Source organism: Carassius auratus, chromosome 8 (genome assembly GCF_003368295.1).
Source record: "Carassius auratus strain Wakin chromosome 8, ASM336829v1, whole genome shotgun sequence".
NCBI classification, from domain to species: Eukaryota; Metazoa; Chordata; class Actinopteri; order Cypriniformes; family Cyprinidae; genus Carassius; species Carassius auratus.
Window position 1 is genome coordinate 28,755,812 of NC_039250.1, and position 72,089 is coordinate 28,827,900.

Below are 72,089 nucleotides of genomic sequence, written 5' to 3' on the forward strand. Positions count from 1 at the left end.
GCTGTTAAAGAAAGCAATTAGGCTGCCTCCACTTGCAACACAAGCCGTTACATCTCAGTGTCCACTGCTACTTTTAAACCATATATCAGGCATATCAGGCTGACCTGCTAAAGGACCTGGATAAAGGTTAGGGCCTTTCTCCCGATGAGGTAACTGAGTTACGGCACAACACGGATCTCACTCTGTGTGCTACTAAGCAGGCAACCTCTGCTATGGGCAGGACCATGGTGGCTATGGTAGTAACGGAGAGACATCTGTGGGTGAACCTGGCAGATATCGGAAAGAAAGAGAGGGGCTTTCTTCTTGATGCTCCAGTTTCGCATTCTGAACTTTTTGATACCTCCGTCGAGACAGTGGTTAAGAAGTTCAGTGAGGCAAAGGTGTGCTCAATGGTCTTCAAATCCTTCATTCCACGAACCTCCAGGTCTGTGCCCAAACAACACAGGAGTCATGGCTCATCTCAATCTGAGGATCAGAGTTTGTGCACTTTCTAACATCCACATAGAGGTAGGTGTGAATGCTAAGATTTTCTGAAATCCTCTATGGTAAATGTTATGCATTATTAGCCTCATTCCCTTTCTCTAAGGGTTATTGTGAGTGTTGTTGTTATTGTGAGCATGGTGCTTCTTTTTGAGCGCTCATGCTGTACGTCAAGCTCCCTCTCATTTGACAGCTGGGTTTTATTCTTCCAACTAGCCATCCAGCATTGAATATGCCACCACTGAGAGCCCGGTGTGGGGCTACCTCAGCTAGATATTTCACTGCTAGCCATTCCAGCATTTTACCATAGATTTGTCACGGTTCAGGGTGCTTCATCGGCTTCCCTGTTGTCTGTGTGCTGTCATTTTCTGCAGCTCGTGACCTGGGCTGATACATCGGCGCTGGTGTGTGCAGATCACGAGCTGATTGCCCTCACCTGTCGCTTGTTCCCATTCTCCCATATATTCCCTGCTGTGTCTGTCCCTTGTTGTCAGTAGATTTTGTGTTGTCATTGTGATTGTGCTTGTGCTGTGTGTCCGTTTCCTTACCTTTTGGCTGCTGTGCTCAGGACGCATAGACAAGGAATTCTTGTGGTTAGCCATTTGCCCTAGATCCTCAATCTCGTTTTCCCCGTCCCGATGGGCATTGCACCAGAGGTGGTCTCCACAGCCTTTGTCCACAGGTATCTGTACGGACAGCTCTGGAGTTGTTTTTCACTTTGGATTATTTTTGGATTTTTTATTATTGTACCCAATAAACTGTTGCACGTATCCTCTGAGTCCTTTCTAGAGTCCTGTATGGTGAGGGCTTTTTTTTTTCATGCCCTTTCTTCAGTTGGTTCCATCTTGGACACCACTCCACCTATGTATCCTCTAGATACATGCTTTAACATGGTCTTGCTACTAGGGTTCTATTGAGACAGTTCTTCCAGTAAGCTTATGCAGAATAAGTGGTAGCCTCTGTGTGACAGGCCAAGACTTAGTATAATTGTAGGCTCTAAGTTGTATCCCCTTAAAGGAATCTTTCCTGATTCCAAGCCTTGAGCTCTACCACTAGCCCAGTAGTCCGGCCCTAGCAGGTAAGTTTTTGCGGTATGTAGCCTAGGCCTTTGGCCATAGGGGATAATGTCACGGACAGCCATCTAACATCCCTGGGGCAACACCCGTGGCTATGGTAGAGTTGGTACTTAGTGCTCGCCATGGTTTTCTGGCATGCACTCCCCTCAGCATGGTGGCTTAGGTATACCATTCTCCAAAGCAACCCCTGGAGGATGCAGTTCAAATTTACCTTACCAGTTTACGTATGTAACCATGTTTTCCTAAGTAGGGATGAGACACTGTGTCCTCTAGGTTTTTCTGCCATGCTTCAGATGCAAGCTTCAGATGAAGATGTGGATGACGTTCTTTTGGCACCTATTTATACTATAGTTGCTCCGGTAGTGACGTCATGGGCTGTTGCCAGCCAACAAGTTGTAGGTGTTTTTTGAATGTATGTTTCAGACACGGGTCACAACAAGGTGTTCCCAATAGCGATCCCTAGAAGATGCAGTGTTAGTGCATTAGCCAGTACTATCTGATGCTGTGGGTTGCTTCTGTCAAGAAGCAGTGTGAGCCCTTCAAATCTGGCATCCCAAATCTTGCTGCGTAGTCCATTGGCTAGCTGCTCCTGTTGGAGGCAGTACAGACCCCCAGTCGGATAGCCTAAAATGGATCATCTATTGGTCAGTAAGGCTAACTCACCTGACGCTGTGAGCTGCTCCCATCAAGAAGTGACATGAGCCCTCCTGGGGTTAGTTTCCCAAAAACAACTATGGTCACATGTTGTGTCATTACCAATAGAGTTCAATGGAACTTACCTCTATAGTTAGCTAATGATGCTTTTGGGAAATGCACTCCTGATCGGATTTCCCAAATCCTCGTTCATCGGCTGGTTGGCCCTGTCCGCCCAGCCCCATGAGCTTCTCTCTACAGAGTTTGCCTGGGCCCTCCTGTTCAAAATACTAAGCTTCATCCTGAAATGACAGCACGTAAAATGTCGGTGCTCATTTTGGAGGGTTTAAGGCGGGCGTACACGGTGTGAATTCGGATGGTCGGAAGATCATTTGTCCACGCACACGGCAAGAGTGAGTTTATCTGAAAATCGTACGGACGAGATGATATACGACATGATTTTACAACCTGCGAATTCCAGAAACAATCGCACAAAGTCGATAGACGCGTTCGACTTGAAGCACCACTGCACGCACAGAAGGATCACTGTATGACATTAAAGTACCGCGAGAGTGATAAGAGAGCACACATATCCAATGCATTCGAATCGCTCTCGTGGTACTTTAATGTCATACAGGTGATCATTCTGTGAAGCACTGCTTCAAGTGTAACGCGCCTAATATAACTGCTCCCCATCTCTCATAACTGCATATAAAATACTGATACGAGCCGTGACTGTTTCCTACACGTACAGGTTATTTTTCAGCAATAGGAACTTGGGACGTTTGTTTACCCTGTGTCTGTGTTACAATGTAAACATGGTTTGTGAGGACAATTCCTGTGCCCTCGTAAACCAAATGGCTTTAAAATTTAAACATGCATTTTCCGTCATGGATAGAGGTAGTGTATGGGGATAAACAGTATAGAATACCGTTACATTTATGGAGAGTCCCTGTAAACTACATATGCGTGTGTGAGAGAGAGCGAGAGAGAACGTCTCCGGTTACTATCGTAACCTCGGTTCCCTGAGAGGCGGGAACGAGACATTACGTCAGCTAAGACGTATATGGGAACTCTTCCCTTCTCCACTTTCACTGAAATCTTATTGGCTAACGCCAGCTGGGGACAGCTGGCCAATTGACGCGAAGCATGCAAATACTGGCGGGTAAGCGTGCAGTATAAAATGCATGGGCGCGAAAATTACGTCAGAATCACGACTGAACGCTAGCACAGCTGATCAAACAGCGACCACGGCGGCTAACGTAATGTCTCGTTCCCGCCTCTCAGGGAACCGAGGTTACGATAGTAACCGGAGACGTTCCCTCTCGAGGCGGTAACTCAACATTACGTCAGCTAAGACGTATATGGGAACTGTATAAAATCCCGCCGTGAGAGCAGTGAAGATAAGCCCTGAACGGAGTCAATCACCCTCACACAAGCAGTACAGTTCTAGCCAATGGCCGTGTCGCTAAGAGTGCTTTCATCTGATAGGAGGAACTAGACCAATGAGACATCTGCTCCGACCCTAACAAAATATGCATAACTTCAAGCAATATATCGAAATCTGCACTAACCAGGGCAGACACAAAGCAATAAGCACTCAAGCATGAGAGTTAAACAGAGTCGACGGCGTTTGCGGTGACTGCTGCATAAACCATTTAAACCATAACACAGAGTTAGCAGCCATGGTAACTACTGTATAGCTGGTTATAACAGCTTTAATGAATAAAACTTAACTCACCGAAAAACATGTGACGCTACAGAGGGTACATCCAGCTTGTAAAACCTGGCGATTGTGTTCTGGGAAGACCAGCCAGCAGCAAAACATAAATACTGGACAGACATACCTCTAGACCAGGCCCATCAGGAAGCATTTATAATGTCCTCGCAGAATGAGCTCTGATGTTGAGGGGGTAATCCTTCCCCTGGCATTTGATAGCGTCCACGATCCAGTGAGAAAGTCTCTGTTAGAAACAGCACGTCCCTTATTACATCCACCAAGCACACGAACAGCTGGTCCGACTGACGAAAGGCGGCCGAGCAATTCATATACATCCGTAAAACCCTAACAGGGTCCCGGCGCTCTGAGTATCAGCGTCGCGCGAGGCTGACGGCTCAACAGACAAGGCGGGCAGGGAAACAAAACGGTGTATTGAGTGACTTCGAAACGAAACCCGGTCTCGGCCGGAGAGTGATCATTACAGTCGCCAGGCCCGAAACCAATGCAATATCGTTCACCAAACACTCACGAAATTCTCCAAGGCACTTCGCTGAGGCGAGAGCAAGAGGCAAGGCAGTCTTCAGGGAAGCTCCTTAACCGCAATCGAAGCTAATGGCTCGAACGGTAATAAGAGATAGAGCCCTCAAAACTAGAGCGAAATCCCACGGCGGCACGGAGGGCGGCCATGAAGTACACAATCTACTTGCTCCCCTGAGAAAACTGAATACCAGAGCGTGCTTACCGATCGTTTACCCGTAACCGGGGAACGAAAGCGGCAATAGCGGTCACATACACCTTCAGCGTGGATGGTTTCAAACTCCCGCTATCCAACTGTGCTGTAGAAAGCGCAAAACATCCGACACGGAACAGGTCCCCGGGTCAATATAAATGTTCTCGCACCATTTTGTGAAAACTCACCACTTCTGCGCGTAGCAGCGAATGTTTGATGATGCTCGCGTCTCAGTAAGTGTGTTTAGCACTCGTCAGTGCAGAGTGTCCCGCTCATTAGGGTCCCCGCAGCGGCCACACATGAAGGTTCCACAGCTCGGGGCTGGGGTGCTATATTGTGCCATTCGCCTGAGACAGCAGGTCCTGCTTGAGGGGGATTCGCCATGGGGGAGCCATCAGTAACTCTCTCAGGTCCGCGAACCAGGGCTGATTCGGCCAGTTCGGGGCCACGAGTATAACTGATGCTTTCTCCTCACTGATTTTGCACAACACAGGCAGAATCTTCACAGGAGGGAATGTGTAAGCCTGGCTTCCGGCCAGCGCGATGTCAGAGCATCTCCCAGCAGGGGGGGAGTGAGATAGCAAACGTGTTCTCGCTCGTGGCAAACAATCCACTTCCTCCCTCCCAAATCATAGATCTGATCTTGGGTGAAGCCAACATCTCCTTAAGGAATCCCGTTCCTCAAAAGCATGCTCACTCCACGGTTCAAAGTACCGGGGATGTGCGACGCTCCTATGGAGATTAAGTGTCGGTCCGCCCACAACAGGAAACTCGCTGCCTGTTTGAATAGAGCTCTGGAGCGCACGCCGCCCTGGCGATTTATGTACGAGACCACAGACGTGTTGTCGGTTTGAATCAGTACATGTTTCCGCTCCAATTTCGACCGAACGGCTTGCAGGGATATTAGGACACCGCTTCCATTATTCCAAACGGTTTTGTGTCACCTTCTCTGTGACTCCGACCACAGGCCCAGACGCACTGCTCCCCGGCCTAGATAGCGTTCGCAGAGAAAAGAACTCCTGGGCTGAACATATCCGGGCTGTTCCACGGTCTCAGAGTGCTGACGCAACTGTGAATGACCGTAAGTGCTTGTGGACCGAAGACCACGCCATCGGCGGAACTCGAGTTACAGCCAAAACTGTAGAGGCCGCAATGTAGCAGACCCAGATGGCACACTGAAGAAGCCGCCGCCATCAGTCCCAGAAGCCTCTGAAATTCCCTCAGTGCAAACGACCTGCCCAGTCAGAAACAGCGCAGAGTCGATGAAATGCTCTAGAGAGAGATGGGCTCGCATCGCCATCGAGTCCAAACATATTCCCAGATATGTTACAGTCCGACTCGTAAAAACACGCTCTTCTGCATATTCACACGCAGTCCCAGCGTATCCAAACGGCGAAGCATTGTTTCCACGTGACTGATAGCACATCTCTTGAGTGGGCTAAAATCAGCCAATCGTCCATATAATTCAACATGCGCATTCCGCTCGATCTGAGGGGAAACTTCGCTCTATCGCTCTCTCTCGAGCAGACTGAGAACTTCCTGTCGCAGAACAGGACGGTTTTGGGGCAAAGTCAGTGACGGGACCACGCCATTGAAGCGGGGAGGTCTGCGTTTGAATTGGAGAGAATATCCGTCGTGAATTATTCCCAGTATCCACGGTGAAAACGCCCGGGATAGCCCTCTTACCGTCCATGAGATGACACGGCGGACGCGTTACGTCTACAGCCACTGATGGCTTATTTTATTAGGGCCCCGCCCCCGCGAGGCTGGAAGCACTGGCGGGAGGGCGGGCGCGTCGCTAAATGGTGTGACACTCTTGCGCCATCATGAGGCCATTATAATCATGGACTGTGGCTCTGCGCTGTTTGAGACAGGGCGAGTGACACAACGTTGGGTGCAAGAATTTGTATATATGCTTCTTTAGTAAAATTTTTACTCACAAAAACATCATTTAAACACATATAGCAATCGTCACCCATAGTGATGTGGGGGACATGATGCATGTGTCTTTGTGGTGTTGGCACTCTCGCTCCTTCGCGAGGCCATTGTAATAATAGGTTGTGGCTCTGCACTGTTCTGAGACAGGGCGAGTGACACAGAGATGAGTGTAAGAGGAAGTAAAGCTCTTTAGTTGATTGTAACATGCTTTTATTGTGGAACTCACACAAACAGCATTCAAACAGACATAGCAATCGTCGCCCGAAGAAACATGGGGGACATGATGCATCTGAACATTGAGGGTGACACCGTGTTCATGTGGTGTTGGCACTCTCGCGAGGCCAGTATAATCATGGGTTGTGGCTCTGCACTGTTCTGAGACAGGGCGAGTGACACAGTGATGAGTGTAAGAGGCAGTAAAGTTCTTTCGCTGATTGTATACCTGTTTTTATTGTGGAACTAACACAAACAGCATTCAAACAGACATAGCAATCGTCGCCCGAAGAAACATGGGGGACATGATGCATTTGAACATTGAGGGTGACACCGTGTTTATGTGGTGTTGGCACTCTCGCGAGGCCAGTAATCATGGGTTGTGGCTCTGCACTGTTCTGAGACAGGGCGAGTGACACAGAGATGAGTGTAAGAGGAAGTAAAGCTCTTTAGTTGATTGTAACATGCTTTTATTGTGGAACTCACACAAACAGCATTCAAACAGACATGGCAATCGTCACCCGAAGAAACATGGGGGACATGATGCATCTGAACATTGAGGGTGACACCGTGTTTATGTGGTGTTGGCACTCTCGCGAGGCCAGTATAATCATGGGTTGTGGCTCTGCACTGTTCTGAGACAGGGCGAGTGACACAGAGATGAGTGTAAGAGGCAGTAAAGCTCTTTCGCTGATTGTATACCTGCTTTTATTGTGGAACTCACACAAACAGCATTCAAACAGACATAGCAATCGTCGCCCGAAGGAAATGGGGGACATGATGCATATGAACATGGCGCTTGGGGGCGGGGCCTCCCGCTCACTCACTCTTTCACCGTCAGGGAGACGGCTCGTATGGCGCGTTGGCTCTCTCGCGGCGCGGGGTCCTCAACCGACCCTGACGTTACCTTCCAGGCTCTTACCACTGCTGGTTTCGGCAGAAACGAGCGTCCGGTTCAGAGCGGGGTGCCACTGCGGGTTATTTTAGCTGGTTTCAGAGCCTGGCCCGGTGCTTAAGAATCTCGCAGAAGAAGAGTGGGGTGAGCGACGGGGTATCACGTGGCTCATACTTTGGCGCGCTTTCTGCGTCTCTGAGAATAGCTCCATGACGTCACCAAAGAGGCCGGAGGGAGCAATCGGAACGTTTAGGAGCGGCCTACGGTCCGCGTCTTTCAGGACAGCTAGGGTAAGCCATAGGTGCCTGTAAAGATGACCATGAGCTCCGTGAAACAGCTGAGCAGAGCGCTTAATAGCAATCAGCGCGAGATCAGTTGCCGCGATCCTGATGACGACAGCGCTACTGTGCCGCCGTTTGCCTGAAACACCTTGAGTATTGCCCTGGTAAAGAGCAGAAGCTGCACTTGCTCTTTCTAGACTGTGGTCCGGACCAAAAGCAGAGGGAGACGAGCACAGGTGTGTGGTAACAGTCTCCTAGACGAGGGGGGGGGAGGGTTTCCGTCCCGTCCACGTGCGTGATATGGCCTTCGTAGCAGAGTGGGTGCGCGCCGATTGGGGTGCAGCCCACGATTTCACCACGAGCTCTTGCATGCCTAAATGCCATCTGGTAGCAGCTCGACTGGAGGAGCCACGAGTCTAGTTACCCATCACAGGCTCGTATGTGCGTTGCAAGCGAGACTCAGCTCCGAGACGACCTTTCCGAAGACCCTGACGAGCTTCTCCTGGAGGTCTCAGGGCCCTCTTGGTCGGGGCGGTACCACTGAGAGGCCCAAACCTTTTTCGACGTCGAAGCGACATGGAGTCGTTTTCCTCGCCAGCTCCGAAGAGGACGAAGTTCGCGTTTTTTTATAGTCCACCACGCCGACGTCAAACTCGTCTTCGGGCGGGGGAGGGCCCACCAGCGGCTCGCTGGCGGCAGTGGGCCTCATTCCCGCCGTCCTCCGAGCCACTCTGGCTCTGAGGGCGCGCACTGGCAGCTCGGTACACTGGGCGCAAGTGTTGTCCGTGTGAGAATCCCAAGCAGGTCACACAGAACTGTTGAAGGTCCGAATCTAGCATTAGCAGCCATCGGATGCGGAGAGGAAAAACAGGGTGAGTAGTCCTCTATTGCAACTTCCACGATGACTTAGATAAGACTTCTAGCGTGAAGAAAGAGATTCTGGCGTAATTTTCGCGCCCATGCATTTTATACTGCACGCTTACCCGCCAGTATTTGCATGCTTCGCGTCAATTGGCCAGCTGTCCCCAGCTGGCGTTAGCCAATAAGATTTCAGTGAAAGTGGAGAAGGGAAGAGTTCCCATATACGTCTTAGCTGACGTAATGTTGAGTTACCGCCTCGAGAGGGAACTAAAAAGGCATTGGAATACGTTGCTAGAAACATACAGCGATCACTGTTCCTGTCAGACTTCACCGAGTTTATCCTCCCACATTCGCCGTGGCGCTGCCGTCTTCGTCTTCTGTGGTTTTCCTAGTTCGTGATTGGTCAACTTCAGATAAATCAACAAATCGGCTCGTTCAACCGCACAAATGGCACGAATTCAAACCGATAGCTCACAAACTTTTTAGACATGTTTAAAAATGATTGGGAGGTTGGGAAGTGCTCGTAAGCCACTCTGCTCAGCTCATAGTTCATCGCAAATGATACGAGCCGCAACCATACGAGCATACGCGATTTCCACTCGATTGAAAAAAATCACATGCGAACTCGTACGACAGCAAAAATCGCACCGTGTACGCCCGCCTTTAGTCAAATCATCGGGCAGCTGTCCTTTGCTCAATTGCTTTTTGGGGGGTTCTCTGGGATCTGTACTCCCCTTGGACAGCACACCAAATAAGCATAACCTTGACTCTATTTATTTTATGTAAGTTTGAATTCATGAAATTATGTTTTATTAACAAATTTCAGAAGGAGCATATTCAGATAACCTGATGAAAACGAGAGGAGCACAATCAGTAATCAACCTAATTAATAGGTGTATATATACACAGCAGATTTAACTCTGTTCCTCAACAGTTTTCCAGCATCCCTCCACCACCGCATCTCAACTATTTCTCTCCTAATCCATGTGAGGGTACTCTGGGTTCGGGCCAAAATTCCAAGCTCTGAGCCCTCTTCTCAGACAGCACACAAAATAAGCATGACCTTGACTCTGTTTATTATATGTAAGTTTGATCTCATTAATTACACAGGTGCATAAAAAAAATTGAAAAATCATGAAAAAGGTCTTTTTTGTTATTTAATTAAAAAAGCAAAATAAAAAATTCAGTATATCAAAAAAAAAAGCATGCTTAGTTTGATTAATTTTGAGTATAAATAATGGGTACCTAGCGGGTTAGTTTAGAACATGCAACCACAATTATGGGAAAGACTACTGACTTGACAGTTGTCCAGAAGACAATCATCAGCACCCTCCACAAGAAGGGTAAGCCACAGAAGGTCATTGCTGAAAGGGCTACACACTCACAGAGTGTGTATCAAAATATATTCATAGAAAGTTGACTGGAAGGAGAAAGTGTGGTAGGAAAAGGTGCACAAGCAACAGGGATGGCCACAGCCTTGTCAGGAAAAGATGATTCAAGAACCTCTGAGAGCTTCACAAGGAGTGGAGTGTCACCACGCTCAGACATCTTAAAGAAAAGGGCTACAGCTGTCACATTTCGAGAACCAAGCCAATCCTGAACCAGAAATGTTTCACCTGGGGTAAGGAGAAAAAGAACTAGACTGTTGCTCAGTGATCCACAGTCCTCTTTTCAGATGAAAATAAATGTAGCATTTCATTTGGAAATCAAAGTCTGGAGTCTGGAGTCTGGAGGATGACTGGAGAGGCAGAGTATCCAAAGTCCAGTGTGAAGTCAGTGATGACTTGGGTGCCGTGACGTCTGCTGGTTTTGGCCCATTGTGTTTTATCAAGTCCAAAGTCAATGCAGCCATCTACCAGGAGATTTTGAAGCACTTTATGCTTCCATCTGCTGAAAGCTTTATGGAGATGCTTATTTAATTTTGCTGCAGGACTGACAAAATGTGGCCTTTAGATCTAAAACATACTGGGCTATTAGAAATTCAGCAGCAAGGATTAATAAAGCATAAACAATAACAATTAAGTATTGGACAGAATTTTTTGCAAACTCTGGTTTTTATATAGTTGTGTTTGCCATATTTGTTGGCTTAATTCTAAAATTAATAAACAATTACAAATAATAATAAAAAGGAAAAATTCAACAAATAAGAAAAACTGATAAAATACAGATAAATAAATGATAGAGCTTGGCTTAATGAAAAAAAAAATGGCTTAATGAATATTAAATTGGTAACACTTTATTTTAAGGACCAATTCTCACTGTTAACTAATTGATTATTAGCATGCATATTGGCTGTTTATTGATACCTATAAACCCCATATTAATGCTTTAATCTGTATGACCATATTTTACTTCCCTTAAAGGGGTCATATGATGTGATTTGGTGCATAAAGAAGATCTGGAAAGTTTCAAAGACTAAAGTCTCAAATCCAAAGAGATTTTTTTTATCAAAGTTAAGACTCTGCCATGCCCCCCTAAAATGGCTCGTTCTAACATGCCCCCACATGTCTACATCACTATGTGGAAATATTTGCACTATGGGGCCCAAATGTTCATGCAAAGAAAGAAGGCGTAGTTTCAGTAACACAGTGTTGAAGCAGTCATGTCAGGGAGATGTGTGTGTATCTAGGCAAAAGCAAAAGCACTTTATTTGGCCTTCCGAAAGTAGATGCACTCAGGAATCTAAAGATTACTAACAACAGAACAGCAACGCATTTTATGGATGATCGTTTTGTGAACCTAGGAGAGGAGGTCATTCTGACTTTGAAATGACAATCTGGTGTTTCTGAATCTGAATCAGCTACTGGAAGTATGTTTTGTTATTAGTTTAAGTATTTACTATTGAATGTTAAAATGCGGATGTGACGAGTGATGTGGGAACGAGCGAGGCCGGTAGAGTGATTGGGAAATGAACGACACCTGCGACCAGACATGGGGACTTGTGACTTGGTGACTTGGACTCAAGTCGCTATTTTTATGACTTGAGACTTGACTTGGACTTGGAAGTTAAAGACTCGGGACTTGACTTGACTTGAGAGACGATGACTTGAATGACTTGAGTGTTAATCACACCATGTTTTCAGTTTAAATATAAAATATATAAATTATTTTTAAAAATAAAGTTGATTACTCAGCTGGAGCGCAGGCTGAGAATAGCGTCGCGACTGGATCAGGACACTATCATCAGTCATGTCCTCTCTACCTTACGCACACCACGCCCACTTAGATCAGATATCACATCACATCAACATGTCAGCCTGAGGGTTACCGACGGTCATCGCTTTTGTCTTCAATAATTCGCGCCGAAAACATGTGGAAAACGCTGGGTGCGCCGCTTTCTCCTTCTTTCCAAAGCGCTCGGGCAGTTGCCATAGACAGTAAAAGAAATGGACACAGCGACCCCATTGGAACTCAATTGAGACAAGTGAAGCCCATTTTTAGCGTTTTTTAGCACTTCTGTTTCTGAACTGGGGAGTTCTTTGTCGTGAGTGAGCAGGAGTAAGTATTCTGATTAATTATTTTGTATAGTATTTTAAAATGTTACGCCAGTACGCCATATTAAGTTAATTGCCTGCAAGCTTCTCCTCCTGTCTGTACGGTAATGCGACAGAGAGTCGAGTGGTTGTGACGCAATCGTTAGCCTATTTTTTACAAAAACTGTTTATACGGGGCCATATTGAAACATAGAAGGTAATGGAGCCCTTTATACATTGTCGTGTATCTTTAGAAATAAATAATGGACAAACAGAGTCTTTAAACGCCTCAGATGTAAAGTTATTCGCTTTCAAAGTGATGCCAAAATGAATGGGAGTCAATGGGAATGCTAACGCAAGTGAAGTTCTGCTAAAAGATGGCAGCCCCCACCCGACTTCAACTTCCGGTCGAGTTCCTTGCCGCCTGGCAGTTGCGCCCCTGAGGCGTCTGCCATTGCTAAGCAACCATGACGAGCTCCGTGACGTGCCTCTCCATGAAGACGCGGAAATTTCAGCAAAGGATAAATGGTTTGCAGCTCTAAAAATCGCTTGCAGTAGCTATGCTACTAAATTTATTTCAAAATGGCAATCCATATACAGCTATGATCAGCTGTTCCTTCATCTTGGCTGAGCTTTCAACGTTGTTACTGGAAAGGATGAAGCTGATTGGTTAGTTCTTGTCACATGACCTGTGGTGCGCTTGTGGCTCTCTGAAAAGTTGAGATGTTTTTAACTCGATGCGGTGCGGACGCGCCTGGAAAAAACGAGCACGTCGCGACCGCGTTCCTTCCATTATGAGCGCGCATACCGTGCGCCTACGTTGGAAATAACGAACTTGCGCGCGCAAAATTCGTGCTATGTGAACGCCCCCTTACGATCCGCTAGCAGGCCGTCAAAAAAACGCGTTCCAAAAAACGCTAGGGCTGGGCTAAGGGGGCTTAAGCCCCGAACATTTTGTTACCTTGTCTTTCTCATAGAGCAAAACAGTTAATCAGAAAAACAAATGTGATTAAGACTACAGCTGCCGCGATTGCCTAATCATGAGAAGTGCATATTACAGTTATATATATATATACAGTGGGGCTCGAAAGTTTGGGCACCCTTTGCAGAATCTGTGAAAATGCAAGTAATTAAAAAAAAATAAGAGAGATCATACTAAATGCATGTTATATTTTATTTAGTACTGTCCTGAGTAAGATATTGTACATAAAAGATATTAACATTTAGTCCACAAGACAAAAAAAAAAAAATGCTGAAATTATTAAAATAACCCCACTCAAAAGTTTGGGAACCCTTGGTTCTTAGTACTGTGTGGTCACATGATGATCCTCGACTGTCTTTCTGTTTTGTGATGGTTGTGCATGAGTCCCTTGTTTGTTCTGAACAGTTAAACTGAGCAGCGTTCTTCAGAAATATCTTTAAGGTCCTGCAGATTCTTCAGTTTACCAGCATCTTTGCATATTTGAACCCTTTCAAGCAGTGACTTTATGATTTTTAGATACATCTTATCTCACTGAGGACATTTGAGGGACTCAAACACAACTATTTAAAAAGATTCAAACATTCACTGATGCTCCAGAAGGAAACAAGATGCATTAAGAGCTGGGGGTAAAACTTTTGAACACGATGGAGATGGCCAAATTTGTCTTATTTTGTTGAAATATAATTTTTTTCCATTTAGTTCTGCCCTTCGTAAGCAACAGAAGATACTTTTATGTTTCCCGGTACACAAATTAAATACAATTTACCTTGATCTTCAAATTCTGAAAGTTTTCACCCCCCAGCTCTTAATGCATCTTGTTTCCTTCTGGAGCATCAGTGAACGTTTGAACCTTTTTTAATAGTTGTGTTTGAGTCCCTCAAATGTCCTCAGTCTGAAAAGATGCATCTCAAAATCATACAGTCACTGCTTGAAAGGGTTCAAATAAGCAAAGATGCTGGAAAACTGAAGAATCTGCAGGAGCTTAAAGATTTTTCTGAAGAACGCTGCTCAGTTTAACTGTTCAGAACAAACAAGGGACTCATGCACAACCATCACAAAACAGAAAGACAGTCATGGATCATCAGGTAACAGAACACAGTACTAAGAACCAAGGGTTCCCAAACTTTTGAGTGGGGTTATTTTAATAATTTCAGCATTTTTTTTTTTTTTTTTTGTCTTGTGGACTAAATGTTAAAATATTTTATGTACAATATCTTACTCAGGACAGTACTAAATAAAGTATAACATGCATTTAGTATGATCTGTTTTATTTTTTGAAAATTACTCGCATTTTCACCGATTCTGCAAAGGGTGCCCAAACTTTCGAGAAATGTAACAAAGTTTAATGTTGTATGTAAACTGTGTTTGAGAGAGAGAGAGAGAGGTGTTCAGAGAGGAGTCTGTAGGATGTTTAGCTTTTATTTGTTTTATGGACTCAATGTTGAAAATGTAAAACATTTCAAACACTGTTGGCAGAAGTGAAAAATAAATAATTTTATGAAGTTACAATTTTGTTTGATTCCATGATGTATTTTACTGAACATGAGTATTTACAATGCAAATCCAAATTATTTTAATTTACTGACAGTTACTTATATCTTGTCTTTTAACTTTATTAAGATCAGATTCTGCAGGTAAAATTACAATAATAAGGTGACTTGACTTGACTTGACTTACTACAGGACTTGACTTGACATAGCTTGTGACTTGACTTGCCCAAGAAAAAAATACTTGGGACTTACTTGAGACTTGAAGGTTAAGACTTGAGACTTACCTGAGACTTGCACATGTGTGACTTGGTCCCATCTCTGGCTGCGTCTCGAGTCCCACAGAGGAGATGGAAGGATATAAAACTGGAGCAACGACCGTAAAGGACGAGAGAGGACCAGGCCTGGGCAATATTTTATGTTTGCTTTTTATTTTGTGCGCACCAGTCATCCGTGAGGGATGTGTTTATTGTGTTTATTTTTGTCATTAAAGTTTCATTTTGATTGTGCGCCGGTTCCCACCTCCTTCTTCCCAATGACTATGGAGATTTTATTATTACAGTGGTGCCGAAGCCCGGGAGAAGGAGGGACGCGCTGCTGAAGATCCCTCGCGGTTGCCATCCGTGAGGGAGTGGAGGAGTCGGCGCCGTTCGCCAGGGGGCCGGAAGCCTGCTGCCATCCGCCGGAAAGGGGAGGAGCAGGGAACGGGGGACTCCTGCCAGCTGTCCAAAACCAGAGGAGCTGTCCCTGTCCACCGGGCGGCGGAGGAGTGTTGTGCCGTCCGCCGAGGGCCGTCCAGTGCCACCGCCAGGCACCGCGGAGGAAATCACCCAGCTACTGGAGGGCCGAGCAGCAGGGCGTCTGGGAACCAGTATTTTTTTATTTATTTCCTCTCTCCCCTCTCTCGTCTCTGTCGCTCCTCCTTCCATCTCCTTTTCTCTCGCCTCGTCTTTCCTACCACCAGGTTCCCGCAGGTCCCCGTGAGCGGTCCCCCCCGGAGGGAGGGGGGGGAGTAGAGCGCAGTCTTGGGAGTACCCCCCGGCCTGCGAGGGGTGATGGGGGTATGTGACGAGTGGGGCTGGGCCGAGAGATGTGGGAACGAGCGAGGCCGGTAGAGTGATTGGGAAATAAACGACACCTGTGACCCACTATCGGTCTCGAGTCCCACAGAGGAGATGGAAGGATATAAAACTGGAGCGACGACCGTAAAGGACGAGAGAGGACCAGGCCTGGGCAATATTTTATGTTTGCTTTTTATTTTGTGCACACCAGTCGTCCGTGAGGGGCTGGTGCACTGTTTTGTGTTTATTTTTGTCATTAAAGTTTCATTTTGATTGTGCGCCGGTTCCCGGCTCTTTTTTCCAATGCGGAGGTTTGCGTGTCATGTGTGCATGATAGAGAGAGACAGGGTCACACAGAGGACTCAGTTGTCTTAAACATACAGTACGTAGCTTGTGCACTGCAAAGACATACGAGCATTATCAGTGTGTCTGTCATGCCACTCTGTTCCTCTTTTGGGCTGGTATCGCTAGTCTGTGCCCAGGTGCAATAATTGCAGTTTAACGATCCGTGGTGGTCTGTAGACCAGTGGGTTCAGTCAGCTTCCAGAAGAGACATGCAGTTGCAGGAGTTGTCATCGTCTGGGTCTGGGTCTGGTCATTCCTGTTGAACATTCCACTACTTTTGGATGGGGTAGCTATGAGCTGGAGAGTGTGCAGACATCTTGTGCACCAGACTGGTACAGCAGAAACTTGACCAATGTCTCCTACATCATGTGTTACTTTCTTCTGTACTTTGCACTTCCTTTCCCTGTCATTGGCATCCCCTACACTTTCCTCCTGCACCCTACGGCAGGTAGGAAACTCAGGAAAGCTACAAAGGACTAGGGATGATTTCATGTTGATAGAGCAGTAGTAGAGGAAGTAGTTGTTATTTTACACACCTGTATTTGTCTCTATTAGAAATTTTAGCATTATGGGATCAGGTATCATTTCTCACTATTAAGTAGTTGCTTATTAGCATGCATATTGTTAGCATATAGGCTGTTTATTAGTACTTATAAACATATAATAATGTCTTATTTTGCATGGTTGTATTTTAGATCCCTTAATCCATCCATCATACCTAAACTTAACATCCACCAACTTACTAACTAGTAATGAACAGTAAATCAGGAGTTTATTGAAGCAAATGTCATAATTAATAGTGAGAACTGGTTCCTACACTAAAGTGTAGGTATCACTTTCTTGTTACACAACTAACTTGTCCGCGTTAAAAATGGGACAGGAATTTCACAATGGATTTTTTTTTCCTTTTTTCTTTTTCTTTTTTGTTATCCACAAATTTTTTTGCCTCTTCATGCCAAATTTACTGCATTGTCCTATGATGGGGATGACAGATTCCACTCATAGAAGGCCACAGTCTTCAGTAGAGTTGTCACGCTGCCAGTCTTTGTTTTCCTGGGTGTTCCCTAGTGAGCTCACTTCCCCTTAGGCACTTCACCATAGGCACTTTAATTCCGCTAGTCTGGTTGTGTCTTCACAGTAATTGCACTCCAATTAGAATCGCACAGGTGTTGACAATACTCTGTCATTAGTTTCCCTTTATAGAGCTGTCTTTCTCTGTTGTCATCATGGAGTCCTTACCCTTTGTGTCTCATGCTCTCGTTCCCCGAGACTTCCTCTACCTTCTTGTTCTTCTGAGTTCCCCGTTTCATCCGGTTCCCTCTTTTGGTTTTTGTTTGTCTCTCATGACTGTTTATTTTGTATTTACCCTTCCGTTTAAATAAATCCCTTACCTGCACTTGGATCCACCCTCTCTTTGTGTTTCATCTAAACCCTACCGTGACAGAAGGACTCCATCCTCAAGGATCCAGCGGTATGTCTGCTGCCATGTACTCATCAGTCAGCAAGCGTAATGGTTTTGAGGGCTCTCGCCTGGTGGTGTTCCGGGGGACCAGGGGAGGTCGCTCCGGAGCAAGCGGTCGAGAGGAGGTCCGGCAGCGATCGCCACTGTGGCCTCCCATCGACCCGAGATTCGGATGGGGGCGGCCATTTCCCCAAGATGTCCCGAGAGGAGAGGGGAAATGCAGATCGGCTGAGCCAGCGCCGTGGTACCAGATGGCCGCCAGTCCTGTACAGCGGCACCAAATGGCCGCCAGCTCAGCGCCACAGCACAAGATGGCCGCCAGCTCAGTCCCACAGCACAAGATTGCTGCCAACTCAGCCCCACAGCACAAGATGGCCGCCGGCCTAGCGCCACAGCCCAAGGTGGCTGCCAGCCTAGCGCCACAGCCCAAGATGGCCGCCAGCCTAGCGCCACAGCCCAAGATGGCCGCCAGCCTAGCGCCACAGCCCAGGATGGCCGCCAGCCTAGCGCCACAGCCCAAGATGGCCGCCAGCCTAGCGCCACAGCCCAGGATGGCTGCCAGCCCAGCACCACAGCACAAGATGGCCGACTCAACGCCACCGACTCTCCATCGTAGAGGGCGGAGGAGGAGACAGGCAGCTACTGTTCCTCAGGACCCGGAGAACGTTCCCGAGCGGGCCGCTGCCATCCATGAGGCCATTCCCGATGTGGTGCCCGCTGCTGTTTCGGAGGCGGTGGTTGAGGCTGTTCCCGATGCGGTGCCCGCTGCGGTTCTGGAGGCCGAGGCGGTGCCCGCTGCTGTTCCGGAGGCCGAGGCGGTGGCCGATGCCGTTCCCGATGCGGTTCCCGTTGCTGTTCCGGAGGCCGGGGCGGTGGCCGAGGTCGTTCCCGATGCGGTGCCCGCTGCTGCTCCGGAGGCCGAGGCTGTTCCCGAGGCGGTGCCTGATGCAGTTCCCGAGGCGGTGCCCGATGCAGTTCCCGAGGCGGTGCCCGATGCTGTTCCCGAGGCGGTGCCCGATGCAGTTCCCGAGGCGGTGCCCGATGCAGTTCCCGAGGCGGTGCCCGATGCAGTTCCCGAGGCGGTGCCCGATGCTGTTCCCGAGGCGGTGCTCGATGCTGTTCCCGAGGCGGTGCCCGATGCTGTTCCCGAGGCGGTGCCCAATGCTGTTCCCGAAGCGGTGCCCGATGCAGTTCCCGAGGCGGTGCCCGATGCTGTTCCCGAGGCGGTGCCCGATGCTGTTCCCGAGGCGGTGCTCGATGCTGTTCCCGAGGCGGTGCTCGATGCAGTTCCCGAGGCGGTGCCCGATGCAGTTCCCGAGGCGGTGCCCGATGCAGTTCCCGAGGCGGTGCCCGATGCAGTTCCCGAGGCGGTGCCCGATGCAGTTCCCGAGGCGGTGCCCGATGCGGTGCCCGATGCGGTGCCCGAGGCGGTGCCCGATGCGGTGCCCGAGGCTGTTCCCGAGGCGGTGCCCGATGCTGTTCCCGAGGCGGTGCCCGATGCTGTTCCCGAGGCGGTGCCCGATGCTGTTCCCGAGGCGGTGCCCGATGCTGTTCCCGAGGCGGTGCTCGATGCAGTTCCCGAGGCGGTGCCCGATGCAGTTCCCGAGGCGGTGCCCGATGCGGTTCCCGAGGCGGTGCCCGATAAGGTGCCCGAAGCTGTTCCCGAGGAGGTGCCCGATGCTGTTCCCGAGGCGGTGCTCGATGCAGCTCCCGAGGCTGTTCCCGAGGCGGTGCCCGATGCTGTTCCCGAGGCGGTGCCCGATGCTGTTCCCGAGGCGGTGCCCGATGCTGTTCCCGAGGCGGTGCCCGATGCAGTTCCCGAGGCGGTGCCCGATGCAGTTCCCGAGGCGGTGCCCGATGCAGTTCCCGAGGCGGTGCCCGATGCTGTTCCCGAGGCGGTGCCCGATGCTGTTCCCGAGGCGGTGCCCGATGCGGTTCCCGAGGCGGTGCCCGATGCGGTTCCCGAGGCGGTGCCCGAGGCTGTTCCCGAGGAGGTGCCCGATGCTGTTCCCGAGGCGGTGCTCGATGCAGTTCCCGAGGCGGTGCTCGATGCAGCTCCCGAGGCTGTTCCCGAGGAGGTACCCGATGCTGTTCCCAAGGCTGTTCCCGAGGAGGTACCCGATGCTGTTCCCGAGGCGGTGCCCGATGCAGTTCCCGAGGCGGTGCCCGAGGCAGTTCCCGAGGCGGTGCCCGAGGCGGTTCCCGAGGCGGTGCCCGATGCAGTTCCCGAGGCGGTGCCCGATGCAGTTCCCGAGGCGGTGCCCGAGGCTGTTCCCGAGGCGGTGCCCGATACAGTTCCCGAGGCGGTGACCACAAGGCTGTGGTGGTCTTCTGCTCCGCCCTGGGGGACTCTGGCGGTGACCACGAGGACGTGGTGGTCGTCCGCTCCACCCTGGGGGACTCGGGCGGTGACCACGAGGACGTGGTGGTCGTCCGCTCCGCCCTGGGGGACTCTGGTGGTGACCACGAGGACGTGGTGGTCGTCCGCTCCGCTCTGGGGGACCCTGGCGGTGACCATGAGGACGTGGTGGTCTTCTGCTCCGCCCTGGTGGACTCCGGCCTCGACCACAAGGACGTGGTGGTCTTCCGCTCCGCCCTGGAGGGCTTTGACTTTGACCACAAGGCCGTGGTGGTCTTCCTCTCCGCCCTGGAGGGCTCTGGCCTTGACCACACGGCTGTGGTGGTCATCTGCTCCGTCCTGGTGGACGCCTCAACATGTCCGTCATGGACTTATGTTTTGTGTTTTTTTTGAGTTCTGTTTCTGTCTGTTCCTTTTAGTTTAGTCTGGCCCTCCTTCCCTCCCCCTGAGCCTCCACCTGTCCGCCTCCCTCCTGGACTCCTTGTTTTGTGTTGCACCTTTCCATTTCTCCTGGTTGCTCCTGTCCCTGTTTTCTGTCCCTCCGTCCCTCCCCCTGGTCCGCCGCCGTTCCACCTCCCTCCTGCCTCTTTTTCTGTTGGGGTTTTCCTGGGTTTAGGTGGAGCATCTGGTAGCTGCTCCGTAGGGGAGGGGGTAATGTCACGCTGCCAGTCTTTGTTTTCCTGGGTGTTCCCTAGTGAGCTCACTTCCCCTTAGGCACTTCACCATAGGCACTTTAATTCCGCTAGTCTGGTTGTGTCTTCACAGTAATTGCACTCCAATTAGAATCGCACAGGTGTTGACAATACTCTGTCATTAGTTTCCCTTTATAGAGCTGTCTTTCTCTGTTGTCATCATGGAGTCCTTACCCTTTGTGTCTCATGCTCTCGTTCCCCGAGACTTCCTCTACCTTCTTGTTCTTCTGAGTTCCCCGTTTCATCCGGTTCCCTCTTTTGGTTTTTGTTTGTCTCTCATGACTGTTTATTTTGTATTTACCCTTCCGTTTAAATAAATCCCTTACCTGCACTTGGATCCACCCTCTCTTTGTGTTTCATCTAAACCCTACCGTGACAAGAGTTTAGTTGAAGTCAAAAAATCTCACTCTTCAACCATCGATCATTAAAAGGAAACTGTAAAATGTAAATGCATTAACAGATTACTTTCAATATACTATGAGTAGCTCCTGAAGATCCTACTCAATTCAGCAGTAGGATGTGTGTTAAATATCATTATAGTAATATATATATATACATTTCTTAACAATTACATTGCTCAACATCCATGTGAAAACAAACCTAGAAAGAGAGATGAAAGATTCTTAGATTCTAAATGCATTCAAGGAAATTGTTCATGGTTTATGTTCACGGGAGAGCAGACCACAAATGCAGAGCATGTGTTGTCTTTTTAATTTACTTAAAGCAAAATACAAAGATAAAATGAAACAAATCAGGAGGAAAATAATGCAGTGGACTGAAAAGAGCTATTCTATAGATATTGTTGTTATATCACATGACATTAATAATATACCAAATGTAACATTTTCTTTGTGACTTCGGAAAACTGTAAACTACTGAAAATGTATGGCCCATTCAGTCAAAATGACGGATAAAGATTATGTGTAGGTTAATTGTCTGATTTGAAATGAATTGCTGCAGTCTTTTAAAAAGAACTTCCCTACTGGAAGTGCCCCCATTAATCAAAAGACAGTTGGCTTGATAGGAAAAAGAGGGAGAGACTTACCTAAAAAAAGGTCTGCATGTTTTGCTTTATAATAAGCAGAGAATGCTATTTAATAATTTTCAACTTCAGTTTTAAGTAAACTAGATTTTTTACTGTTCTTCCTCTGGATTCAGGAGGTTTGCATGTTTGTACGACCTACTGAAAATGTCAGAGGGAGGAAGCACTGCCAGGGCAGAGACCCAGCTGGCCTGTGTGGTGGTTGTCATGGTGATGTCCTTCCTGCTCACCTGGCTGCCCAGTGCTGCATTTGCACTCTCTGTGATCTTAGACCTGAACCTTTACCTTGAACCGGTGATCGCCACCGTTCCCATGTATCTGGCCAAGAGCAGCACAGTTTTCAACCCCATAATCTACTGTAAATATTCTTGAACAGACTAGCGATGGGAAGTTTAGATCATTTTACCGACTCTGGCCTTTGAGTCTTGTTCATCAAAATGAATAAAACTTTTTTCGAGTCATTTCGTTCATTTTTATCAAAATGTAATTAAAATACTATGTTTACTTCCCTAACATGTCTACTAGTACTTACGCAAACATTGATCACACTACAAACAATACAAAACTATAATGCTATAATAAACAGAAAAGATGAATTCATTGTTTACCAGCTCAGCAAATAACATTCAGCTACATTTCCTCCCCCTGCGTCTCTCACTCACGCGTCTCTCTCACACACATCTACACAGCCCCTCCCCTCCGTGCACACCACGTCTCCATGAGCATTGAACATCGAAAGCAAGTTCGCGAAAGGTTGGTATCTCGTGAACACCTTTAAACAATCACACATTAAAAAGGGGTATAAAAATATTTATATTCTGAATAAAATTTTGTCAGTGTGTTAAAGTTACAATTTGTAAGATATTTGCAGTAAAATATCCAAAAACCACTAGGCTAGTGTTATATATTTTTATATACCAGCTGATTACTAACAATATCTCTAATGTTTTCAACTACTTGTAAATTATGAGAAAATTCCCAGTCAAGTCGCCTGTCAATGACGTTAGTTACCCTTTGTTACCGCCTTTACTGACGTAGAAACCACATGACAACAGTGTCATGGACAAATGCTGAAGTTGTGTCTAGCGTCCAACAAATCACTTGTTTGCTTCAAGCAGTTCCTTATTTATTTTTTCTTGCATGTTTTATGGTGGATTGTGTTACTTATTTCTGGAACATAATTACTGTTTACCGTCTGCTGCTGGTTCTGTCAACAAGGACAGCTTCTGTAAATGTAAGCGTATGGGCCAACCAAGCGACCCAAGAAGAGTTTGGGACAATAGGAGAGAAAGAGCGAGCAATAATATCGGTGTTGCATTTTCTAGATGGAGAGAGCTTCGCGACAAATCTTGCTTGTGTTTTACTCGAAAGGTGAGTTGTTTTGATTCATACCTTTACACAAAACGTATGCTATTATCACGATCAGCAAGATTAGTATTATGGGGCATACACGCCAAACACGGGACATTGCGTCTCTATACCCACGCGAAGATGCATCTGATCCATAGTCTGATCGCGTCTTTGCATTGACTTTGTATGTAATCTACTTGTGCAAATCGTTGAATACACATTTGAAAATTATGACATGACAACATTTATCAAATTTACCTCATCCGTTATATCCATGATTTATATTTCTGTCTGATTGATGGCCGTCAGCAGTTGGGTAGACAACAAATCCCATCATTCCACGCTCCTTCTTAGTGTCATCAAACCACGTGATTGTTATTGTTTTGGTAGTATGCCCTCTCGTGGCAGGTCCTACAATCTGTACCTTTATTGTCGACCCGAGAAGCGATTAGCCTTTTTCACATGCAACCGGAAACTACGTCACGCAGGGTAAACTTATTTCCGCCACAGCTGCAACACCGGCGTTTTGACAACATGGATCGTTATTTCACTGCTTCTCTCTCAACGCTGCCGCGACTCGGATTCGAGGATGTTGAAAGAATAGTTGGACGACATTCAACAACTAAAGAAGCAAGGCTGAGCAAGGGCTATAAATTCTTTGTTGAGGAGTTTATTCACAATTATCAAGGTAAGTTGACAACTAGCTGACGCTAGCATCTGCAACATTATGAATGCTAACCATTTCGTATGTGTTCAGTCTCGAATGTTGTTGAACGGAAGGTGGTAGTGAGAGCAAGGTGTTATCATTCTATGAGGAAAAATGAGGAGCCCCACACACTTGAGGTTATATGTAAATAATATGCCTGTTGGCTTATGAGTTCATCAGATCAGCTATTACTGTTCTGACTGCAGGTCACTCCATTTTAGTTAAAATAACTGCGGTTGCAGATTTTCAATTCCCTTTCTTTTACTTTCACCTGTCGTAACGTTTTCTCTCTCTCTCTCTCTCTCTCTCTCTCTCTCTCTCTAAGTTAACGTTACGTCTCTTAAATCTTATGCGGTTGCAGACTTTTTCTATATTTCTTGCCTTTGCTGCTGTTTGCAGCTTTCAATTAAAAGCACGTAATGTATATTACTAATAAAAATTACAATTCATTAGCTAAACAATTGTCTTCTCAAACAGATCGCATTGGAATCGGAGGGGGTCGTTAGTGTTGCTGACTATATTTGCAGCTGTGCAGCTGGTAAAGGATTGTGCAACCATCTGACAGCACTTTTGTATCAGACAGCCCACTACGTGCAGCTTAATTTACAAACCGTCCCACCACCACTGGCCTGCACGAGTGAGCCACAGAGATGGCATCGTCCAAGAACACAGGCATGTATTTTTCTTCTCTGCACTTGGTAATAATACTATTAACTCAAAGAAAGTATATGTTAACATTAAAACATAGATAAATAATGAACAAGAGTTCAGATTAAGTAACAAAAATGAAAATCACCAAAGATCAATAAACAATTTTTAACTATTACTGTACACGTTTTATATAAAGGGAGTACATGCAGAGGCAGTGAGTGAACTTTGTGTAGTGAAACCAAAATCAGTTGGGAAGACTGGAATCAAGTCTACCCTATACAAGGCTTACACGGGTAATTCACAACTTTGTTTATGTGTGTGTGTTTGTTTGTTTTGTTTCTGTTTGTTTGTGTGTGTGTGTGCGCACAGCTACAGCTTAATGTCTTCACGACTCATAATTTGTGTTGATTTCTTTAGGTCCCCTTCCAGATGCTGATGTCTTGGCTTCTGGTGCAAAACTAAATCGGATAAATCCCAAGCCTATGCTGGCACACATACTTGAGGGTATGTCAAAAGTAGAGTTGGTCCCCTCACAATTTGGTCCTGTACCTCTTGGCAGTCCACTGTCTTACAAATGTCCCCCTATAGCTGCAGGTGTTCCTGATGTTAATTTTCCCCCACTACCTGTGCTTGGTTATGAGTTTAGCTGTAATTTTAAATTTGTGCCCACACACCATCAAGCACTTCATCTGGAGTCTATAAAGGTTACCCATAGCTCAGCTTGCCAGATTGATGAGGCCACAAGACTACAGTCAAAATGCACTGCTTGGGGACAAATTCGGAAATCAAGGATTACTGCGAGCAGGTTCCGGAAGGTTTGTCATGTGGTTGGGGATTCAGCTAGTCAGTCATTGGCCACAAGAATCATTAAGGGCACAAGGCAGACAAGTGCTATGAAACGTGGCCTTGAACTTGAGCCAGATATTTTGAAAAAATATTCTGAGACAGCAAGTGTTAGTGTCCTACCATGTGGCTTTATTATAAACCCAGAAGTACCACATCTGGGAGCTAGTCCAGACGGACAAGTCCACGATCCATCTGAAAAATTCCAGTTTGGACTAGTGGAGGTAAAAAGTACCTCTGCTGACAATATTGCTCAGGTTCCGTTTGTGAAAATTCAGAGAGGAATAGCCAAACTTAAAGAGACCCATAAGTACTACTGGCAGGTACAAGGTCAGGTTGCAGTTACTGGTCTTCATTGGTGTGACTTTGTGACTGACACGAAATCAGATTGCACAATACAGAGGATCTGGCGAGATGATGCGTTCATAGCATCAATGAAAGACAAGCTAGACATGTACTATTATAACGTTTACATGGGTGTCTATCTGTCAGCGGTATGAATGGACAGTTTATTTTCATATTATACTATGAATTTAAGATTTTTTTCTTATGTGTATATACTTTATGTAGTTGAGTAGTATGTAGCATATTTTGTGGTGTAGATCTTTTGTAACATATTAGAGAAATCACAAATTATACTGTATGATTGAATATATAGTGCTTGCGCTTAAATAGATGTAAATATGTACATACCAAGCTGAACACATTTTGTATTCAATATTCTATAACGTATATGATATGCATACACATTTACTGGTTGTATATATTTATTTAATACAATGTGTGAAATAACAATGAACACCAGAGCAGAGTTGACAATTTTTTTTCATGAATTATTATAAAAAAGACTTTATCAGCTATTTCATTGTGTCTGTCCAGTTAATTAATACAGATTGTTTCAATATACACAGTGTAATAATATTAAATACTCCATACTCATCGGGAAGAAGGAGGCGGGAACTGACGCACAATCAAAACATAATTTTAATATTCAAAATAAACACAAAACAGCGCGTCAGCCCCTCACGGCGACTGACGCGCACAAATAAAAGCCAAAACATAAAATAATGTCCCAGGCCTGGTCCTCTCTCGTCCTTCACGGTCGTCGCTCCAGTTTTATAACCTTCCATCTCCTGCGTGGGACTCGATACTGGCGGTGGGGCGCAGGTGCAGCTCATCTCCAATCACTACACCTGGCCTCACTCCTCGTTCCCACGACTCTCGGCCCCGCCCCACTCGCCACATACCCCCATCGCCCCTCGCAGGCCGGGGGGTACCCTCGAGACTGCGCTCTACCCCCCCCCCTTCCCTCCGGGGGGGGACCGCTCACGGGGACCTGCAGGAACCTGGGGGTAGGACAGACGAGGCGAGAGAAAAGGAGATGGAAGGAGGAGCGACAAGGACGAGAGAGGGGAGAGAGGAAAGAAAAAAAAAATTCCGGTTCCCAGACGCACTGCTGCTCGGCCCTCCACCAGCTGGGTGATCTCCTCCGCGGTGCCCGGCGGTGGCACTGGACGGCCCTCGGCGGACGGCACGACACTCCTCCGCCACCCGATGGACGGCGACGGCTCCTCCGGTTTTGGGCAGCGGCAGGAGTCCCCCGTTCCCTTCCCCTCCGGACTCAATCGTGGAGGCAGCAGGCTCCCGCCCCCTGGCGAACGGCGCCGACTCCTCCGCTCCCTCACGGACGGCAGCCGCCCCTCCATATCATGGGCGGCCGGCAGCGAGCTCGCCCGTCCCCGGCAACTCACTCCAGCCCACCGCCTCGAGCGTCCCTGGCGGCACATACCTCGCCTGCTCGAGGGCACCGCGGATTCACCACAGCGGCGAGGGATCTTCAGCAGCGCGTCCCTCCATCTCCCGGGCTTCGGCACCACTGTAATAATATTAAATACTCCATAATCATCGGGAAGAAGGAGGCGGGAACTGGCGCACAATCAAAACATAATTTTAATATTCAAAATAAACACAAAACAGCGCGTCAGCCCCTCACGGCGACTGACGCGCACAAATAAAAGCCAAAACATAAAATATTGTCCAGGCCTGGTCCTCTCTCGTCCTTCACGGTCGTCGCTCCAGTTTTATAACCTTCCATCTCCTACGTGGGACTCGATACTGGAGGTGGGGCGCAGGTGCAGCTCATCTCCAATCACTACACCTGGCCTCACTCCTCATTCCCACGCCTCTCGGCCCCGCCCCACTCGCCACACACAGATTAACTTTTAATTTACAATAAAAAGTAAAAGCACATTTATTGATGGTAAATATTAAAGGTATGCATTGCAACTAACTGAAAAAACTTTTTTTAAAAAATTAAAAAACTGTCACAAGTTAACATTACTATTATAATAATCGGTCATTCTAATAAAATCTAACATGCTAATACACAATCACTCTTTAAGAAACATTGGTCCCTGATAATTAACCATAAAACAGCAATTATGCCAGATCTGATTAACACTTCCTGACAATGTCAGTGGCACAACAGAATCCCAGATGTGGTTTTCCTTGACCCTTTCCACCAGAATTCTGAGGCATGCAATGGCCTGTGTTTTTTCACACTCCTGTTTGCTGAACTGCTTGGCACATTTGAAAGGAGGAATTATCAGTCTAGCACCAACACTGGAGAGCATGTCTTCAATCGTGAAACCCTTGTCTGCCATGACCACATCTCCAGGCTCAAGCAGGTCAAAAATCCCAGATTTCTTTGTGATTTCTTTGTCAGAGATTGTACCTGTATAAAGCTGAGAGATAAAAGTCACTGCACCACACGGAGCTACCCCAACCAGACCTTTGAATGTGGTAGTGCTCTTGTAACTGGAGAAGATCTCAGAGTGGAGTGTCAGCGATGTAGGGCTTTCACAGCGGATTTCTGTGCAGTCCAGGATGACTCGCAGGTGTGGACTGAACAAACGGTAATTCTCTGGCATGGAGGAGCATATTTGTTGCTTTGACATCCAAATGGGTACTGAACCCAACACAAAGAACAGGTAATTAGCCCAGGTGACAATGGTCCTACTCACCGTAGCCACACTAACTCCAAAAATGTCTGCAATAACTTGTTCCCTCAGTCCAGCAGCTACCCGACAGCAGTACATGAACAGTTCATCTATGAGCTGGATTTTCCGTGCAGGGCTAGGGCTTGGGGATGCTTCCTGACCCATCCTCTGTGCCTTGGTCCAGTACACCAGATTGCTAGCAGATGGACATATAGACTCCCAGAACACCTGGAAAACTTCCTGTGACGGAAACTTTGTGTAGTATCTGAGAGTTTGATCAGAAACACAAAATCTGTTCAGTACTGTTTGTTTTCCTAGTGACATTTTCTGCAACCTTGCCTCCAGCTCTTCGATGTACTGCAGAGCCTCATCTAATGCACCTATAAAAATGTAAAATATATATAGTTAGTCATACTATTTGTAAATTTCACATCACAGTACACTGTTTGCACCAAAGACAAAAGGGTCATTCTATAATTGCAGGTACATTTGGTGTCCAAAATATGTTTTGTCCCTGCTTTTACATTTCTTTCAATAATTCTATTTGTTACTCAGTGTCATGAATCACAAGATGTTACAGACTATATATATATATATATATATATACACACACACACATATACACACACACACATATATATATATACATATATATATATATATATATATATATATATATATATATATATATATATATATATATATACACGCACATATACATATATACACATATATACATATACACACACACATAAAACCTGCAACATCTTGTGATATTATTGTTTTTTTATTTATTTCTAGTTGTCTGATGTGTAAATTCTGCCACCATGAAATTATATTATTAAAATAGAGTGAGAATATTAATAGTATTTAAGAATCGAGTCATACACAGACACACACATACATCACTGTCATTTCAACAAGATTATTATTTCCAGCTATACAAGACACTATTTACAGAAAATATTTTTATGGCCTTATACATCCTGTGATCAACGACAATGAGAAAATTATAAAATGATTAATATTATTTGAAAACTATTTGAAAAGGCTTGAAACTTTGGACAACAAATGTGCCTGCAATTATAGAATAAGCAAAAAAAAAATGTTTACCTGGAGGTGGTTGTGCCGCGTAATCATGTTCCTCAACTTGAATGGATTCATTAGGTGCAGTTTCTACCACCTGCTGCTCCTGAACACGAACGTCCACTCCAAGTCGCAAGGCAGTTCTCTCAAAAGCTGACAGCCTTTGAGGGGGTACATGGAAATTGTTCCACGGAAAACGACTGGGAATGGAACCAACTTTCAGCCGCGAACTTCCTGGAACGTAATCGGCAGCAGTAAAATGCTGACTACAGACATATGTGCTACCTCTCCGAATTACGAAAGTACACCCTTCCTCTCGTCTAATAGCAACGATCCATTTCTTTTTGTGGTCTTCGTTTAAAGGAAACACGTGAAAACTCAAATATGGTTGTTTTTGTTTAGAATTAGTGCACTGAGGGACGCTACAGCAACACTTACTCCTCGACTCCGCCATTGTTACCGGAAGTAACTTTACCCTGCGTTGGCGAACGCCGGAAACACAAAACCCGGAAGTGTGAAAAAGACTAATTGCTTAGTTAACTAGTCGCAAGTTTGAGGTAAAATGGACTTGGGTTGTTGATGTCAAAACATTATATAAGCTGTTATTCAAATATTAAATAATTTTATGTCATTTGTTTACTCTTACACTGAATGTTTGGTGCTTCAATCCAGATGAGGAGGCTAGGGTAAATTTAGTATAGTCTGTGAAAATTGTACAGCTGTGGTATTTGTCTTACGTTAGGGTGTGAATTTTGTATAGAAAATTATTGCTTGACTGAAGTAAATCCATCTCTCTCTTTCTCACCCACTCACTCACTCACACAAACACCAAAGGCACACACACACACACACAAAAAAGAAAATCTGTATTGAAAATGTTTTGTGTGTGTGTGTGTTATTTGTCATGTTCTTTTCTCAGATTGATCTTCTTGACAATCTGACAGAAAAGTCTTTTTGTGGCTAAAAATGGGTTGAATACATGGGGGTTTAAGTATGTCTTTAGTCTGTTGGCTCTTAGGGTTTTTACTGGCACACGTCACTTACACATTTTGCACTTACTGCGGAGTGTTGAGACTGTTTATATATTTGTGCCCATATGTATATTTTATGTACTGGTTTTATTTTTTAATGAATAGTTTCTAAAATTGTATGATGTTTTTGTTGAGTTATTATTACACAATACTTTTTCTGATCTTTTTGAATCTTGCCTCTGACAATTAACCCCAATTAGGAAAAAAAAGGCTAAAACCTGACACTAAAACTAATAAAAACTAAACTAAAACTAAGCATTTTCAAAAAAGAAAAACTAAACTAAACTAGTAAACCCACTTTAAAAACTAATTAAAACTAAACTGAATTTGAAAACAAAAAGTCAAAACGAAATTAAAACTAATGGAAAATGTAAAACTATAATAACCTTGGGATGAACATCAAATTTAGCAGGGTTTCATGATTATTATTATCAAATATTTGTATGGAACATGAAAATGTCACATTTCATAAAATCTTAATTTCGGTCAGTCAGATATGACCTGGATATTTCATTGTGAAACTTAAACAGTCAAAACAATAAATTACAATAAACCTTAAAATATGACCAATGATTGACTGCAGGGGCGGTGTTAGGGGTGGGCTTAGGGGGCTGGAGCCATGAATGTTTTCAGTAAAGCCCCGAATGTTTTTATTACCACCATGCCATCAATGAGTTTTCATGCCCAATAAAGTAATTAGTATATTATATATATAGTATACCAATTAATATATTATAATTTAAATAAATAAATATCTCTCGACTCTCATGTCTACAGTGTCTGTCAATTTACGCGTTGTCATTCACACACGACGAGAACCGCCCACTGAGTCTAGTGCTTCTGACTGACATGTAAACTGGCCAACCATCGATGAGCGTCTGTACGATCCAGCCAATGAAATGAGATCTTTTGGAGGCAGGCGGTTTGTTGGCGTGTAGTATTTTACTAGATCAATTTATTTGAAAATTAAAATGGATATTTCAAAATTCTTCAAAAAAAAAAAAAAAAGGACGTAAAACGTATTTTTCGGGTTTTAAATTGTGTCTGATTTAACGTTATATTTTGAACATCTAACAGTTAACGGTTGCGCAGCACAGTCTTTAGGACACACACACACACACCGAGCAGTTATAATGTTTGCTTAGCACGGTCTGTGGCAGAATTTTCCGTCAGGACAACAATTCAATATACAAGATAATAAAAAAAAGACATATTTCGCAAAGGAAATGGTTCCAAACAAAGCATGTTGTTGTGCTCTGCAGCAGCACACAGCGGTGTTTACTGAAAAAATTTGCTTGAGTGACTTTTAGCGTACTTTTTTGCTTCTTATTCCTGTTCTACCAGGACGAGTGTAAGCAGTCAGGCTTGATTGGAAAAGAAAAGTGAGATAGAGACACAACATCAGCATATGTGTCAGGATACACGGGACAAACTTTAAATAAATTTTTTTAAATTAGTTTTTTTTTTTTTTTTTGTAGATTTTAAACAAGGTAAATCTTTCTGATTTATTAAAATAAAAAGTCACATAAATGGATTTTTCTGGGCTAAGCCCCGGATCTCCACTCATCCTAGAACCACCCCTGATTGATTGATTGTCCTCTGCTCCACCCTGGTGGGCTTCTGTCCTATCTTCTCGGCTGTGGTGGTTCTCTGCTCCGCCCTGGTGGGCTTCTGTCTCGTCTGCGCAGCTATGGTGGTCGTCTGGTCCACCCTGGTGGGCTTCTGTCCCATCTTCTCAGCTGTGGTGGTCCTCTGCTCCGCCCTGGTGGGCTCCAGCTCCATCTCCGAGTTAAGCCCATGGCGGCCCACTGTTCCCGAGTTAAGCTATGTTCCCAAGTTAAGCCCATGGTGGGCCCCTGTTCCTGAGTTAAGCCCATGGCGGGCCCCTGTTCCCGAGTTAAGCCCACGGCGGGTGCCTGTTCCCGAGTTAAGCCCTGTTCCTGAAGTTAAGCCCTTGGCGGGCCCCTGTTCCCGAGTTAAGCCCTGTTCCCAAGTTACACCCAGGGCGGGTCCCTGTTCCCGAGTTAAGCCCATGGCGGGCCACTGTTCCCGAGTTAAGCCCATGGCGGGCTTTTCCATGTCAGGTCCAGGAAAGGCTCATGATCTCCATGTTAGGCCCAGGAAGGGCTCCAGTTCTGTCTGCTCTGCCCCGACCACTGCACTTCCTCATGGACCTGGCCCTCCATCCCTCCGCCTCCGCTCCTAGATTGTTTTGAGCATCTAGAAGCCGCTCCTTTTGGGGGGGGGGGGTCTATGTCGTTGGCTATGTCATGATCATTAGATGGAATGCCCATGAACTTCTCAGGACCATTCCACTCATCAACCACCAGATGTCACTTGGACACTAGCACCTCTCGTACTGTTGCACCACATCCGAACTACATTCCCCATGAGTCACTGCATCACTGCACTTGATGAGGAGGGAAATAGGAGGCATGGTGGAGCCTATAGGTCAATGGGCAGAGGCGGCGTCCGGTGCTTAGCGGTTGGAGGCAGAGACAGGGGGTACTCTGGCCCCCGCGTTACTGGAGGATGGCTGTCCCGTGGAGCTTGCACCGCATAGATGGTGGGCTGAGGGTGAGCAGAGGGGCTGCCAGGTACTGCTGCTGTAGCCCATCTGCTTCAGGGTTTGACGTGTTGTGCGTTCAGAGATGGTATTATGCATAACTTGGTTGTAATGAGTGTTTTTTTGAGTTACTGTTGCCTTTCTATCATCTCTAACCAGTCTGCCCATTCTCCTCTGACCTCTGACATCAACAAGGCATTTTCATCCACACAGCTGCCGCACACTGGATATTTTCTCTTTTTCGGACCACTCACTGTAAACCCTAGAGATGGTTGTGCATGAAAATTTAAGTTGCTGCCTTGTGATTGGATGAATAGCAGTTTGTGTTACCAAGCAACTGAACAGGTTTACCTAATAAAGTGGCTAATGAGTGTATATATCTGAATGAAGAATATAGTTATAAATCCTGAATTTTAATTTAAATATGTAATCATTAATTGTGAAAACCAAGAAAGTTTTACTAAACTTAATTTAAAATAGAGTACATAAATTACAGAAGCCCTGAATCTCAAATGGATGTGTATTAATACCTCAAATTCATTTACAAGAAAAAAAAAAAAAAAAAAAAAAAAAATATATATATATATATATATATATATATATATATATATATATATATATTTCTCACATTGATTGTATTGTTACGGTGGTACTTACTACAGAGGTGGGATATATTAGGCAGCAAGTCCAGTCCAATCACACAGAAGAGCTACTGTTACACAAATCACAGAAGACTTTATTCTGCTGGTCACATCGCAGACCTGTCCAGTGTCCAGCTGTAAGCACCTACAGTGCTTACATGAGCATCAGAACTGGACCATGGAGCAATGGAAGAGGATTGCCTGGTCCAATTATGTTTTCATTTAGATCAGATTACTGCAGAGCACATACAGTTTACCTGATGACAGTAGCCTCTCTCTGATCTCTCTCTCTCTCTCTCTCTCTCTCTCTCTCTGTGTGTGTGTGTGTGTGTTGGTATATACCAGTCATTTTTGACCTTGTGGGGACATTTAAGTTTTTTGAAAAAATAAAAATGCAGGCTGAAGGTAAAGGGATAGAAAATACAGTTTGTACAGTAGAAAAAAAATTACGAAACTACTGGTAATTTTTGAATAATAATAATAATTTAAAAAACACTGTTTAGCATGTTTTTGTTGTTGTTCTTAAGCATTTTTTTTTACAAAGACACAGTAAGTGCCCTCCTATACCATGTTTGCCTTATACCAATGTCATCATACACATGTGTCCTCATACACCATATATACAGAACACACACACATCTCAAAATTAGTAATCTACCACAACACATTATTGGTTCAGTTCCTCTTTCTTATTTAGAACCAAAACTGCTTCTGAAACACAATCATTTAAGTCAGCAGGGAGATGTCTTAGAGATTTGGTCTGACTGTTTTTCTTCCTTTTTTTCATTTTCATGTCCTGTAACAGGTGCAGGTGTCTCACCCTCTACAGCTAGTATAGGATACTGTCAAGTGCACCCTGTGTTCTCTTTATCTAAAACGGTCTTATTTCTTCTGCACTGTAAAGCAAATTTTGTTTGCCTCTTCAGACAGTATATATGCTTAGGCTATAATAATATATAAATATATTTAAAACCATTTACATGAACAATGTCACAGTCCTGTACACTTATGAATATGCAATTTAGCTAATAAGATAAGGTTGATCAAATACTACAGCTAGGGTTTTTGCGACTTCAGATAAATGGTTGAAAATAAAATCAAACTACCAATACCGAATAAAATAAACAGCATCTATTTCAAAAGGTACAGTTTACAGCAACCTTCTTTTGCGAAATATGATGGTTTAGCTAGATTTGTTCTATGAATAAGTTTAAATCGCCCTTCCTTGACTGTAGTAAACGTCACCACAGAACACTGACGCCAGCGCGCAGTACCGGAAGAGAAGCCTAGTTTCCGGTTAAACAACACTGACGATGGTTTATGTGTCAAACGGTAAGTGCTAAAAACAATTCTTGTTTTGTTAAGAAAAATGATGTTATCTTTGCTGACAAACATGCACTATTGTTATTATATCAAATAAATGAGCATACGTGACTAAATATGTGATTTAGCATCATTGTGTTAGTTTGTTTATATTTTATATTTGATCTAGATTTTTAGGCTCTAACGTTACTGTTAATGTTATATGTATGCAGCGGGGTCTGAGAGTAACTTAATTTCGATTCTCTGTATGTATATACTCTACATGTGGAAGAATTGACAATAAAGCAGACTTGACTTGACTTTTAATACCTCCAATGTTACTAACGTACAGCTGTTGTGTGTCACTCTGCCTGATCTGAGACTTTATATCAGTATGAATCACAGACCGACATCTGTGTGTTACAATCATAATATCCGGGTCACGTTAAGAGGAATGTTTCGCGAATCCTGAATACACACAGCTCCTCCTGAATATTTATTAAATTAATTCGAGGTTCTTTACATTTCGCCAGTTTACATATTCGTTATTGGTCCGTATATACAGCATATGCCTTTACGAACGTGATGTATTAAATATTCATAATAACGCTGTCGACATAGTAGGATTCGTAATGTTGCAGCACCACATCAACTTAGACGTTGTTCGTCCAGTATAAGTGACACATCTGGTCTGTATCTCATCTGGTCTGTTATGTGTGATGTCTCTCTCTCTCTCTCTCAGTTGTGTTCTCTCTGGTCTGTATCTCATCTGGTCTGTTGTGTGTGATCTCTCTCTCTCTCTCTCTCTCTCTCTCTCTCTCTCACTCAGTTGTGTTTTCTCTGGTCTGTATCTCATCTGGTCTGTTGTGTGTGATGTCTCTCTCTCTCCTCACTCAGTTGTGTTTTCTCTGGTCTGTATCTCATCTGGACTGTTGTGTGTGATGTCTCTCTGTCCTCAGGTCAGGTTCTGGACAGCAGGGCCCGGTCGCCCTGGAGCCTGTCCTTCCTCAGTGAGCTCTTCTGGGGGGCTGTCGAGTTCATCGGCTTGTTGTGAGTCCATTTAGTTTGATGTGTGTTTTCTCTGGTCAGCTGGGACAGTAACTTTAGTTTCAGTTTTTATATTGCCTAATACTAGTTTTAGTCATTTATAATAACATGTGTTGAAAATATATTTTCCACTGCATTTCGAGTTATTACACTTTTTTTTTTTTTTTTTTTGTGGCAAAAATTCAAAATCCCAATTAAATGAAAATTGTTCAGCTAAAATGTACCTAAATTCATAAACACTTTTGCTGGTAAACAGTGGTTTAAACCACTGCCTGGTTTGTAGTCATCAATGCTTCCAAGAGTTTCACAGTCGTTTTTGCAATTTTTATAAAGCCTCTTATAATAATCATAATTAAGATCAGGGTCCAGACTCGTTCCGCAGGCTACTGAACTTATATGGATTTTTAACAATACTGAATGTGTATAAAAAATAAATGAAGGCTCAATGCGTATAAGATGAATATGTTCATAACAAATGAAGAGTAGTCGACCCTGTTGTAAATGAAGTCCTGATCAGACTGTAAGTTCACTCAAGACCTACACATATTGAAAGATGGACCGTCATCAGAGTGTGATTTTCTTTAAAATAACTTTGAGCATATTTTACTGGACTGTCCTTAATTCAGAAATAAGAGTGAATGAGGAACTGGTAAGGATATAAATAACTGTAAAATTGTATAATGTCTGTCAGATATTAAACTGAAAGGTTTATACAGTTTATTTGTATAATGTGATATTACAATTTCATATTTTTGTTATAAATATACCCGTTGAAACTGATATGGCATTAAATGAATAGTTTGCCTAAATTGAAAATGTATTAATTTGTTTTGTAATGTTTTTATGTTCACAATCATTAAATACAAGTGAAAAACTGCCGTCAAAAATAAACACACATTAACACATATTCATGTTAAGAGTTTTATTATTTTTATTAACTTAAAACTCTCCCGAGCAGTGTTTTGTGCCCTCAGTTAATTTTACATCATGAAAACACTACCTACAGGTGATTAACAATTTTTTTTTAAATCATCCACCGAATGATCATCATTTGTGGAAGTTAACAACGATGCCACCTCAGTTAATTAGTCAAATATTAAACTGACTTAATGCTTACACAAGATATTTCAATATAAATAATTTATGAAATAAATGTTAAAGCAGAAAGATGACAATGTAAGATGTAAACGACATCTCTCCTTCAAACTCGATTGGAGTGTACATCAGTTGTAGACTCAAAATCAGAATGCATTGTGGGTAAAAAGTAGTGAAGGAATGTAGGAAATAAAGTGAATTCAGACAGGACTTGCACCAGATGTAGTGCACTATATAGTGGCCAGTGAGCGGTTTGACAGCGCTTTAGTGTTAGAGGTTTGCTCAGGTCACTAGTGATGATCGACCTGCCCGAGCTAATGATCTGTGTAATGTCTCCGCAGCTTCCAGACTCTCGTTCAGCCTGATCGGTCTAAAGATGGCCCCAGCAGTGCATCGTCTCGCTTCAGTGATGGCAGAGGGTACGTCTCAACCCTTCATCAGCAGAACCACTGCTTCTGAACTCATGACTCGATCCGGTTCTGTGTGTTTACACTGTGATGTGTGTTTCTGCAGTCCTCCTGGATTCCCTGGGCGCCGGCGGATGGGCAGAATAAACCACGGTGCGGGTCCCACCCCTCCTCCTATGGGCGGAGGAGGATGAGGAAGGTGAGGAAGAGAGAAGAGCCTGCAGAGCAACCTGACAAAAACCTACTGAGAAGAGTTCATCAGTAAAAACCGTCTGTGTGTCTGTCTTTCAGGTAAACGCCTGCACAGCGATGCAGGCGCACAGGAGTGTGACACGCTGGTTGTAGACTGCATGCTGCTCAGATAGAGCTGCGCTGCAGACACACACTCAGTACGTCACACTCCTCTTCCTTCGGCTGCCGCTGCTGTCACGCAGTTTCTTGACGTTACTCTGGGAATTCCTCGTCTGAGGGGCCGGAGCGACTGATCATGGCAGCCAGACCCCAGCCGCCATCAGAGAATAACACACACACTCACACATACACACACACACACACAGGTTACATAACTTAAATCTCTCTCTCTCTCTCTTTTTTTAGTAATATCTTCCGAAAGTAATGTTGTATGAACCCTGCATCAATAAAGTAAGTTATAATGAAGATGGTTTGTTCTGTCCAGACTCATGGCTATTATTACTTCTATTAGTGCATCTAGTCAAGAAGATCTGGAAAATTTTTATCCAGCAGTTACATTAATTACATACAGCACAGTTAATTCTGTCTTCAAGTTATTAAATAGTACTTCAATTTAATATTCTATTGTTAATTAAGTGATTATTATCTTATTCGCTCTATAAGCAAAAATATTGAGAGACCTGGGTTGTGTTTTCCAAAGCATCATAACTCTCAGTAGATTGTAAAACCATTACAACCAATGGCCTCAACGATCAAATTATCTTAGGATGCTTTTGAGAGACACAGTCTATTACACAAACAGGGGTGACATTATTATTATGGTGGTGCTAAAAAAGCTGCATGTTTGTAAGAAGCAAACCCATCAAAGATGTTCAACTTCAACTTACTTCCTGAAAAAACTAACATCTTCACAAAAGCAAGAGAGCAAACATGAGTTTGCACATTCTATAGCACATTTACAAACAAAGTGCTTTACAACAACAACAACAAAAAAAGAGGAGAGTAGGAAATAAAAAGGGGGTCAAGACCAGATATCACTTTGTAAACAAACAGGATAATTTTAAATCCTAGCTGACCAGCCAAAAATCAGAACCTCAGACTTACTCTTGTTTAAATAAAGAAAGTTGTTAGAGAGCCAGAGACTAATGTCAGTATAGCGTTCATATACTTTGTCCAAATAACATGATTAAGCTAGGCACACGTGACAATAACGTTTTAAGATCATTGACCTAAATATGGTATAAAATACTGTACTTCTGGAAAATGGTTTCCAAAGGAGGCATATACAAAGAAAACAGCAGTGACACCAGAATCGACCCCTGAGGAACGCCACATACTAAAGGAGCCAATGTGTGCACTACAACCATCCTGTCATTTAAATACGATGCAAATCACTGAAGGAATGTGCCCTAGACACCAACCCAACACTCCAAGCAATTAAGATGAGTCTTTTGGTCAATCGTATCATAGAAAAGAGTTAAGAGAAAAGTGAGAAGCTGTGGGTTTTGTAATTAACATATCCATCATTAAGATGTTTTTGGCTTGGTTTCTAGCTCAAATACAACTCCTATATCCATGATATTTCTTTCTCCAGTGAAAAAAAGTATTGTTTGAATCATGAAAGAACTATGCACTCGCACTGCTTGTTGATTTCAAATTTTTTGTGTCCATGAAAAAAACTAATCATGGATGGCCTGAGAGTACACTTGTTTTTTTGTTGTTGTTTTTATTAGCAAATTTAAAATCTTTGGATGAATTTTTTTCTTAAATGTGAAATTTATAGATTTCAGTCACGTGACCAGCTCAAAGACCTGGAGGGCAAACCATCCATAGTACCAGGCACATGACCTCAAAGAGTGAATGCATATTTTATTCCTCGAGAGAAAGTGCCCTTTTTCTGGGGAGGTTTTTTTTATTATTTATTTATATTTTTAATAAATGAATATATGTATATATTCGTGTGTGTGTTTCTGTTTGTGCGCAGCTTTCCCTGTCGAACAAATAAACATATCAAAATAGCAGGTCAGACTTTCTCCCCTCCGCGTCTCGGTGAGATATATCCATCACTAACGCAGCACATGACACGTCCAGTAGGTGGCGCTTATTGTACGTCCATTAGACAGGCGAGGCGTGTTTTACTCTCCAGCCCTGTAGGTGGCGGACTGTACCTAAAGCTGGTCTGCCAACCGCCACTAGACGGAGGGAAACACTTGCTTTAAACAGTCTCATGTATCAAGCAGTTTGTGGATAAATGTACTCTTAATTTAATTAGCTCATTAGCATCATCAGCATCATGACACAAACAGACAGAGACGCGGAGAATGGACGAGACAGAGAGAAGGACAGAGAGAAAGACAAAGAGAAAGAGAAAGAGCAGCGCGGAGTGAAGAGACCCATAGTTCCTGCAGCTGTGCCAGAGCCACTACAGGAGGTGACAGGATTATTATTATTATATTATATAATACAGTTAATAGTGTATTTATTTACATTATTCACAAGCAGATCATAAACAGAAGTGAAAACAATATATACTGTTTCAGCACTTTCAATGCCAGGACCTCTTACACTCAAAGCAAGACGGGAAGTGACAATATCAGAATAGTTATCATTATTACTTATCATATTATATATTATATTTTCTAATACAAGTAATGGTGTATTTCTTTTATAATAAGCATCCGTTTTATGTTAGTAAGAATTAATTATATTTCCTAAGAGAAATGTAATTTCTTCTAGTAACCGTTGTTTTTCATGTCTATTTAATAATGGTCAGAACTATTTTGCATCTCCTACATATGAAAACACATTCTTGTTTGCTGTTTCAAAATCTGTTTCAAAATCTGATTTATATTGTACAAATCTGAAATGGTCATTCATTTTTGTAGCAAGAGATGTGCACATCATCAAAGTTTGGTTTTGGTTGAACTGCTGACTGAAACCTCTGTATAAATCAGTCTTCTAACCGCTGTTCAAGCATCCCATAGTGATTTATAGGCAGGTAGTGATCGGACCAATCAGAGCGCTCCTCATAAACATCTGTTTGACATCTGATAGGAAACATCCATCTGACGTTTTACAGATGAGCAAACACTCTAACAATACGTCTTCCAGATATCAATGCAGACATCGAATAGACGTCTCCGTGTGATATTAGGGGAGTATGTTTTTTTTTCTCTGGACTGTTGATTGTCATTTTCAGCAAATTCAAGCCAACTTCATTGTGGTGATTCATCCCGGATCCAGAACTCTGCGGATGGGGCGTGCTACAGACACCTTGCCCATAAGTGTTCCTCATGTCATCGCCCGCAGACACAAACAGGGCGGTCAGCGCCGCTACGAGGACCAGTGCCTCTTACGAGACGGACTGAATGCAAGTAACATCTCTGCCTCTCCATAATGTGACGCTAAACACTGCACTGGTGAACGTTTATAATAATGTAGCTAATAAAATACTCTACCAGTCAAGCCTGCGTTTATGTGATACAAAATACAGCAAAGCATTCATATTGTGAAATTTGTTTACTATCTAAAATAACTGCTTTTTATTTTAATGTTTTTTTTTTTTTTATAATTTAATCTTGTGATGTGCAACTGTATTTTCAGCATCATTACTCAAGTCTTCAGTGTCCCATGATCTTCAGAAGAAAAAAAAAATGATGCATTTAGTAGATGCTTTTATCCAAAGCGACTTACTGTATATGACTGAACTGTATATTTCCCCTCATCTGTTGTTCACTGATGCTGTAGTCAGCAGAGAGCAACGAGCAGAGACAAAATGGGCTGAAAATGGTGGACCAGGTGATCTGGTCCAAGAAAATGTCCAATGGTGTGAGAAGAACCCCGGTGTCTGCCGAGCAGGTGAATCATGCTGGAGATGGATCTGTTCTGTGAGCTCTTCCTGTGAATGCTGGTCAATTCTGAGTGTGTGTTTCCAGGCCAGATTATACAACAGACAGATACGGCCTGCTGTGCTCGACCCAAACTCTAAAGTGAACTGGACCAACACATCACATCAGCCCGAGTATCTGGTGGGAGAAGAGGTGAGACAAGAAGCTGTTTATATAACGCCCTGACAATAATCAGAGCTCCTGCTCTCTCAAATGTGACATCTTCTTACGGAAAGGCTAATAATGAGTTAAATCATACAACTGTTAAATGAAAACAAATAAGCACCCTCAAAAATATTTAATTTGGCATCTTTATTCTTTTCGTCTGGATGTTTCAGAGGCAGCTATATGAGATGTTTTCTTCAAATATATATATCATATCACAGTTAAATTCAGGAATACTTAAAGGTGCTGTAGGGAACTTTTGTAAAAAAATATTTTTTATATACTTATTAAACCTGTCATTATGTCCTGACAGTAGAATATGAGACAGATAATCTGTGAATAAATCAAGCTCCTCTGGCTCCTCCCAGTGTCCTATTGCCATTTGCAGAAACTCCGTCGCTCCCGGTAAGAAACAACCAATCAGAGCTGCGGTCCTTAACTTTGTTTGTGTTCAAAATGTAGAAAAATGTATATAATAAGCGAGTACACCATGAATCCATTTTCCAAACCGTGTTTTTAGCTTGTCCTGAATCACTAGGGTGCACCTATAATAAGTGTTTATATTCGGACTATTTTAGATTGCTTCGGGGGTACCGCGGCGGAGTAACCCAGTACCTTTGTGATTCTTCATAGACATAAACAGAGAGAAGTAGTTCCAGCTACGATGTTCTTCTGCAACACGCAAGCAGTTCTGTTTATTAACCGCTAGAGCATCAAAAGTTACCTACCGTAGCTTTAAAGTAACACATGACACAATTATCACAGTCTCATTTTTGACCCAATTATTTCATTGCTTAAAATATATATATAATTTATTATTATTATTATTTTTATTATTTTTAATAAAAGCAATCAAATAAAACACTTGAACACTAATAAAGATCAGTGCACTAATGGAATCCAGTTACCCTTGCCTATAGAAAAACAAAAACTAATTTATTGTGAACGTTGTGTGTATTATCTAAAAATCATTTTAATCTTTAATCGGCGTACCCATGCCATCATTTCATTAAAAGGTAATAGATCATAATTTAAAGGTAAAATCCGAAAGGTCAAAACTGAGGGTGTTTTAATGACAGCTGAGAGATTTCACTCCCTCCATTATTAGTACACTTAACCAAAACTAAAATCAAGCTTAGGTTCATGAAGAGCTTGTTAAAGAAATCCACATGCATCGAGCGGCTTAATCCCAGCCTTGGCAGATTTAGTTTATTTAGAAACACAGAAGAAGCTGAGCCGTGCCTGCTGGACGTGTGATGACCGTCCTCTCTCTGTCTCTGGAGCTCAGGCGCTGTATGTGAACCCTGCAGACTGCTACAGCATCCACTGGCCCGTGTGCAGGGGACACCTGAACATCCACAGCGGGACGGGCGGCTCTCTCACCGCTGCGCTGGCCGACCTGGAGACCATCTGGTCTCACGCTCTACAGAAGCTTCTAGAAATCCCGCTGAAGGACCTGAAGGTACTGATTTCACTGGCACCTGGGTTTGAATGATTGGACGACTTGTTTAGATATTTGTTTTTTCAGTATTACAGATGCATCCTTCTGATCCCAGACATCTGTAACAGGCAGCATGTGAAGGAGGTTGTCAACATGCTGCTGGTTAAAATGGGCTTCTCAGGTATGTCACCTCCCGGCGAGACACTTGTCACTTTCAGAAGTTGTTATATTTGCAGAAATAAAATCTTAATGTGAAACTCGTTAGACTACTCCAGTGCTTCTGAAAGTTAGGGAGCTGGACTGGACATCAGAAAGCATTCTGGGTCAACGAAATGAGAATCAGTTGTGGTGTTTAGTCAGTTGTGGTTCATTCTGAAGCACACACACACACACACACACACACACACAGAGACCCCTTTTAATTGTTCTAGGGATGCCACAGTGAGATTTGTTTTTCCACCAATTAATAAACAGAGTTTTCGATTATATTTTACAATGTAAGATATTTGTCAGTGACGCTTGGATCTTTAGAGTTTACTTATCTTTAACATTACATGTTTATATCTTGATCAATCAAATGTTTGAAAATGGTGCGGAAGTTATTTTTCTTAAATGGGTCATCGGATGCAAAATGTACTTTTGTTGTTTGAAGGTAAATGTTTATCCACCCTATAATGATAAAAATCCACTAAAGTGTTATTGTTATTTCTTTTAGTATTTTTCCTATTTTTTAATCCTCTTTCTCAAATCAGGCTGTTTTGAGGTTCCTGAATTGAATGTTTAAAATGTTACAAATTAGTAAATCATTGAAACATTCTTAATTCCTAGTATGGAAATATATATTCCACATGTCATGTGTGAGGTTCTGAATATAACCATGGTGCAACAGAAATCTTTGGATTTTCCCTTTAGTTTATATGCTAGTAATATGCATGCTAATGAGTAACTAGTACATAGTGGGAATTGGTCCCTAAACTAATATTTTACTAAAAATAATGTGAAATTTAACTGATCACTTAAATACTTATTTTATTTTATTTTTTCAATTTTATTGAACACTACAACAACAAAACAAATATAAACTTACATTAAACATTGACATATTGCAGGATTCCTGAGGGGTCCTTAAAATTTAAAAACATACCAAAAAGTCTTCAATTGTACAAGAAAGTCTCATGTTTTCAAGAGGTCTTAAATTTGGGGACGGAAAGACCAGAGTTGTGATATGTCTTAATAAGACAAACTTTAAAAGGCTCTGATTTCATTGAATATATAAAGTTTACAAAGCGCCACCTGCTGGCAGAGAATGGATGTGCATCTTCAATCTTGTTGTTTTTGTTCAGACCAATGTGAAAATCAACCTGTTTTACACTGTTAACACCCATAGCTGTGAATGTGAACTGGTGGATCGATAGGATAATGCACTATAGAAATCTAAACAGTAAAATTTTTGCTATTTAATTAATATAAAAATGTATTGAAAATAATTGTGTAAATTAATATTATAATTCTTACTTTTGAAAAATGGTTTAAAGGCTGAAATATGAAGTGTATAGTTTTATTTTATTTATTTTTTATGTTTTTGTAAAAACTTGTATAAATCATGCTTTTTACAGTTTGATATGTTACTGTATGCATTGCCCTACCCTGCTCACATGCTGTTAATTGTATTTGGGCGGGTCCTAAATATGAGCTTAAAAATCCTTCAGCAAACCCTGTGTTTTTTAGATTTTTTTATTTGATTTCAGATTCTTCCCCATCGTTTTATCAGTCATCTCTCCTGAATCTATGATGCATGATAGTGAACTACATAGTTTAAATTAAAAGGCAAAACAGTAGTGTGTGTCATGAAATCAGTGTAATGTCCAGCACTGTAACACAGCCTAACTTGATCTCCTGTGTAGCTGTTGTTGTGCATCAGGAGTCGGTGTGTGTGACCTTTGGCAGCGGTCTGAGCAGTGCGTGTGTGGTGGATGTTGGGGACCAGAAGACCAGCGTGTGCTGTGTGGAGGACGGCGTGTCCCACCGCAGCTCCAGGTGAGAGGAAAACACTGTAGGGATGATGCACTTCATTATACACTGTGATGTGTACTGTGTTAAAGGGGTTTCATCTTCTCTGAAGACCGTGGTCTGCTTCCTGGGGAAAACTCAAACATTTCATCAGTTGATTGATGACTAACATGAGGCAGGACAACAACCCACTGGAGCCTACGTAGTTATAATGTCCAAAAAATTCAAGAGATGGGGAAAAAATGCCCGTTTGAGTTTTTGTCTCATATTTACATAATATTTAAGCAATATCACATGAATAATGGTCTAAGTGCAATATCACACGAGTGCAAATGAGGTACTGATCTTATACAACAGTTCAGTAAGAAGTTAAGGAGATTAAGAAGATAAGGGTTATTTAACCCTTGTGTATCGTTCAAATTCACTACTCTTTCATTATGTTTGGGATGAAAACATCCACTAAATTAAACTGCTGTATCAAATTTTTTGTATAAACCTATTTCAACCTCAGTCCTGATCAAAACTACTAAATGTTTTTTAAAAATCCAAGATTTTTACTCTTTAATTGCCAAGTTCATGCTCTCTCTATCTCTCTCTCTCTCACACACACACACACACACACACACACACACACACACACACACACTATGTGTTATCCTCCATATACAAGCCAGAAACCAAGCTTTTTTTCGCACAGGCCTATCTGAAGGGTTAATGGTGCCACCTAGTGATCAACTGTAAAATTAAAAAAAGTTACCTCTTCCCAACAGGGAAAACCACAAACAATCAAGAATGTATGAATATATGGTGTCAAGGCTCTAGGCTAACTTTCTGCAACTTTTTTTCTTATCTGCACCCAAATTTTCAACCGTATTGCATTTAACACCGCAGTTTTACAAGTTGACTTTTTTTAAATCGCTGTCCATATAGGCAATATTGTAGCCGAAATGATTAACTAACAATCTGGTCAACATAAAGTTCTTTATTTGAAGCACAATTCTACAAGAAAGGTAACTTACTGAAAAAGTGTTGGTGCCTAAAGTGCTTCACTGAGTTGAAAATTAAACTTAAAACATCTCAAGATAAATGAAATAAAAAGAGAATCGAAATGAAGTGTTTTAAGCTCTTCAAACTGAACATCTCATGGCTCAATGTCTTATGGACTATCCTTGATTGATGTCACTTGCCCCTCTGATGGACAACTCCTGTAGTTTGGTCTTCTTGAGCTTTGCCCTTGGCTAAACCAGCTAGACTCGATCCTCTACACTGATTCTGATCAGATCTTCCACTGTGTCTGAATCAAGGATGATTTGAACAGCTAAACAGCTTATATGACTGTTTCAGATGTGAAAATAGTTCAGTTTTGTATGTAATAGCAAAGTTATTATGTTTCGTTTCTTTTTTTTATTTTTATATTAAGATAATTTAGAAAAAATTTTGGAGCATTTTTTTGTTTGTTAAATATAGGATTTAGGTTTTTTTTCTTTGTTTTTTTTTTTTAAAGTAACGAACAAGCTGTTTTGGTTTTTGAACCATGAATTGTCCTGTATTTTGATTGTCATGTAGTTGGAAGCTCTGTTTGCCATGCTCTCATGATCTCTTACTGTCATGCAGCACAGTAAACACTATCAAGAATACTTTGAGCTCTTGTGTTGTCTCTGTTGAAGGCATGTTTTTTGTGCAGGTTGTGTCTTGCGTACGGAGGCTCGGATGTGACGCGGTGTTTCTTCTGGCTCATGCAGAGAGCTGGATTTCCCTATAGAGAATGTCAACTCGGCAACAAACTGGACTGTATGTTACTGCAGCAGCTCAAAGAGTCCTTCTGCCATCTGGATCAGGTGACCTGCTAGTGTTCACTAGGACTGGGCGGCATGACAGTGAACATCATTACTGTGGAATAAAGTGTCTATTGTCTATCGTTATCATGGTATCTGCATAACATAATATTACTTAAAAGTTATATACACCTTTGAGTGATAAAGAAACATGCATGAATGAGACAATAAAGAGTGGGACTCTCAATAAGCAGAGCAATATAACTCAATGCAGTGTTTCTGACACACACTGAGAGCCCCTCAATCTTTAGTGTTTTTTGTGCTTTAATGGTCAAATACGCACACAATTATGTCAAAATTCCCGAAATGTGGACTATTCACGTAAACACAGTCGATTATGTGTTATATAAATGTAAACAGTGAGGTGAAACCTGGATTTGTAACAGTCTGTTGGATCAATGTAGTTGGTCTTAAAGGGACAGCAGTCTAATTTAGCTGCTGTTGTCTGCCATTATTAATGTTAATCACTCACTGCACATGACTGAATCACTTTTGGATCTTTAATTAGAATCTGTTCATGTTTGATTGAAACAGTGAAGACTGCAGTCTTTCATTTATACACTTTATTCAGTTTCTGTAATATTTATACATATACTACATGCGAAATACACCTAGCCTACAGTATGTTTCATTGTAGTATAAACAACACTTACAAATGACAGTAGTTTACTTTTTGCATTAAATACAGCACTTTCATGCCATTTAAGAGCAAAATCTCGATTATTTCATATTTATTCGTTGTATTGTGTTTATATATTTTTTTTATTATTATTACAAAAATAAAATAAAAATAATTATATCGAGATATATGTTCTTTTTGTGGAGTAAAATTTCTCCTACCGTGAAGTATTTTAGTCATATCGCCCACCCCTAGCTGTCCTTTTGCTCTTAAATGGCATGAAAGTGCTGTATTTAATGCAAAAAGTAAACTACTGTCATTTGTAAGTGTTGTTTATACTACAATGAAACATACCCACAAGTCTCAAGATAAAACAATTCCAAAACTAGTTCAGTTAGTGAGAAAAAAACATGAAATTGAGTCATAAATATAAATGAATATATGTCTGTGTGTTCAGTATTTACATCATTTTATAATATATGCATATTATGCTTTGTCATCTGCTGTATTATTGATTTTTCTTCAGGATATTTCTGGGCTGCAAGATCACGAGTTTCGCACCCGTTTCCCAGATTCCCCAGTGCTGCTGTACCAGTTACGGTTAGGAGATGAGAAACTCCAGGTAGAGACGGGCCGCTCTTGTGCTTTAGTGGTGGTTTAGTGCTTGTCTGCTGACTGACACCTGTGTTGTTCTGTGTGTTTCACAGGCTCCCATGACATTATTCTACCCCGCTGCGTTTGGGATCGTGGGGCAGAAGATGACATCGTTGCTGCACCGCTCTCAAGGAGACACAGAGGATCCCCATGATGAGCACTTCCTCCTGACCACACAGAGCAAACAAGACCAGGTACAACTCTCTACAGATCCTGAGCTTCTACATCTGTGTCAAGAGAAAATCACTGCATCGAGGCCACTAATACACAGCAGCAAACACATCACAATAATCCACAGTACTCCAGTCCATCAGTTCACCTCTGGAGAAGACAAAATCAGCGTCTTTCTAAAAAAACAAATTCATTACGAAGTTGTTTTTCCAATAGAATTCCTTTATCCATAATAAAAACTCTCATTTGAATCAGGAGAGAAATCTGCACAAAAGGCAAAACCACTCTAAACAAATATGTGGCTGAATTTTGATGAGAGAGGACAAAAGGTGATGGACTTTTCCACTGGAGGAAGTGTTATTTTGAAATAAATTTACATTTAGTCATGTAGCAGATGCTTTTATCCAAATCATCTTACAAATGAGGACAACAGAAGCAATCTGAACAGCATCAGAGCAACAGTGTGTTAGTGCTGTGACAAGTCGGCCTTGCCGATATATCAGTCGACCACTAGTTTGGACTCAAGTGATGTAATATGCAATGTATTTCTCCAAATCTGATGAAGAAACAGACTCAAGTACATCTTAGATGGCCTGAAGATGTGTCCATTTGTAGTAATTTTTTTATTTCTGTGTGAACTATTCCTTTAAACAGTGTTTCTCTTCATTTAGTCTGTTGAAACTGAACAGGTGAGAAAATGAGGAGTGTAATCTCACTGTTTCTCTCTCACACAGTCTTCTAAAGCCACAACAGATCGCAAATTATTCCCGAAGCCTGTTGGGTTTGAGGGGGAATCCAACATGTGCGACCCATCGGAGAAGGGAAATCTTGCTCAGGATTTGGATTTGGGTCACGCTCAAGCCGAGTGCCTCGTCGGCGGGGCGGATGCAGAAGAAACATCGTCCGCTCTGCTGTCCAGGAAGACGGCCATGACTCAGTTTGAGGGACGGGCTCTTGGTGTGGATAAAGCCATCTTACACAGCATTGACTCCTGCGGTAAATACTGCCTTTACCATCACAGGGGGAACCTCCCAAAACCTGGGGGCAAATTTGACCCCCTGAGTAAAGCTTAAAGTTTGGTGTGCTATTAAAAAAATGTTAGGTCAAATAATTTCAGCCATCTCTAACTTGGGTCGTACTTTGGGCACTGTGTGGGGTAATAATTATTGTTAAAGTGTTGTTCTCTTTGTTCTTATTATAAATCCCTATTAGGCCTGCATGATATTGGGAAAAAATGACATTGCGATATTTTATTTTTCTGCGATATATATTGCGATATTTTTTCTTACAAACAAAAATGAAACATTCTCATTTTAAATGATTTAAACATCGACACCATCGTGTCAATTGATTAATATGCACGAGGGAGAGAGAGCAAGACAAAGCTCGTGTTGTTTGAAAAAGGTACGGTCTCTCTCTCTCTCTCTCTCTCTCTCTCAATTCATATTGCTTTATTGGCATGACATACAAAGATACATATTGGCAAAGCATTGTACATATCAGAATACTCTCTCGCGCGTGCTCGCTCTCTCTCTCTCTGTCTCTCTCTCGCGCTCCCTCTCTCTCTGCCCTGTTAAACTTGCATGTGGTTTTCAGTCATGTCAATGATAAACTTTCACTCTATGATGGTTTAGCTGTGCAATTAATCCGCGAATCACATTCGTCAAGGGCCGGGGAGCAGCTGGCCCGTACAGTTAATGAATAACGGATCAACTACGACAGCCTACATCGCACATCCTGCGATGTGACTATCGTGGATTTGTACATCGCGATATCGATGCTTAAACGACACATCGTGCAGCCCTAATCCCTATACAAATGTTCAGATATGAAAGAAGAGAACAAGCTGAAGCAGAGCAAGAAACCGTATAGAAAAAAGGTAGTTTCTAGGTTTTTCAATGATTAAAGTGAATCTGTCCAGGGAAGCTTCAGTAGTGATCCAACGCATATTAAGAAGCTTAATAAAGTTCTTCAGAAAATTACAGACATGTGGGTTTGATCAGAGTTGTAGCGAAACTGAGCAGGACATTGAAGAAGAACTGAAGAATCTAAAATTTTTTCTGTTTGTTTTTTCGACAAAGCAAAATATTCTGCATTTTAACAAGGTGCAGGAAAGGGAAATGATTCAGTCTGAACCAGAGCATGTGAGCGGAGCGGAGCGGTAATATTTCCTTAAGAGCGCTGAGCACCTTCCTGAAGATTCTGCTGCGCACGCTCAACCCAGTTCATAACATAAGCATTATTTAAATGCATTTTATCTTGCATTTGCTTTACACAGGCTTTATAATCCAGGTGTATTTTGTAAAGATCTATGCACATTTCATCTCGTGTGTGTGTGTGTGTGTGTGTGGCTGTGTGTGTGTGTGTTAATGAGCCTGTTTTGAATGTTCTATTGCACAACAACAGTAGCTATTTTCACTGAAATAAAATGAACGAAAATCAGATACACTTTTTCAGTTAAATTATTTATAGATTAAATTAATATATTTAATACATTTTAATTAATACAATTAATAAAATTAAGAAGAATAATTTAGTTTTGAAACATGATAATTGATATTTATCAGCATTCATAATAATTGTAGACTATTATCCAAGAATTTCGGTACAAACAGTAATTTTATGTCGGAGCGGGAACTGAGCAGGATTTGGTTTGCGGCGAGTGCAAGTGGAATATGAACGGAGCCTTGCTTGGGCTGATAGAGCGACTGGAGAGTGGAGCGCACATCCATCGAGCTGAAAACGTCACATGAGCGTCACACCGCTCACATGCTCTGGTCTGAACCTCCTGCCCCAAAAATATTTTTGGTTTGAAACATAACATGAAGATTCACACGCATATATGTGACCCTGGACCACAAAACCAGTCATAAGGGTCTTTTTGTTTTAAAAAGATAATCTGAAAGCTGAATAAATAATCTCTCCATTGATGTGTGGTTTGTTAGGAGGACACTATTTGGCTGAGATACAACTATTTGAAAATCTGGAATCTGAGGGTGCAAGAAAAAAATCACCTTTAAAGTTATTGAAATAGAATAGAAGTTCTTAGCAATACATATCACTAATCAAAAATTACGTTTTGATATTCAATTCAAGTTATTTTTTATATATATTTATGTTAATAAATGTACAAAATATCTTAATGGGAGCCTTACAGCATGTGTTTATGGGTCTATTTTCACAGCCTCAGATGAAACCAAGCGTAAAATGTACAGCTGTATTCTACTGGTTGGTGGTGGGCTGCTGTTTCACGGAGCACAAGAGTTTCTGCAGCATCGCATCCTCAATAAGATGCCTCCATCTTTCCGTTGTCTGGTGGAGAACGTCGATGTCATCACACGACCAAAGGTGTGTGGGAAAACCGATGTCTGTGTGAGTGCAGGATCTAAAAGAAGCCATTGATGACTTTGCTTTAAATAAAAGCAGAAAAGTGTCTTTATAAATCGTGATTGAAGATCTTTTAATCTAATGTTCCCGTGCAGGACATGGATCCTCGTGTGATCGCATGGAAGGGTGGAGCAGTGCTGGCGTGTTTGGACACCACGCAGGAGCTGTGGATTCACCAGCGAGAGTGGCAGCGCTTCGGCGTGCGTATGCTTCGGGAGAGGGCCGCCTTCGTCTGGTGATCCCAGACAACATGAGCCTGCCTTCATGGATTACATCTGTTCCGTAATTATGTTCGGGACATGTCAATCTGGCAGTGTAAAGATATAAACAATGTAAAGGTTGAACAGTAATCTTGCAAATAATTTGTTTAGGATGATAATTATAACCATAGTAGATGTTTATGAAAAAACAGTGGCAGTTTTTCATTAAAAAATAAAGCTTTTTGTGTATCCTTTTCAATTTTCTCCACTCTAAAACCATGCACTGTAACAGTTTTTTTTTTTTTTTTTACAAATTTATTATGGATTTAAAAAATACTTATTGAAAGTTGTTCTTTATCTTTAAAGTTTTATACAGTAGTTCTAGTCCTGGATTGGCTGAGCAACGGTGGTGTTGTAGCATCTCATAATAAGTCATATGTAGTGTTCAGAATGTAGTAATTTTCTCAAAAAAATTTCAAATATGACTTGTGTAACAATGTGAAATGCTATGACTGGAAGATAAAATGTTCTACAGTATCAGGTAATTACGCTGTTGCATAATGCAAGTTATTTTATGAGAACCCTCAAAAATAATGATTTCTTTCTTAACATCATAGTAGATGTGTCAACTGCTGAGAAACCATAACACTGTTTACATTTATGCATTTAGCAGATGTTTAAAAGTGACTTACAGTAGAAAACCTCAGCAATTTAGAGCCAGCAATATTCCTAAAATACAATGGCAGGTTTATAAGATGGCTTGATTAGTAAACCTGCTAGAGCAGGGGAGCGATTCAGAAGTGGATAAAGTACACTCCATTACAGATACTGCTCCAATACAAGTGGAAGTTGTAAAGACAGATTTTTACTCGAGCAAAAGTACAGAAGTACATTACCATTTTATGTCAACGCACTTTTATAATTGCTGTATGTAATACTTGCATTACCTTCTTTGAAGCAACTTCGCAATACATTATGCCTACTGAATACACTGACTATATCTTTGAAATTAAAAGCTTTTAGAATGTTTAAAAAACTATAAAATAAATTATTTAACACTGCCACCCTCTCCCAAATAAGCAGGATGGAAGTGAGGGATCACCATTCATCCACATTAGAACTGAGCATTAGAAAAGAGCAATGATATATAAGTGCTAGTGTTTTAAGTCGATTCTTGAAGATGGCTAAGCACTCAGCTGCTGGGATTGAGTTGGGGAGGTCATTCCACCAGGAGGGAACTTTTCATTTAAAAGTCCATAAAAGTGACTTTGTGCTTCTTTGGGATGAACAATCAAGCGACGATCACTTGCAGAACACAAGCTTCTAGAGGCACATAAGTCTGAAGTAACGAATTTAGGTAAATGGGTGCAGAGCCAGTGGTAGTTTTGTAGGCAAACATCAATGCTTTGAATTTTATGCGAGCAGCTATTGGAAGCCAGTGCAAATTGATAAACAGAGGTGTTAAGTGCATTCTTTTTGGCTCATTAAAAATTAATCTTGCTGCCGCGTTCTGAATTAAACATTAATCTTTTTAAATACATCATGTTTGCCTTCAAGACAGTGGTCATCTATACGCAATTCAGAAAAAAACTAACGTTTTTTTCTGCATGTTTTTTTTATGCATTTTAAATTTCAAATAGCTATATGTTTTATAAATATATACATATTACAAGTGAAACCCCGACTGGTCACAGAGAAGCCCATTTTCAGCCTAGCCAAGACCAGCCCTCAACAAGTTCGGTAAAACTGGCAAGATATTCACAGATTCGACTTTTCCGGATCAATAACTCGCTAACAAAACGTTTTTGGTACACGAATTATGCCTCTTTTTACTCGTAGTGATGTAGTAAACGAGCTACAAGCGAGTTTGCCTGAAAACAAGCTTTCCTCCGCTCTGTACAAAATACGTTGATCTCAATGCGCTGGCGTCTGAGAGACAAGTCCTAAGGGACCGTCTGCAAAGTGCGAAACGCGAAAAAGGTTACTAATAAAATACTCAATAACTTTACTGTAACACACTGTACTTTCACCAAATTCAGTTCACACATCACTGCTCTCCTGCTGGTTATTCTACAACAATCATTTTGAAATTAAATGATGTTGCACATTTTGTATTATGAAAAATAGTTAATAACTTCACCATTATAGAACATAATAGTTAATAACTTTAATTTAACACACTACTTTCACCAAATTCAGTTCAAACATCACTGCTCTCCTGCTGGTTATAGTACAACTTTAATTTTGAAAGTAATTGCTTTGGCACATTTGTTTTGAATTTTTATTATGAAAAATAGTTAATGAATTCACCATTATTGGACATAATAGTTAATAACTTTAATGTAACACACTGTACATTCATCAAAATCAGATCACACATCACTGCTCTCCTGCTGGTTTTACTACAACACTCATATTGAAAATAATTGCTTTGGCACATTTTTTATTATTTTTTATTATGAAAAATAGTTAATAACTGTACTGTTACAAACTGTACTTTCACCAAATTCAGTTCACACATCACTGCTCTCCTGCTGGTTTTACTACAACTTTCATTTTGAAAGTAATTGCTTTGGCAAATGTTTAGAATTTTTATTATGAAAAATAGTTAATGAATTCACCATTATTGGACATAATAGTTAATAACTTTAATGTAACACACTGTACATTCATCAAATTCAGTTCACACATCACTGCTCTCCTGCTGGTTTTACTACAACTTTGATTTTCAACGTAATTGCGTTGGCTCATTTGTTATGATTTTTTATTAAGAAAAATAGGTAATAAATCACAATTATTGAACATAATAGTTAATAACTTTAATATAACACACGGTACTTCCACCAAATGCAGTTCACAAATCACTGCTTTCCTGCTGGTTATACTACAACTTTAATTTTGAATGTAATTGCTTTTGCAAATTTTTTTATGATTTTTTTATTATTAAAAATAGTTAAAAACTTCACCATTATTGAACATAATAGTTAATAACTTTACTGTAAAAGAGTGTACTTCCACCAAATTCAGTTCACACATCACTGCTCTACTGCTGGTTATACTACAACTTTGATTTTAAAAGTAATTGCTTTGGCTCATTTGTTATGATTTGTTTATTAAGAAAAATTGCTAATAACTTTACTGTAACACACTGTACTTTCACCAAATTCAGTTCACACATCACTGCTCTCCTGCTGGTTATACTACAACTTTCCTTTTGAAAGTAATTGCTTTGGCACAGTTTTTATATTTTTTTGTTTTGAAAAATAGTTAATAACTTCACCATTATTGAACATAACAGTTAATAACTTTACTGTAACACACTGTACTTTCACCAAATTCAGTTCATACATCACTGCTCTTCTGCTGGTTATACTACAACTTTGATTTTGAAAGTAATTGCTTTGGCACATTTTTTAGAATTTTTATTATGAAAAATAGTTAATGAATTCACCATTATTTGACGTAATAGCTAATAACTTTAATGTAACAGACTGTACATTCATCAAATTCAGTTCACACATCACTGCTCTCCTGCTTGTTATTCTACAACACTCATTTTGAAATTAATTGATGTTGCACATTTTTTATTATGAAAAAGTTAATAACTTCACCGTTATAGAACATAATAGTTAATAAGTTTACTGTAACACACTGTACATTCATCAAATTCAGTTCACACATCTCTGCTCTTCTGCTGGTTATAGTACAACTTTCATTTTGTAAGTAATTGCTTTGGCACATTTTATTTTTTATTTGTATTAATAAAAATAGTTAATAAATTAATCATTATTGGACATAATATTTAATAACTTTACTGTAACACACTGTACATTCATCAAATTCAGTTCACACATCACTGCTCTCCTGCTGCTTATACTACAATGTTGGTTTTAAAAATAATTGCTTTTGCACAATTTATATGATTTTTTTTATTATGAAAACGTTAATAACGTTACTGTAACACACTTTACTTTCACCAAATTCAGTTCACACATCACTGCTCTCCTACTGGTTATACTACAACACTTATATTGAAAATAGTTGCTTTTGCACAATTTTTATGATTTTTTTTTTGTTATGAAAAACAGTTAATAACTTTACTGTAACACACTGTACTTTCACCAAATTCAGTTCACACATCACTGCTCTCCTGCTGGTTTTACTACAACTTTCATTTTGAAAGTAATTGCTTTGGCACATTTTTTTAGAATTTTTATTATGAAAAATAGTTAATGAATTCACCATTATTGAACATAATAGTTAATAACTTTAATGTAACACAATATACATTCATCAAAATCAGATCACATATCACTGCTCTCCTGCTGGTTTTACTACAACACTCATATTGAAAATAATTGCTTTGGCACATTTTTTATTATTTTTTATTATGAAAAATAGTTAATAACTTTACTGTTACAAACTGTACTTTCATCAAATTCAGTTCACACATCACTGCTCTCCTGCTGGTTATACTACAACTTTGATTTTGAAAGTAATTGCGTTGGCTCATTTGTTATGATTTTTTATTAAGAAAAATTGCTAATAACTTTACTGTAACACACGTTTTTTCAACCAAATTCAGTTCACACATCACTGCTCTCCTGCTGGTTTTACTACAACACTCATATTGAAAATAATAGCTTCGGCACATTTTTTTATTATTTTTTATTATGAAAAATAGTTAATAACTGTACTGTTACAAACTGTACTTTCACCAAATTCAGTTCACACATCACTGCTCTCCTTCTGGTTATACAACAACTTTCATTTTGAAAGTAATTGCTTTGGCAAATGTTTAGAATTTTTATTATGGAAAATAGTTAATGAATTCACCATTATTGGACATAATAGTTAATAACTTTAATGTAACACACTGTACATTCATCAAATTCAGTTCACACATCACTGCTCTCCTGCTGGATATACTACAACTTTGATTTTGAAAGTAATTGCGTTGGCTCATTTGTTATGATTTTTTTTATTAAGAAAAATAGGTAATAAATCACAATTATTGAACATAATAGTTAATAACTTTAATATAACACACGGTACTTCCACCAAATGCAGTTCACAAATCACTGCTTTCCTGCTGGTTATACTACAACTTTCATTTTGAATGTAATTGCTTTTGCAAATTTTTTATGATTTTTTTATTATTAAAAATAGTTAAAAACTTCACCATTATTGAACATAATAGTTAATAACTTTACTGTAAAAGAGTGTACTTCCACCAAATTCAGTTCACACATCACTGCTCTACTGCTGGTTATACTACAACTTTCATTTTGAATGTAATTGCTTTGGCACATTTGTTATGATTTTTTATTAAGAAAAATTGCTATTAACTTTACTGTAACACACTGTTTTTCAACCAAACTCAGTTCACACATCACTGCTCTCCTGCTGGTTATACTACGACTTTCATTTTAAAAGTAATTGTTTTGGCACATTTATTATGATATCTTATTATGAAAAATAGTTACTAACATCACCTTTATTGAACAAAATAGTTAATAACTTAACTGTAACACACTGTACATTCAACAAATTCAGTTCACACATCACTGGTCTCCTGCTGGTTATTCTACAACCCTCATTTTTAAGGTAATTGCTTTGGCATATTTTTTAGAATTTTTATTATGAAAAATAGTTAATAACATCACCTTTACTGAACATAATAGTTCATAACTTTACTTTCACACACTTTACTTTCACCAAATTCAGTTCACACATCACTGCTCTCCTGCTGGTTATACTACAACTTTCATTTTGCAAGTAATTCCTTTGGCACATAATTTACCATTTTTTTATCATGAAAAATTGTTAATTACTTCACAGTTATTGGAAATTATAGTAATAACTTTACTGTAACACACTGTACTTCCACCAAATTCAGTTCACACATCACTGCTCTCCTGCTGGTTATACTTCAACATTTATTTTGAAAATAATTGCTTTTGCATATTTCTTTTTTATGATTGTTTATTATGGAACATAGGTAATAACTTTGTAACTACATAACTTCACGATGTAATAAAATTACTTAATTTATGGACTTTCTGTACTTCTTGTATTTCTGCACAATACAAACATGTATCTCAACTCCGATACCTAATGCAGTTTACTTTTTAGTTAACTGTAGAATTTAATAGCACATAATGAAAATAAGAATACTTCACACAAATGATGTTGTTACCCACCTAACATACTAGATACTCTCACAATGTCATTAAGTTTACAGTAACTTATTTTAATAAGAAAAAATATAATAAGAAATATCATAAAAAATGTGCCGGCACAAATATTTTCAATATAAGTGTTGTAGTAAAACCAGCAGGAGAGCAGTGATGTGTGAAATGATTTTAATGAAAGTACAGTCTCTTACAGTAAAGTTATTAACTATTATGTTCAATAACGGTGACGTTATTAACTATTTTTCATAATAAAAAAATCCAAAAAAATATGCAAAAGCAATTAATTTCAAAATGAGTGTTGTAGGATAACCAGCAAGACAGCAGTGATGTGTGAACTGATTTTGGTGAAAGTACAGTGCATTACAGTAAAGTTATTAAATATTGTTCATAATAAAAAATCATAAAAAATGTGCCAAACCAATAATTTTCAATACGAGTATTGTAGTAAAACCATAAGGAGAGCAGTGATGTGTGAACTGATTTTGATGAAAGTTCAGTGTGTTAAAGTAAAGTTATTAACTATTTTTCTTGATAAAAATTCATAACAAATGTGCCAAAGCAATTATTTTCAATATGAGTGTTGTAGTTTAACCAGCAGGAGAGCAGTGATGAGTGAACAGAATTTGGTGGAAGTACAGTGTGTTACAGTAAAGTTATTAACTATTATGTTCACTAAAGGGGACGTTATTAATTATTTTTCATAATAAAAAATAATAAAAAATGTGCCAACGCAATTACTTTCAAAACGAGTGTTGTAGTATAACCAGCAGGAGAGCAGTGATGTGTGAACAGAATTTGGTGAAAGTACAGTGTGTTACAGTAAATTTATTAACTGTTTTTTTCTTATTTAAAATTCATAAAACGTGTAAAAGCAATTATTTTCAAAATGAGTGCTGTAGTATAACCAGCAGGAGAGCCGTTATGTGTGAACTGAATTTGGTGAAAATACAGTGTGTTACAGTAAAGTTATTACCTATTTTGCATAATAAAAATATATAAAGACTGTGCCAAAGCAATTATTTTCAATATGAGTGTTGTAGTAAAACCAGCAGGAGAGCAGTGATGTGTGATCTGATTTTGATGAATGTACAGTGTGTTACAGTAAATTTATTAAATATTATGTCCAATAATGAGGAATATATTAACTATTTTTATTAATAAAAATTAAAAAAAGATGTGCCAAAGCAATTACTTACAAAATGAAAGTTGTAGTATATCCAGCAGGAGAGCAGTGATGTGTGAACTGAATTTGATGAATGTACAGTGTGTTACATTAAAGTTATTAACTATTATGTCCAATAATGGTGAATTCATTAACTATTTTCCATAATAAAAATTCTAAACATTTGCCAAAGCAATTACTTTCAAAATGAAAGTTGTTGTATAACCAGAAGGAGAGCAGTGACGTGTGAACTGAATTTGGTGAAAGTACAGTTTGTAACAGTACAGTTATTAACTATTTTTCATAATAAAAAATAATAAAAAAATGTGCCGAAGCTATTATTTTCAATATGAGTGTTGTAGTAAAACCAGCAGGAGAGCAGTGATGTGTGAACTGAATTTGGTTGAAAAAACGTGTGTTACAGTAAAGTTATTAGCAATTTTTCTTAATAAAAATCATAACAAATGAGCCAACGCAATTACTTTCAAAATCAAAGTTGTAGTATAACCAGCAGGAGAGCAGTGATGTGTGAACTGAATTTGATGATAGTACAGTTTGTAACAGTAAAGTTATTAACTATTTTTCATAATAAAAAATAATTAAAAATGTGCCAAAGCAATTATTTTCAATATGAGTGTTGTAGTAAATCCAGCAGGAGAGTAGTGATATGTGATCTGATTTTGATGAATGTACATTGTGTTACATTAAAGTTATTAACTATTATGTTCAATAATGGTGAATTCATTAACTATTTTTCATAATAAAAATTCTAAAAAAATGTGCCAAAGCAATTACTTTCAAAATGAAAGTTGTAGTAAAACCAGCAGGAGAGCAGTGATGTGTGAACTGAATTTGGTGAAAGTACAGTGTGTTACAGTAAAGTTATTAGCATTTTTTCTTAATAAACAAATCATAACAAATGAGCCAAAGCAATTACTTTTAAAATCAAAGTTGTAGTATAACCAGCAGTAGAGCAGTGATGTGTGAACTGAATTTGGTGGAAGTACACTCTTTTACAGTAAAGTTATTAACTATTATGTTCAATAATGGTGAAGTTTTTAACTATTTTTAATAATAAAAAAATCATAAAAAAATTTGCAAAAGCAATTACATTCAAAATGAAAGTTGTAGTATAACCAGCAGGAAAGTAGTGATTTGTGAACTGCATTTGGTGGAAGTACCGTGTGTTATATTAAAGTTATTAACTATTATGTTCAATAATTGTGATTTATTACCTATTTTTCTTAATAAAAAATCATAACAAATGAGCCAACGCAATTACTTTGAAAATCAAAGTTGTAGTAAAACCAGCAGGAGAGCAGTGATGTGTGAACTGAATTTGATGAATGTACAGTGTGTTACATTAAAGTTATTAACTATTATGTCCAATAATGGTGAATTCATTAACTATTTTTCATAATAAAAATTCTAAACATTTGCCAAAGCAATTACTTTCAAAATGAAAGTTGTAGTAAAACCAGCAGGAGAGCAGTGATGTGTGAACTGAATTTGGTGAAAGTACAGTTTGTAACAGTACAGTTATTAACTATTTTTCATAATAAAAAATAATAAAAAATGTGCCAAAGCAATTATTTTCAATATGAGTGTTGTAGTAAAACCAGCAGGAGAGCAGTGATGTGTGATCTGATTTTGATGAATGTACAGTGTGTTACATTAAAGTTATTAACTATTATGTCCAATAATGGTGAATTCATTAACTATTTTTCATAATAAAAATTCAAAATAAATGTGCCAAAGCAATTACTTTCAAAATTAAAGTTGTACTATAACCAGCAGGAGAGCAGTGATGTTTGAACTGAATTTGGTGAAAGTACAGTGTGTTAAATTAAAGTTATTAACTATTATGTTCTATAATGGTGAAGTTATTAACTATTTTTCATAATACAAAATGTGCAACATCAATTAATTTCAAAATGAGTGTTGTAGAATAACAAGCAGGAGAGCAGTGATGTGTGAACTGAATTTGATGAATGTACAGTGTGTTACATTAAAGTTATTAGCTATTATGTCAAATAATGGTGAATTCATTAACTATTTTTCATAATAAAAATTCTAAAAAATGTGCCAAAGCAATTACTTTCAAAATCAAAGTTGTAGTATAACCAGCAGAAGAGCAGTGATGTATGAACTGAATTTGGTGAAAGTACAGTGTGTTAAATTAAAGTTATTAACTATTATGTTCTATAATGGTGAAGTTATTAACTATTTTTCATAATACAAAATGTGCAACATCATTTAATTTCAAAATGATTGTTGTAGAATAACCAGCAGGAGAGCAGTGATGTGTGAACTGAATTTGGTGAAAGTACAGTGTGTTACAGTAAAGTTATTAACTGTTTTTCATAACAAAAAAATCATAAAAATTGTGCAAAAGCAACTATTTTCAATATAAGTGTTGTAGTATAACCAGTAGGAGAGCAGTGATGTGTGAACTGAATTTGGTGAAAGTACAGTGTGTTACAGTAACGTTATTAATGTTTTCATAATAAAAAAAATTGTGCAAAAGCAACTATTTTTAAAACCAACATTGTAGTATAAGCAGCACGAGAGCAGTGATGTGTGAACCGAATTTGGTGACACTACAGTGTGTTACTGTGAAGTTATTGAGTATTTTATTAGTAACCTTTTTCGCGTTTCGCACTTTGCAGACGGTCCCTTAGGACTTGTCTCTCAGACGCCAGCGCATTGAGATCAACGTATTTTGTACAGAGCGGAGGAAAGCTTGTTTTCAGGCAAACTCGCTTGTAGCTCGTTTACTACATCACTACGAGTAAAAAGAGGCATAATTCGTGTACCAAAAACGTTTTGCTCGCGAGTTATTGATCCGGAAAAGTCGAATCTGTGAATATCTTGCCAGTTTTACCGAACTATTGAGATCAACGTATTTTGTACAGAGCGGAGGAAAGCTTGTTTTCAGGCAAACTCGCTTGTAGCTCGTTTACTACATCACTACGAGTAAAAAGAGGCATAATTCGTGTACCAAAAACGTTTTGCTCGCGAGTTATTGATCCGGAAAAGTCGAATCTGTGAATATCTTGCCAGTTTTACCGAACTCCCACAACATTCGAATATAGAGATACTTAACAATTCTCAGAAAATACTTTCACTTTCTCAAATCGGTAACACTTTAGAATACTGTTTCTTACTTACAACATAACTAATAAGGAATTATTGAATAACTAACAGGTGATTATTAATTAACACTTAACTCACTACTGTAAACTATGAAGAAAGATGTGTTAATTAATCAGTATGTAATATAATTTTATGATTATGTTAAGTAACAGTTAGCTAATCAGTAACTAATATATTCTGTGATACCTCCTGAAGAACTACTATTAATTATCTACTAGTTAAGGTTCAAGAAAAATATCTATGAAGTAACTACTAATGAACAGTTATAAGCAAAAAAACACTATAATAATCAGGCTGTGTCCCACAAATCAATTACTTGAGTGAAAGTATAGATACAGTAGCAACTTTGTTACAGCCCACTTATTAGTGTCACGGTTTTACGCTGCCTGAAGGAATACGGAGTCGAGGATAAACAGAATAAGGCTTTTAATATATCCAACACAGGGGGTATCCAACATGGAGCACAGAGGTAGACACACGTAAGTAGCAAGTGATCACAAGTGAGAAGACCCGACAAAACAGAACTGAAGGACAAGGCTTATGTACAACAGATAATTGGGGAAACACAGGTGGATGGAATCATTAAATTAACAGGGACATGGAACACATGAGGAAGATAATAGACACCTGGGAACTAATCAAACTAAACACGGAAGACAGAAACTGGGTCACGGGCAAAAACAAGCTAAATGAGTCCAGGTGTGTGACAGTACTCCCCCCTCCCGGTAGGTGCGTCCTCGCACCGTAGAAACAACAGAGGGAGGCATGGGTGGGAACCTGGGAGGAGGTTCCGGTGGAGGACGGACTCCCAGGAGGGGGCCAGCAGACAGGGACCACAGAAGGAGGAGCCAAGGAGGAGACGACGGAGGAAGGAGCCAGGGAGGAGACAGGAGCAGGAGGAGCCAGATGGTCCACCAGAGACCAGCCAGGACGGAGATCCAAGGTGGGGTCGACGGCGGGAGGAGCCATGGTGAAGGAAGGGTCGACGACACCAGGGGGCCGACAGGCGGAGACTGCACCGGTGGGTGAGGAGCCCAAGATGGAGCAGCACAGCCGCAGAGCCAGGGTGACGTCGAGGATCCGGAGGGCCTAGGTGGAGCTGAAGGCTCAGGCGACCAAGGCAGAGGCGGGGTCCTGGCAGACCGCTGTGGAGCCGGAGTGACCGAGGATGGAGGTGGAACTGGAGGGAAGGAGGAGCCTGACAGAGCCGGAGGGATGGAGTGACGAGGTGGAACCAGAGGAGAGGAGTCCCGAGGTGGCGGATGGTCGACGACTGACCAAGGTGGAGCCGGAGGGACGAGGGAGCCCGGTGGAGCAGGTGGGATGACAGGCCACGGTGGAGACGAGGGAGCTAAGAGCCAAGTCGGAGCCGCTGGGTCGAAGGACCGAGGAGGAGTCCAGGGCTCGGAGGCTGGAGGCGGAGACAGGGCCTTAACACGCCAAGGTGGAGCTGGAGACTGGCAGTCCAGCGGCGAACCACCGCGCCCCGATGGCGCGGACTGAGGGTGAGATGCGGGACTGACTGGCACCAGCAGGGATGGCGAGGAACTGGCTGGTCTAGGAGGAGGAGAGAGGAGAAGGATGGGAGGAAGGACAGGAGGATCAGGACTGGACGGAACCAGCGAAAGAGGAGTAGAGGGACCAGCAGGTTTGGGAGGAGGCGGGAGAGGGAGGCTGGGAGGGAATACAGGAGACACAGAAGATTCAGAGCTGGGCGGAACCAGTGGTGAAACAGAAAAATCATGGCTGGGCGGAACCAGCGGAGACACAGAAAATTCAGAGCTGGGTGGAACCAGCGGAGACACCGAAGATTCAGAGCTGGGCGGAACCAGCGGAGACACAGAAGATTCAGAGCTGGGCGGAACCAGCGGAGACACAGAAGATTCAGAGCTGGGCGGAACCAGCGGAGACACAGAAGATTCAGAGCTGGGCGGAACCAGCGGAGAAACAGAAAACTCAGGGCTGGGCGGAACCAGCGGAGAAACAGAAGATTCAGAGCTGGGCGGAACCAGCGGAGAAACAGAAAACTCAGGGCTGGGCGGATCCAGCGGAGACACAGAAGATTCAGAGCTGGGCGGAACCAGCGGAGACACAGAAGATTCAGAGCTGGGCGGAACCAGCGGAGAAACAGAAAATTCAGGGCTGGGCGGAACCAGCGGAGAAACAGAAGATTCAGAGCTGGGCGGAACCAGCGGAGAAACAGAAGATTCAGAGCTGGGCGGAACCAGCGGAGAAACAGAAAATTCAGGGCTGGGCGGAACCAGCGGAGAAACAGAAGATTCAGAGCTGGGCAGAACCAGCGGAGAAACAGAAAACTCAGGGCTGGGCGGAACCAGCGGAGAAACAGAAAACTCAGGGCTGGGCGGATCCAGCGGAAATGGAGCAGAAAACTCAGGGCTGGGCGGAACCAGCGGAAATGGAGCAGAGGAAATGACTGGAGGAGGTAGGAGTGGGAGACTGAGAGGGTATACAGGGGAATCAGGGCTGGACGGAACCAGCGGGGAAACAGGAATATTAGGGATTACCTCCGTAGACCAGTCCATCAGATCCAGAACTTGCTCCATATGACTTTCAGAGACTGCATATAGCTCACCCTCAGTCGCAGGAGTGTGGGCAGGGCTTTCCTCCACGCCCTCGATCTCCACGAGGACTCCCACGATGCACAGTGTTGCCGGCTCACACACCTGGTCAGTCGCGCTCTCGAGATCCGGCTCCCTGTCAGTGGATGGCTCGGACTCTGCGGCTGCGGTGGGCTCTGGCTCCGTGCGGCGTGATGGTGGCTGGCTGGTCTCTGGGTCGGGAGTGGGGCTGGCGAGGTCCTCTATGGGGCAGACGGTGAGAGGTGACCCATTTCTCGCCAGAGTCCACTCCACGAATGCGGCGAAATCCTCTCGAGGACCATCTTCGGACGACAACGCTCTGCATTTGGAGTTCAGGCTGGTGTTGTAGAAGGTGCAGAGCGCGTTGTCCGGGTAGCTGGTGGCATTAGCTAATAGAATAAACTGTCTGGTATGGTCCTCGAGAGAACGTCCTTCCTGCTTCAGCAGAAGGATGAGGAATTCGGGACGATAGAGGGGATCCATAGAAACACTACAAAACAAAAAGACTGAGAAAAAACGAAAGCAAAACGGAGGGAAAGACGCGGGTTTTCTACTTTCTCTTTTGAGGTCGGGTCTTCTGTCACGGTTTTACGCTGCCTGAAGGAATACGGAGTCGAGGATAAACAGAATAAGGCTTTTAATATATCCAACACAGGGGGTATCCAACATGGAGCACAGAGGTAGACACACGTAAGTAGCAAGTGATCACAAGTGAGAAGACCCGACAAAACAGAACTGAAGGACAAGGCTTATGTACAACAGATAATTGGGGAAACACAGGTGGATGGAATCATTAAATTAACAGGGACATGGAACACATGAGGAAGATAATAGACACCTGGGAACTAATCAAACTAAACACGGAAGACAGAAACTGGGTCACGGGCAAAAACAAGCTAAATGAGTCCAGGTGTGTGACAATTAGCCTATAATGGAAATGAAATATGGATTTTGTTTGCTTCTAAATGTTTAACTTTTCATTATGAAATGTTTGTTAAATTAGCTAAAATGTGGGCAGTATATATGTTAAAATGGAATAAAATATGCTGCATTAAGAAATGTTCTCATCTGAAATAAACAGATGAGAGTATTTCACAAAGTTTATGATTACTTTTATAGCTTGTTTTTAGTCAGAATGATGTAGTTTATTATTATTTACTAATAGGTTCACTTTAGAATTCTGTAAGTCATGCAAAATCTGATAATTCTTTATTAATTACTAATGGGTTCCCTATGTTTTCACTTTAGAATACTGTTTCAGATTCTAAGTAATTCTTGAGGAATTATCCAATTATCCAAATATCCAATAACAATAAAACGTTATTTTGAGCCACTAACGTTAATCCTACATCTACCCCTAAACTTACCCATAACCATTTCTTAAAACTAACAATGCTACTATTATAAATAAACAAATAACAGACAAACAAACGTAACATTAATCATTTTTTTTTTGTGAAAATATCAAAAGTGGTACCAAAAGTAGTTCAAATGATAATGAGTTGCAGTCGCAGTCCTCTCTGGAGGTAATAGTTATTATAAGGCACAGAGCAGAATTAAATTTATTAATCCGTGAAATTATGAATCTGTCTTCCTACATAAAGGCGCACGGGTTTAGTGATGGACCCTTTTGCGTTCTACATTCAGCTTCAAGAATTTCTCTTAAAAGGAGAAATTACAGAAAATTCAGAAAATCGTCGGAAGGTTAGACGGGCGTCGACGAATTTTATCATCAAAGGTAACTATTAGTACACGAAGGATTTTATAATGAAAAAGAGAATTGACTCTTTTACAACCTGCGCCATGTGCTTAATTAAAAAAAAAAAAAAAAACTATAATTCACTGTAACTTGTTTAGCTCCCGTATCCTTTTATGTACTTTGATATTTTTACATTGAATTGCAGCTTCTTCTGACTTTTCTTTTTTCCAATTGAAATAGATGACAGACTCTTCTACGTCGGCCCCAGCAGGCAGTACATGCGGCTAGTTGTCCTGTCAGAGGAGGAGAAGAGGTCTGCTCTTACGGAGTGCCACAATAACCCTGGCACTGGCAATCACAGTGGCGTCAGAGGCACTCAAAACAGGGTTATTGCTGGCTACTACTGGCCTACAATTATACAGGATGTGAAAGAATGAGTAATGTATTACATATTTGGTACTTTATTTTCACTTCCACTTTTTTTCTTTGCAAGTATCTATATTTAAGAATATGTCTATTTTTGCCACCTCTGATTGTTAGATATCTCCTTGATTTAGAAGTTTTATTTATTGGCATCACTAAATCATATCAAGTGGCTGTTTTTCTTGACTTTTTGTTTAAAAAAGTGTGTTGCTTTTTAGGTCCAATCCTGTCACCGCTGCCAGTTGAATGACTGACCATCAAGACTGTTGTGCCAGTCTTGCATTCTATTAAGGTACTGCATACAATGTTTTAACAAACTGATGAGATTAACAAACTAGTCTCAACCTTGTGTACAGTTTTACCAGCATTTGTTTGATGCTTATTTTGTGCCATGCAGGTAAAAGAACCGTGGGAGGTGCTTGGTTTGGATTTGATTGGACCACTGCCAGAAACATCACGTAACAACAAGTATGTCCTTACCATGACTGACCTGTACACCAAGTGGGTGATTGCGGAACCTATGCAATCTAAGACGGCAGCTGAAGTGTCGTTAATAATAACCGCAAAGCTGTACTTGTTTGGCATGGTTAGGAAAATCATTACAGACCAAGGGAAGGAGTTTGTCTCCAAGGTGAAGTGTTTTTTCTGTATTTTTCTATTTTCTCTCCCTACTTTTATGTCCACCTTATTTTTCCTGTAAGAGCTGGCTAAGCCATTTGTTAATTTTAATTTCCGGTCTCATCTGCTTCCAGCTATGTTTAGCTTGATATTGCAAACTGGCATGTATTACCATATTATTTTAATTTATCATCTTAATCATGAACACATTGGTTTGTAGAGCACACAATTATACCGTTTACGGCACTGTTATTCTTCTGCTTATTTCCCTACCGTGAAGCAGAAGTCTCACACAATCAAAGAAAACGGCTTTCTTCCACGTTGAAAAATAAGGTGGATATGTTTTTGTATACAGTTACTCGAGTCTTGCACATTTAACTTATGATCCCTCTGCAGCTCAATGACAGCATTTTCAGTATGCTGAAAATCAAGCATGCCGTCTCCAGTGCTTACCATCCCCAAACCAACGGGCAGGTAGCTCTTTGGATACCTGTCTTGTAAGATCTATTGTTGTCTTATGATTATTCATCAACTTTATAAATGCATTTATGTATAGGATGAAAGAACTAATCAGAATATCAAGCGTACTCTCAGGAAGTACGTGAATGACAACCACAATGACTGGGACCTCCATCTTCCTGCTGTGGTGTATGGAATCAACACTGCAAAGCAGGTTTGGTCTTATTTATTATATTTATAATATTTACGGTTAGTTGTCAATGTTAAAACTGAATTGGTGAATTAATTAACTATTTAATGTCAAGGGTGAAGTTTTTCAAACTTATAGATAAATACAAACTTAATAGTTAATGGAAAGCTTCCTTATGTGATCAGTACTCCACCCACACAGTCCCTACTTCCTCCTCTTCCATCGACACCCACGTCTGCCAGAGGTCATGAATGCCTGTCCCATGGGAGATGGATTTGAAGTTGCTGACCCAGAAGATGACATAGACACCAGAGTCAATAAGATGAAACTTCTCAATGAAACAGTATGTATTTGGATAAATAAAGGTAAAAGAAGTAATGAGACCTAGGAATAGGCTGATATATGTTTTATCTGCTTTATCTGTGGTTCTAGTTATAAAAGCAATTGGATCTTCATGCGAAGCCACTCTCCCTCACTCTGTTACATTGTAATGATTAAACCTTGTTCCTTATTTTATTTTGGCCTGACTGATACTCCATAGATCAAGACACCAGAGAATTCTGGATTTTTCAATGAGTTTTAATTTTGGGTACTGTTTTTTTTTTTTTTTTTTTTTTTTTTGTAGGTTTTTCACAACATAGAGAGAGCCCAGAGCATGCAACAGAAGTCATTCCAAAATCGCAAGCGCAAGTTTGTGCGAGTATGTTCAGTTCAGGCCGGTGATGATGTTCTGCTCTCACGGGACCCCAAGAAACGACGGACAGGAGACACATTTACAAGTCAGCACCAGGGACCATATACTGTGTCCAGCATCTCTTCCAAAGGGGTGGCCACTATCCTCAAAGGCTCAGCTTGTCAGAGGGTCAATGTGTCAAGACTGAGGACATACTACAGATCGAAAAGTAAGAGTGTTTGATAAACTCTGTATAAAACAGTTTGAAATCAAATACTAGGTTGAGAAATATTGGATATTTGTTTGTAATTCCTATTGTTACTAATGGACTTTACGGTTATTTCCTGGTTTTAGATAAGCCAGCTAAGTAATTCCCAGTGAACTGTCAAACTCATCTGTGCTATAAGGGGAGTGCACTTTGCTCGGTTTCTCTACATAATCAATTAACAATCTGAAGAACATTTTTGTTTGTATAGGACATAACGCTCACATATACTGTATAATAACACATATATATAATAACACAAGGTAGTCCACTAGATTTTTCCATGAGTTATTCATTACTGTGATTGACAGTGATAACTGTAGCGATGGATGGTACAAAACATCTGCGAAGCCGATGTCAAAACAGCATTAAGTGATTCAGAGTAAATTCAGAGTAACAAAACTACAGCTTGCAACAAGTCTGTGTTGGCTTAATATATTGAGCAGCTTCTACAGTTAAAGATAAAACTTAAAAAATTTAGTTTTGTAGTATTTAATTGTTTTACCATCAATAATGAACTGAATTAATTTGTCCTAAACTAGTTGAGTATTTAAATAAATAGTCATTCTAGGTTATTGTTAATTTTAAATAACATGATACTTTGTGACTTTGTGCACTTGCTATACTTCAGTACAGTAAAAGTACTAAAAAGTTCTTATAATAGTATATATATATATATATATATATATATATATATATATATATATATATATATATATATATATATATATATATATATATATATAAATCCAAAAACAAGAAGTGATAAAAAAAAAAAACTAGGGAGTTGAAATGGCAACTGAGCTAATGGTGATCCTCTGTTGGTTATAATGCTAAATTCATGTAATTTTGGCAAATTTTTTCATGTCAACATCATGATTAAAAAGTGGATCTTTCAGGTGAATTTCTCTGCTCAGCTGAAGAGTTGAGAAATAATAAAGGCTTTAAAATATTATACGTGTTTAAAACATGTATTCATGCCTATGAAGCTAAGTTATCAAGTATCAAGAATACCATTATAATGTTGTTTTTGAGATAACATCACTAGCTAGCCAACGTTAGCCTAAACAGTTATGATAGTGTGTACTTGATGGCATTTAAATGTATAATTACATGTCTAGATACTCTTCTGGGATTAACAGGATCAGCATATAAAATAATGTTGTTAAGTGTTATTAAATAAAATGAAGCTGTAAGATAATGCTGCTGTCATCATTTACGGTGATTGCAGTTATTTTATTTCTCAGTCTCTGATTAGAATGAGGCAGGAGAGGTTTCTGTGAGGATCTCAAGAGAGTCTACATGTATACCACAACGATTCACCACAAGTGTTCGAGCTGGCTTATCTATATACAGAAGTTCTAAAGAATGCTCCGTGCATATAGTCCATTGTCACGTATTTGTATATCAACAGATGGACCAACTGAGAGGATGTTTCTCCAGGACCACTGCTACTCAACATTCAAATGGCAGGTAGAGCATCCATATGCTTGTTCAGGTGCGATGTGGGAGAAGGACTTGTACCCTAATCAAGATAAACTGGTTAGTGTTTAGTTTATTTAGTGAAACTTTGCATATTAAAATAAATAAGATAACCATTACTTAATCTGTTAAACGTTCTTTATTTTCAGTTAAAGTATGTGTTGGACAAAAGTCGGCCATCAGAAGAACTGATTATAAGGTGTAACCCATATGAAACATAGGGCTACTAAAACCATATATGTTGTTTAGAGGTGTAGTTCTATATTTTCCCACCAGAGAGCGCAATACACTAGAGCGTCATAAACAGACTGTATCAGGATTGGTAGAGAGTGCTACGCGCAGTTTTCATGTTTTGGTAGATCTCTTCCTGAAACCGTGTGTGAGCTGTGAGCAATTGCTGGTATGTTACACCACATAATAGTGTGAAACTTTGATTATATACACGTATCTACACTGATAAGTCCCTTTATTAGTAGAGCATCAACTGTGAGCACGAGAGGAGCAGCCTCAGTCGGGTTGTTGTTGTTTGAAACTCCGGTGAGTTTAAACATTTATTTTGCTAGTCTGTTGTTAACCACAGTGAGCAGAAAAACCACTGTAAAGTTCAGATACTTAACATAAAAAAAAACAATCGGGGTTATAAGACTGTTGTCTAATGTTTCAGTGTACTTTGGTGCATATTGTATCATTGTATTTATGTTCACAAAAGATCGCTAGCTAATCGCTAACCGTTAATCATTAATGGCTAAGTGCCAAGCTAATAGTTTAAGGAGGATTTATAGCTTGGTTGATTTATAGCCAACTACAGTGTTTGATTTGGTTTATTATAATGTTAAATGTGTTAGCACTGATAATTTAATTCAATTCATGTTGAAAAGCGTTAATATTAAGATGTGTTTTACCTTAAAAGCAGCTAAGGAAAAAGGATGTTACATATAAATGTGATGATAAATAATTAATTTGTCAATGTTAAGTGCAAATTTTGATATAGAGTTCATGATATGTATTTAGTGCTAAAAGACCAGTTGCCATTACATGTGGTAATTCATTTTACAGTAAGCAAGGTATGTCTCTAGCCATTGGTCATACACTGTAAGATGCACTAAATGACAGAAACAAGTTAATGAGATCTCATGCTGGAAATGGAGAA

At 41.0% G+C, this 72,089-nt stretch overlaps 3 protein-coding genes and 2 pseudogenes across 3 annotated transcripts; 4 read left to right on the forward strand and 1 right to left on the reverse strand.

Moving 5' to 3' along the window:
- The first annotated feature begins 224 nt into the window (after nt 1-224).
- Nucleotides 225-22,108, forward strand: LOC113106854 (parapinopsin-like; annotated as a pseudogene).
- A 2,523-nt stretch (nt 22,109-24,631) lies between these two features.
- LOC113106807 (uncharacterized) lies at nt 24,632-25,785 on the forward strand. Its single transcript, XM_026268828.1, has 2 exons — nt 24,632-24,730; nt 24,855-25,785. The coding sequence occupies exon 2, from the start codon at nt 24,920-24,922 to the stop codon at nt 25,778-25,780; it is 861 nt and encodes a 286-aa protein (XP_026124613.1). The 5' UTR covers nt 24,632-24,730; nt 24,855-24,919; the 3' UTR covers nt 25,781-25,785.
- Nucleotides 25,786-27,573: 1,788 nt separating this feature from the next.
- On the reverse strand, nt 27,574-29,882 carry LOC113106808 (uncharacterized). Its single transcript, XM_026268829.1, has 2 exons — nt 29,393-29,882; nt 27,574-28,659 (listed from the first exon to the last, which is right to left on the reverse strand). The coding sequence occupies exons 1-2, from the start codon at nt 29,817-29,819 to the stop codon at nt 27,671-27,673; spliced, it is 1,416 nt and encodes a 471-aa protein (XP_026124614.1). The 5' UTR covers nt 29,820-29,882; the 3' UTR covers nt 27,574-27,670.
- A 4,951-nt stretch (nt 29,883-34,833) lies between these two features.
- On the forward strand, nt 34,834-38,113 carry LOC113107864 (selenoprotein K-like; annotated as a pseudogene).
- A 1,698-nt stretch (nt 38,114-39,811) lies between these two features.
- On the forward strand, nt 39,812-52,274 carry actr8 (actin related protein 8). Its single transcript, XM_026270654.1, has 13 exons — nt 39,812-40,077; nt 40,846-41,016; nt 41,394-41,504; nt 41,582-41,686; nt 42,987-43,160; nt 43,227-43,320; nt 45,044-45,176; nt 46,834-46,987; nt 48,130-48,225; nt 48,311-48,451; nt 49,163-49,424; nt 51,613-51,776; nt 51,911-52,274. Exons 1-13 carry the CDS (start codon nt 39,940-39,942, stop codon nt 52,052-52,054), a joined length of 1,887 nt encoding a protein of 628 aa, XP_026126439.1. The 5' UTR covers nt 39,812-39,939; the 3' UTR covers nt 52,055-52,274.
- The last annotated feature ends 19,815 nt before the right edge of the window (nt 52,275-72,089 follow it).

Bases quoted from the DNA above. Each gene is read 5' to 3' on its own strand.
- LOC113106807 (XM_026268828.1), top strand. From the start codon at position 24,920: ATGCTGGCACACATACTTGAGGGTATGTCAAAAGTAGAGTTGGTCCCC.
- LOC113106808 (XM_026268829.1), bottom strand. From the start codon at position 29,819: ATGGCGGAGTCGAGGAGTAAGTGTTGCTGTAGCGTCCCTCAGTGCACT. The intron at 28,660-29,392 runs GTAAACATTTTT...ACATTTTTATAG, and splicing joins CGCGGCACAACCACCTCCAG to GTGCATTAGATGAGGCTCTG.
- actr8 (XM_026270654.1), top strand. From the start codon at position 39,940: ATGACACAAACAGACAGAGACGCGGAGAATGGACGAGACAGAGAGAAG. The intron at 41,505-41,581 runs GTGAATCATGCT...GTGTGTTTCCAG, and splicing joins CCCCGGTGTCTGCCGAGCAG to GCCAGATTATACAACAGACA. The intron at 49,425-51,612 runs GTAAATACTGCC...CTATTTTCACAG, and splicing joins ACACAGCATTGACTCCTGCG to CCTCAGATGAAACCAAGCGT.